This window comes from Simochromis diagramma, unplaced genomic scaffold (genome assembly GCF_900408965.1).
Source record: "Simochromis diagramma unplaced genomic scaffold, fSimDia1.1 OVJJ01000021.1, whole genome shotgun sequence".
Taxonomy (NCBI): Eukaryota; Metazoa; Chordata; class Actinopteri; order Cichliformes; family Cichlidae; genus Simochromis; species Simochromis diagramma.
The window spans coordinates 199,542-267,191 of NW_024387194.1; the positions used below are offsets into that span (position 1 = coordinate 199,542).

The following is a 67,650-nucleotide window of genomic DNA, read 5'->3' on the forward strand; positions in this document are numbered from 1 at the left end:
ATAAATAAGCGGACGTGCAAGGATTTTACTGCCGTTGTTGCAAACGACAAACACATAAAAACAGGCGCTTGTATGTCCGTGGTTTGGTTATATAAAATATAAGAGAAAGAGAGAACTTTAATAAATTAATAATAACTACAGTGACCATCAAAATGATGAAAAAATGTTGCCGTAAACAGTTTATTTTGCGACACCACGAAACAAACGATAGCGTAAAATGAAACGATAGATGCTTTTATATCGTCATCCGATATATATCGTTATATCGAACAGCCCTACGATGTAATAGTCAAAATGTTGATTTTGAGTTATTCACAAAACATGTTGGTGTGTGTGTGATAATATATATATATATATATATATATATATATATATATATATATATATATATATATATATATATATATATATATATATACACTATACTATACACTATACTATACTATACTATACTATATATATACACTATACTATATAGTGTATATATATATATATATATATATATATATATATATATATATATATATATACACACATACATATATATATATATATATATATATATATATCTATATAATATGTATGTGTGTATATATATATATATATATATATATATACACACATACATATATATATATATATATATATATATATATATATATATATATATATATACTAAATAAAAAACACGCACAAGGGTTAGGGTTAAATTTAAAAACTGTACTTTTGAGTTAAAATATATATTTATAATTTTAATAAATGACAAATTAAAAATGCATGAACATTTTTTTTGTATCGAAAAAATATCGAACCGTGACACCAAAGTATCGAACCGAACCGAACCGTGAATTTTGTGTATCGTTGCACCCCTAATATATATATATATATATATATAGTATATATGTATATATAATCTATATATGTATATATAGATTATATATGTATATGTATGTATGTATGTATGTATGTATGTATATATACATACATATATACATATATATGTATGTATGTATATATACATACATATATACACATGTATGTATGTATGTATGTATGTATGTATGTATATATGTATATATATATATATATATATATATATATTATAATATATAATAAGAAATTTATGGCGGTGCAGTGTGTGTGAGTAACAAATTATAGTGAGGATGACGTCACTTAATGCTGCAAATGACATTTTCTGTTGAAAGTAGAAAACTTAGAGAACAGACAGAGCCGGAGCTAAAAATTGTCTGTTGCCTGTTTTATTTTCTCGCTGAAAGCAGACGCGATTTATTGGGATATTTTAATGGTTTTACAGCTCAGTGTGCCACTCTGCAGCAGGTACACCACCTGTCAAAACTGGGGCACCAAAGCCTCATTTAGTCATGGTCACGTGATCTGGGTGTTTTTAACCACGTTTCAGAGCAGTGTTTTGAAACATCTGCACTCAGGAAGCTCGACACAGTGTTGAAATGTCTGTTTTGAACTTCCCACCTTCTGCTGCTCAACCCAAAGATGCATTTTCATTACAAATATGGCACAATTTAAGGGGAAATAAAGAGTATAAGATTACCGAGAAGCATTGTTACAACAAAGAAATACCAAACACAAATTTCCTTACTTTTTGTGCTAAGTTTAGAAATCGGAGAGGGAAAAGGTCAATTCAGAACTTGCTGGGGAATTATCAGAATTTTACATTTTCTGTCTTTTATTTATGAAAAACAGGATAACAAGTGAACAAGACATCTCCACGATAAGAGCAAAACAGCACAGACAGCAGGACAATCATTGGACCAGGGGGAAATAGGAATGGGTGTAAGGTGAAAAATGTGTAAGGGATTTTAATCTTAAGTGTCAAAATAAAGGAAAGAACAATATAAATGCTAATAGTTACAGTAATTGAACACACATGTGTTGGTGCCCAGTTTGTGTGTCACTGTGCTCCGATTGCCACAACGAACCACTCTAACCCTTTCACCTTCTATCTCTTCTCTAGCTCCTCTCTCATCCTTGCTATTTCTCCCGCTTCTCATCTTTTTTCTTCTTGACGTCACTATCACTTGATATAGCTACATCACTTCCTGTTCATCTGTCTGTATCTGGAAGTCCCACAGGATCTTCGCTTGGTCATTCTCAACCTCTGTATCCCATTTTGACCTTGGAATTTCTGTGCTATACTTAGCACAGATATTTTTATATACTATACCAACCACTTGGTTATGGCGTACTCAGAGCTTGTTTCTGAGCTGCCATAATTAGTGCCTCTGTGCTGTCTTTCAGTGCAGCTTTGCCGTGCAGGGGCCTGTCCTTCCATCATGGTTCCTCTTCTTTCTGTTGCCTTAGGTATTCACTAAACATACCATCAGTTGTGGCCAGGCTATTATCCCAGCAGGGTATCTGACGCCCGGCAGGGCATAGGTGTTGATTGCCTGGATCAACATCCATGCCCAGCTGACTCCTCGGGACTTGCCTTACTCTGCAGGTATTTGGTGGTTGCAGCTTTCGTAGTCCATGGTCCCATTTGCCTGTGGGATTCTGAGGCATTTGTAGCTGTCCTGCAATGTGGTCCTCTGGCTGTGCATTTAACTCAGTTCTTACTACCTTCCCTCTTTGTTACCATCTTACTACACTTCTGTGGTCTGAATGACATGCCCATGTTCTTGTTTACTCCTGGCATACAGCTCAATGTCATCCGTGTAGAGGAGGCGGCAAACGATTGGTCCATAGTTGTACCGTTTTCATTGAAATTTCATTGCAAGTATTCCAAAAAAAAAGTTTATTTCTGATATTAAAATGTCCTGGGGGCATGTGGTTGCCTGATCACCCTGTGTGATAAAATTACACACATGAAAAAAACACGTTGCACACTTATGTAGTAGTACAACACTACCATTACAGAATGTTTTAGGTTGTTTTAGTTAATAACTCTATCTTTAGTGTCTACTGTTGTGAACTTGACCTATTAAAATCAACTCTTGCTCCATTGTCCAACAGAATCCGTGTGACAGTTAATGGAGAGTTTCTGCATTACATCTACCCTTTCCAGTTTCTGGATTCACCAGAATGGGACTCTCTGCAACCATCGGAGGAGGGCGTATTCCAGGTTCATTTTGTTGTAATCCAAGCTACACATTAAATACTGTGTGTGTGTCTGTGTGTGAGTGTGTGATGCACAAATCACACATCCACGAATACATAAGGAAGATGGCTCCAACTGGCGTATCGCTACATCGATCACTACGGCCGTCTTCTTCTGTTTGTCCACCACTATGTCCGGTTGGTTAGCCACCACCATTTTGTCCGTCTGTATCTGGAAGTCCCACAGGATCTTAGCTCGGTCATTCTCCACCACCTTAGTGGGCGTCTCCTATTTTGACCTCGGCACTTCCAGCCCATTTTCGGCACAGATGTTTCTGTATACTTGGCCACTTGGTTATGGCTGGGTGTGGGTTTAAAACATGGATTTTCTGATTAAAATTGATTTTAGCTTTAATAAAGTGATATCGATTGCTTAAATCCTGAATCGATTTTTAAATATAAATGTATTTTGCCAGAAATGCCAGAATCTCATGTTAAAGCTCACAAACCTATTTTAACAACCACCAAACAGCTAAAACAGCAAATGAGAGCAGGTGAACGGATTCTGCAAAAAGATGTAAACACAAAGCGTGTGTCGTCACCCCGCGTCCACAGACACACCGTCGGGGCTGAAAGCCGACACCTCACAGATTCTGGCGCTGCAGGTTTCATCACTCTGACCAAAATTCACTGAACCAGCAGCAAAGGAAAATCCAAACTATGCTTAACAAACAAATAGATATCATCATTAATTCACTCTGACTTTGGCTGTTTTGTTTCCTCATCGATAAAAATCACACTACATGCACAGCTCTCGCTCTCTCTCAGTGTACTTCAAGGACAGTTTCCCATCTCAAATCTCTGTTTTCTGGATTATTTGCTTGCTTATTACGCACCAGTCTACGTACAGCGCTGTCGGCTGCTGTTTTTTGGGGGGGTTTTAAACAACCTCTGACAAGAAAGCCTCATTTCTGCTGTTCAATACAGAAGAAATTTTAACTTTTTAAAATTATGCCAAATTGCATAACGCTTGGCTGTGTCTCTAATAAAGCTTATTTTCTTCAGTTGTTGATCTACTGCAGAATATTTTAAGGTTATCTGCTATAAAAAGCCAGGTCAGGAAAATCTCCTTCATGTTTTTCTGTGTTTTACTCTCAGTTACTTTGACACTAAGGCTCCTCTGATGAAGTCCTACAAGTGTCAGCTTTGTTTTTATACGTAGATATAAAAATGTGCACATGTACTGATAAATGATAAAAGAATTATGTTTCTGTCTGCCTGAGAAAAAATTGAATCGAATCAAATCGGTGATTGAATCAAATTGGGAACTTGTGAATCGGAATCAAATCCATCCATCCATCTTCTTCCGCCTATCCGGTGCAGGGTTGCGGGGGCAGCAGCCTAAGCAGAGAAGCCCAGACCTCCCTGTCCCCAGCCACCTCCTCCAGCTGGCCTGGCCCAGCTGAGAGATATAATCTCTCCAGCGTGTCCTGGGTCTGCCCCGGGGCCTCCTCCGGGCCGCCATCCCTCCCGGATGGCTGAACTCCTCACACTAGCTCACACTAGCTCTCTAAGGGAGAGGCCAGCCACTCTTCGGAGGAAGCTCATTTCTGCCGGTCACTACCCACAGCTCGTGGCCATAGGTGAGGGTAGGGACGTAGATCGACCGGTAAAATGAGAGATTCGCTTTTACGCTCAACTCTCTCTTCACCACGACGGACTGGTGCAGCGTCCGCATCACTGCAGCCGCAGCCCCGTCTGTTGATCTCCTGCTCCCTTCTCCCGTCACTCGTGAACACGACCCTGAGATACTTAAATTCTTCCACTCGGGTCAGGAACTTGTCCCTGACTGGGAGTGGGCACTCCACCCTTTTCCGGCTGAGGACCATGGCCTCAGATTTAGAAGTGCTGATTCTCATTCCCACCGCTTCACATTTGGCTGCGAACCATTCCAGTGCGAGCTGGAGGCCACCACCCGATGAAGCCAACAGAACCACAACATCCGCGAAAAGCAGAGATGAGATTCTGAGACCACCCAGGTGAAAGCCTTCCACCACTTGGCCTAGAAATCCTGTCCGTAAAATTTACGAACAGAATCAGTGACAAAGGGCAGCCATGGCGGAGCCCATCACCCAGCAGGAACGAGTCTGACTTGTTGCCGGCAATGCGAACCAAGCTCTTGCAATGGTTTTATAAGGATTGAATAGTCCGTCACAATGGGCTAAACACCCCATACTCCCGGAGCACCCCCCACAGGACCCTCAGACGGACACGGTCGAATGCCTTTTACAAGTCCACAAAACACATGGAGCAGTGTCCTGCATGGAGAAGGACACTAGAGGCTGAGATTAAGGGATCACGGAGGAAAGTTAGCCAACTGAGAGCCCCAAACGAGAGGTCACCCAGCAGCCACGGAGCAGAGACCAGAGGGGGTTGCAGTGACGTGCCCGCTGGCTCTGCCGGCAGCTAGCTGTGCCAGAGAGGACCGGGCCTCAGGCCCAGAGGCCTGAGGGCACCCACCCCCCCGGAAGGGGCCCAGCCAGGCCACAGGCGCCAGGCCCCGCCAATTGGCCACCAGGAGTGAGCCGGTACATACTTGAACGCCCAGCCCCAGACACCAAGAACCACCAACACACCGACGTCTGAAGGCATCGGCCACTGGCAGGGAGTGTGGTGAGGGGAGATGGGCCTCCATACCTCAGAGAGCCTGAGATGTTCCCAGAGAGGTGGAGTCTAAGACCCGACCTGACATATAGACACAGACGAACAGGCGCACGCAGACACAAACGTGCATTCCCACCCCATATACACAAACAAATGCTCGGCACTCACCCTGTAGCTGTTGGCATGATGACATTGTATATAATTTGGATTATTTCTTTATCTTGTCAAGATCCGTGTCATCATTGTAAATTGTTTAAGCTGCACATTACTTTGTTTGTTATTTTATTTAGTCAAATTTACTATTTGACAATTTACTTTAGTCAAAGTTTTGGTGCTTTTATTTTGGAATTCAAGCTTGCTTACAAGTTGCGCTAGTTTCCTCTTTGGGTAGAAAGAAGGAGAAAACACCTGTAAGTGCAGAAAGAATGTTTTTTTAATTATAAGTTATGTTAAGAGGACTTTAACTACACACGGTTAAACTGGTAAAGGAAACCTCAGAAGAACCTCAGAAAACCACTTGCATCTGCCTGTGCTTCCAGGGAATTATACACCCGACGTGGAGACAGACACAAATAGGCACTGTACACACAATCACACTCCCCAAACACACTCTATAGGGGCAAACTGTACCCAGACCCAGGAGATGTAACCCTTCTCTCTGGGGTGGAGGAAAGCAGACCGCCTCCTTATCTGCAGTAGCAGGGAGGCCCCGCACCCCAGACCCCAATCCGACGGCCAGCACCTCCTCTCAGCCCCCCAGCCCTGACGGCTAACAGAACGGGGGTGAGTGAGGCTCGGTGTCTAAACGAGTCTCACAGGCCTGAATGTGCGCTTAAAGCCTTTTATGGTTCTTGTTTGATCTGCTGCTCACCACTAACAAGCACAAGCATACGTTTTGGACTTTTCTGTAATTTTGCACATTTATTTGTTACAATTTAATTCCAAAGACTTGTGATGACAGATTTCTTTCTTTGTCACAACAGCTTTTTCTTTATCATGCAGAAAGACAACAAAAATGTTGTATTGAGGTTAAACAAAGTTTAACTTGTTTTGTGGTTTATTCTCAGGTGACGCTGCGTGCTGATAACCCCTGCCGGTACGTAGCGTGGAGGAGGAAAAAGCTCTACCTGCTCTTTGCTAAGCATCGCTACATAGCCAAGATCTTTGCCCTGGTTGTACGCAATGACATAGCAGAAAAGCTGTATTCACTCAGTGACAAGACTTTTGACAGATACGGACACCGCTACGATCTCCGCTTACCATGTTACCCTCACATGCCGGGGACTGAAATAGAAAGGGCTGATGACCATCTGCAAGTGCCGGTGCAGAGCAGGGGGGCTCCGTAAACATACACACATGCACATTCTTCATGCGCTAAATCGCAGTGCGTGGAAGTCAGTGTCAGTCAGGCTGCAGACATGTTTGCAGACAGGTAGACCGTATACCTGAGCACGAAAACAGTCTGTAGTGTTGTTACTCACAGGGCCATAATTTATGGGGCAATGAAACGTTTGAAACTTGCTTCGGATTTTAAATCAAACGATCAAGATCTGTTAGAAGTGCAGAGTTTATCTTTATGTTAAGGGGTTTAGCAAAATGATTGCATTATATGACTTATACACACTTTTACAGCGGCGCCAAAGAGAATGGACAGTAAATTAAATTATGGACAGTAAAAATGTAGCAGATCTAAAACTCTGGATTTGATCTAAGTGTTGAAGTTTGGAGAGTTAATGCAAAGAGACACAGATGAAGGATGACATCATCAGGCTGCAAAGCCAACAGAAGCCCGTCAGAGAGGAACAACTTTAAGAGTGGCAAATCAACAATCGTGGACATTTTTAAGAAGGATGCACTGGCCAGCTCAGCAGTAACTGAAGGCCTGGACAGCAACTAAAAGGAATAAACTCTTTCTGGGTTTTGGGGGGTTGCTGGGCGCTGGGGTCCTGATCTTTGAGACTTTTCACTCTCATTGTTAAGTGCATTTTGTGACAAACGCACATACTCAGACAAAACACAGAAAACACAAGATTGCTGGTTTGTGTATCCATTTTTTCCTTTTAGGCGCTGCTTGTTTTTTATTGTTTTGTCTTACAGGTGCAGCAGTTGGAGACCCATTGTTCTTCTGTCACAGGACAGCAGACGTCTTAAATTCATATGATATTGACAGATTAGATCAATATGTGTTGTCAGTGGTGCACTGACTGATGTTGTTCTGTGACAATAAATGATTTTACTGTGTAGATGCCAAACACAAACTTAATCAGTTTTCTAAGCACATGAGTCTGGAGTTCATTTTGTCAGTATGTTAGGAAGTCTAATGTATATTTATATTTTCAGCCTTAATGCCTCTGAAAGTGAAGTTACTGCGGGTTTGTCAACCAAACGCTTCGACAAAGATCCACACACCCAGCAGAGTCATTCAGATGCTGTTGCAGTCTCACTGCTTGTGTTTGTAATGCGAATTGAAAAAGTTAGGGAGTATTAAGAGTATTAATAAAGTATGAATAACAGAGGGTCGTTTTGTGTGATTGGATCCATTGAGGAGAAGAGAAGGATGATCCGAGCAATTCTGACGATTTTGGAGAGAAGAAGCAAATTTTCTTAAGAACTTCTGCTGAAAGATAACCTTTGATCTGTCGCCCCCTGTCGGAGCTCTTGGGTACTGCTCTCGCCTTGTTCCCCTTTTAGCGTTTTCCTGTCAGCTGTGTGGAATGTGAGACGCAGACAGCATCAGAGGCTCCAGCCGATCCGGCCGCTTTTCCCTCTCACTGCTGTCCAGAGCTCCTCCGGCTGCTCCTCTGATCGGTAAGTGAAGACTCCTCACTTTTACGGGCTTTTAAGTTGAACCTAAGAAATTCCAGCGCAGCTGCGCGACTGGACCATGTCTATTTCTACATGTGAGCTCTGCGAGTGCTACAGCTGCTGTACAGAAATATTCACTGGCGTCCACATTTACAGTCAGATGTTGATAAAAGAGCTTTACCATGAGCTGTAACGCGTTGTGTAATCTGACTACTGCTGCGTAGACTGTAAGCTGTACTTTCCCACCGGCGTTGAAAAGACAGAAACATGAATTCATTCATGACTGTAAATATGCAGCTGTGTATGTGTGCGAGTCTTCTTCAATGACAAACATGACGGAGCTCAGCTAGACCCAGTGTAGGAGCTCACTGTTGCGTTCACTAATGAATAAAAACGAGAGGGACAGTTTCTGTCGTGAACCTAAACTTAGCATCAGTAGAGTGACTGTATGACTTAATGAAGGGCAGCTGGGTTTCAAACAAACCGAATTGTAAAATAAACGTGTCAGGGGAGATTTGTGACAGAAGGATAGCAGGAAGAGGGAAGGCTCCGAAACCAGTGAAACCAGCTCTGACGTATGGTGTGGACACTGTGGGACCAATTAAAACCACAGGAAGCTGACCTGGAAGTGGCAGTGGGAAGATAAGATTTTTGTTGGGAGGGACCAGAAAGGATAAAATTAGAAATGAGTATAGGACAGCATATATGAATAACAAGCAGAGAACTAGTTTCACTTTAAAGCCGACTCTGGTCCACTCTTATTCGCCTTTGTTGTCCTGGAGTGAAAACAGATGACAGTTAATTATGCACGTATTTGAAACCATCTACTTTACTCTCAGATGAAATTTCGATCTGGAGATTTTGTCAGGTCCTGACATCTAAAAGACCCTTCAGTTCATAGAAGTAATATAAGAATAAAAGCTGTTATTATTATCATGTCTGGTTTTTCCTCCTGGTCATTCCCACAGTTTCAATGGGAAACTAACCTGTAAGAACACTGGTTTGGTTCAGTTCGAGATGTTGTCCTCAAATTATTTTTGTAGGGCAAATGTTCACCGGTGTAACTGACATTCTCATTTGGTTTAATGTTACATTGAACAATGTTTAGTGGATGAATGGGAGCAAAATGAGAAGTGTTTTGTCTACATGGAGGAAAATGTTCTAGCATTCGTCTGCCTGTGAAACGCAGCAAACATCATGGTAAGTATTAACGTGCCATCCTGGAGGAAGGGGACTAGCTATGCTGCTGCCATACGTGACACTGACCCCAGCCAAATGCTAAACCAGTGAAACTATAGTTGGAATATACAGTGGGGCAAAAAAGTATTTAGTCAGCCACCGATTGTGCAAGTTCCCCCACTTAAAATGATGACAGAGGTCAGTAATTTGCACCAGAGGTACACTTCAACTGTGAGAGACAGAATGTGAAAAAAAAATCCATGAATCCACATGGTAGGATTTGTAAAGAATTTATTCGTAAATTAGGGTGGAAAATAAGTATTTGGTCACCTCAAACAAGGAAAATCTCTGGCTCTCACAGACCTGTAACGTCTTCTGTAAGAAGCTTTTCTGTCCCCCACTCGTTACCTGTATGAATGGCACCTGTTTGAACTCATCATCTGTATAAAAGACACCTGACCACAGCCTCAAACAGTCAGACTCCAAACTCCGCCATGGCCAAGACCAAAGAGCTTTCGAAGGACACCAGGAAAAGTATTGTAGACCTGCACCAGACTGGGAAGAGTGAATCTACAATAGGCAAGCAGCTTGGTGTGAAAAAATCAACTGTGGGAGCAATCATCAGAAAATGGAAGACATACAAGACCACTGATAATCTCCCTCGATCTGGGGCTCCACGCAAGATCTCATCCCGTGGGGTCAAAATGATCATGAGAACGGTGAGCAAAGATCCCAGAACCACACGGGGGGACCTGGTGAATGACCTGCAGAGAGCTGGGACCAAAGTAACAAAGGTCACCGTCAGTAACACACTACAACGGCAGGGAATCAAATCCCGCAGTGCCAGACGTGTTCCGCTGCTGAAGCCAGTGCATGTCCAGGCCCGTCTGAAGTTTGCCAGAGAGCACATGGATGATACAGCAGAGGATTGGGAGAATGTCATGTGGTCAGATGAAACCAAAGTCGAACTTTTTGGTATAAACTCAACTCGTCGTGTTTGGAGGAAGAAGAATACTGAGTTGCATCCCAAGAACACCATACCTACTGTGAAGCATGGGGGTGGAAACATCATGCTATGGGGCTGTTTTTCTGCCAAGGGGACAGGACGACTGATCCATGTTAAGGACAGAATGAATGGGGCCATGTATCGTGAGATTTTGAGCCAAAACCTCCTTCCATCAGTGAGAACTTTGAAGATGAAACGAGGCTGGGTCTTCCAACATGACAATGATCCAAAACACACCGCCCGGGCAACAAAGGAGTGGCTCCGTAAGAAGCATTTGAAAGTCCTGGAGTGGCCTAGCCAGTCTCCAGACCTCAACCCCATAGAAAATCTGTGGCGGGAGTTGAAAGTCCGTGTTGCTCGGCGACAGCCCCAAAACATCACTGCTCTCGAGAAGATCTGCATGGAGGAATGGGCCAAAATACCAGCTACTGTGTGTGCAAACCTGGTAAAGACCTATAGTAAACGTTTGACCTCTGTTATTGCCAACAAAGGTTATGTTACAAAGTATTGAGTTGTATTTTTGTTATTGACCAAATACTTATTTTCCACCCTGATTTACGAATAAATTCTTTACAAATCCTACCATGTGGATTCATGGATTTTTTTTTTCACATTCTGTCTCTCACAGTTGAAGTGTACCTCTGGTGCAAATTACTGACCTCTGTCATCATTTTAGGTGGGGGAACTTGCACAATCGGTGGCTGACTAAATACTTTTTTGCCCCACTGTATTTAAAGCCCTTCCTATTTTGGAGCGCGTCTCATTGTTGCCTGCTGTTAATTCCAGTAACACCAAAGCAGCTGAAGTTCATTAACAACCCACTTCACTCCCCAGATCAGTTTAGCAGACTCGATGCTGTACTCTGATTAAAAGTGTTCCTTACATTGTTTGAGAAGTATATTAACATACAAGTACCTTAAAATATTAGAAGCAAAGTACTTGAATAAGTATACTTAGTTACCTTTCGCAGCTGTGTAGTTTGTATGCTTTGAACAACCATCCTCCCACATTCACTTGTGCTCGCCTTACTCCAGTGTCCAAGGTGCCTAGCCAAAGGATGTCCTCCACCCCAGATGGGCCCACCCTCCTGCTCACCACGCTGTCCTCCTTCCCTTCTTCCATCCCGGCCGCCACGTCTGCAGATTCAAATGCCACCTCGTGCCAGGAGTGGGAGCAGACCCACCACCTGCTATTCCATGTGGGAAACCTGTCCCTGCTGTTGGGCCTGGCCATCCCGACTACCTTGGCTCTGCACATGATCATGCTGCGCCTCCTCCTGACAACAGGTCAGTTCACAGCTCGTTCCCGTGATGGGATCCAGAAGTAATGTAGTGGGGAAGATTTAAGGAACATAAAGTTATCACATCGTAAGCAGATGCGTATTCTGAGTAAAAGCTGCCCGTGCGTTAGTAAACTTCTACCAGGACAGGCTTGTTGACAGTTGACTGTAACGCTGGCATTTTAAAGATTTATTGGAAACTGTTCTGCACAAACAGGGGAGACCCTAAAAGGCTGTGACAGTGGAAGATAAAAGCAGGATGGAAAAAGCACTTCCAACATGTTTATCTTTGCTTGGCAAGAGAATGGAGACAGGAAGCAGCAGGACTTATTGAGGCTGTGGTTGTAATGTTGACAGCTCAGTTATTTATGCTGCTATTTCAGTCTCTCAGAGAGCGAGTAAAAGGAGAGTGCTGAAATGTGTAAGGCAGCAGTTTTGGTGGTTTTATCATAAGACTGGATGGGTAATCATTATATAACACTGAGTAAGACATTTATTCATGTATCTAGACGAGCACATTTCTAAATAATTGTCATGATGTCTAAAATCAAAATATGTGAATGCAATGATTATGAATTTGTGAGCGATACAAAAGTAACGTTTTGGACAATACTCCCATATATGAGCTTAGAAACAGAGCACTGTGTGGCTCAGCGTTGTCCCGTAAGTTTCCCATAGAGCGATTTATTTTAAACGTACTACATTTTTGGAACAATTAGACTACCTTGCTTGTTTGTCTCACTGCCCAAAGCTTTATTATTGTTTTGCTGGCAAATTCAGATTCTGAAGTTCGAAATGTGCAAAAGATAAGTGAACAGAAGAAATAAACTGGAAGGAAATCATAAATGAATGGTGGGGTGGCTCAAGACTTTTGCACAGTAATGTACATTAAAGTAATTTCTGATATTACAACCATACCAGATACTTTCTCCATTATAAGATGAAGTGTTTCTTGTCTCAGCGTGGTGTGTAATCAAGTGCAGTGTGTAAGTCGGGTTGTTCTTGCAGGATGTGGTTTATTCATCGCGTGGGCCACGCTGTTCAGGTGCAACATGGATCTAATGGTTTGGAACGTGGTCTTCCTGGTGATCAACTTCGTGCACCTTTTCTACCTTTTCTACAAACGCAGGCCGGTGAGTTCAGCATCAACATCACTCACATTATACAAGATCATTGCAGGCCGTGTGTGAGGTTTTTTGAAACACTTTTGTGACTATTTACTCTTTATTCTCTTTATTTGTAGTACAACAGTTTTAAAATGTATCCACACAAAGTAGCTAAACAAACATAGCAAATATGCAGAATGCCCCATTTAAGAACAATATGCATCATGTTGTTGGTTCATTAACTTGTGAATTCATATGATTCATGTATACTTATTATTTTCTATACCATAATTTAAAAATGGCTCGTGTCATTATCCCAACTAGGCCTGTGCTTCAGTGCACTGGGCTACACTGACTGTGGATGAATGCTCAGGTCAGACTAACCGTCTCAAACTGTTGCTGTCAGATTAAGATTGACAGGGAGCTGCGGTCAGTCTACAAGAGGATGTTTGAGCCTCTGCATGTGCAGGAGGCTTTGTTCCAGCGACTCACGGGACAGTTCTGCACCATTCAGACGCTGAAGAAAGGCCAGGCCTACGCTGCTGAGGACAAGACGTCTGTAGACGAACGCCTCAGCATTCTGCTCAAAGGAAAGTATGTGCTGTTTGTTTCCCTAATGAAAGTCACATAGGTCTGACTAATACACACGATTGAGGTTATTATTTTAACACCGTGCTTTTCTGATTTAGTTGGTCAGAATTTTGAATTTCATTTTTTTTGTGTGTGATAGGATGAAAGTTTCATACCGAGGCCATTTTCTGCACAACATCTATACCAACGCATTCATTGACTCTCCAGAGTTCAGGTCCACTGAGATGCACCGAGGAGAGAAGTTTCAGGTAAATTCACTTGCATGGAAGCTCTGACATAAAGGATGGACATCGTTTGCAGGTCCGATTTCCTTCTCTGGCTGTAAAAACATGTCTGACTTTGCAGAACATGAATATTCAATAAAGATTTAAGGAGGTCAACTTTCTTTAAACAGAGCTCTGGAACATAAAGTTTCACATGCATGGCAATTCAATGTAGCATATTTTTGAAGTACTAATAATAGTAATAAAATAGTAATAAGTGTATTGATGTCTGTATCTAGGCAACAACTTGATGTCAGGCAGAATAATACTATATATCTATTTTCACAATGAATTGGAGGGTACTACTGTGAGGTAGCATAACATAAGCAGCATGAAAGGTGATAGGAAGACAGCATCTGCAGACCGTTCAAGTTTCTTTTAAGTGTTCTTTATTTTCTGGTGTCGCCCTTCAACAATTATCTCACAAAACCATAAAAAGCCGTGAGTCAAAATCTCACCTGCTTTATATAGAATTCCACTCACACCTGGATCTCATTAACCTCTACCATTGGGAAAACAGGGTAGACTAAATAACACAGTATAGACAAAGAAACAGGAATAAAATCATCTTTCCCACTTAACAAACTCATTCACCCAACTAAACAGTTTGAAAAGTCAATCTCTTCACCTAATCTGACTCATGAGGTTATTTTAAATGAAATAAACAATTTTACACAAAATAAACACCCCTTCATTTGGTTACACCCAATTGACATGATCAGTGACATCATATCCTATAAAATCAGGAAGTACTAGGGCGGCCCCTCCCACATACCTGTTTTACACATAGGACCTGTCCAAAGGAACACACAATGGTAAGTATAACCAAACTACATAAACAAATGAAAGATTCAAATCAATTAATGATTAAGTGACATTTAGCTTTAAGTACATTTGCACAGATGACATAAATATAACCAATGCTACCACAAACAGACCCGGGATAGTATGTAGAGCCAAGGTTACATGTGCTGTGTTTACATTAAAGCATTATGATAGACTATAGGATAACAGAACACAGAATAACAATATACGAAAGTGACAAATGGCAAATGAATTCTGTCCTAGCCACTTTGTCACAACTACTACTACTAATAATAATAAATGTTCTTTTGCATTCAGAAATAACAAAAAGCTTTTGAAAGTTGTCATAAAATAAAGCGCTTAATTCAAAAACTTGTGGAAAGGTATCATTTGACTTTCCCGTCTTCTTTTTTCCTTAACTACACTTCACGTAAGCAGTCTGAACTAATGTTAACTTTAAATCCTCTGAGGTCTCTGAACGTTCCCTTACTCATCTCCTTACAGACTTCTGTTCATCTATAGACGCGCAGAGACCGGCACAGTGTCTCAGTCAATCTGTAGATAGACGACGAGAACAATCAGGCCCAAGAAAACCGTGAAACGAAGCATATAAAAATATGTATCCCTACCTGTGGACACCTTAACACTTGTTAATGTGTTTGATTGACAGGTGACCATCATGGCAGAAGAGAACTGCAAGTTCCTGTGTTGGTCTCGAGAGAGACTTACCTATTTCCTGGAGTCAGACACTTTCCTTAATGAGGTTTTCAGGTTCCTCATCGGCAAAGATATCACCAACAAACTGTACTCTCTGAATGATGCCACGCTCAGCGACAAGGTGAGTCCCGCTGGTGTCGATATATTGGAGCATCTTGTTTAATGTAATGTGACAGCTGTAAGAGTGCTCACTGTGCTGACGAGGATGTTGGTCATGGATATGTTCTAGGCTGTGAAGAAAATGGACCGACAGCCCAGCCTGTGCTCCCAGCTGTCTATGACGCAGGTGAGAAACAGCATGGCGAGCAGCAGTGACACCGACGATGTTCTCAACCAGATCCTACGAGGTGGATCTGCTGGATCATCACTCCGTGAGTCTTAATGGGATATTTACTCTGTCACTGCAGCACGTGCTACAGCAGCGATCCACAGCTCTGCCAGTGTTCCCAGCAGCTCAAACGAGTGGGGCTCCCTCACTTCCTCCATAGATGTTCAGTGATGTTGAGGTTTATCTTTGGACTTCTGCATGTTGCCTCCTCGCAGGCTTCTGTTCACACGCACACATTTATATTTCTAAAGGTGCTGCTGAGATGAAATCCTCACCAGATGTTTGTAACAATCCATTCAATCCACACGTGAAAATTAAAATATGTTTAACAGTGAGAAACGACACAGGGAACATGTGTTGAACACATGAACACAGTGAGGTGCAAATAGTCATGAACTCTGAAATCCTGGCTCAGCTGCAGAGGGCTGGTGCAGTGGATTCAAGCGGAGGCTATGGCCACCTTGGGCACCATGCAGATCCTGGTCCACGAAACACTGGTTTGACTCGAGACGTTGCTGGACGCAGAGCGGATGGAAATTAAGTGTGTGGATAGTCACAAAGATCCCACGGTGCCAGTGGAAATAATGTATACATAGACTCGAGGCTGTGGTTTGACAAGTTAATGGGGCAGTGTGAAGAGGTGCGCTCACAACAGGTAGGGACATGTAGTGTCTGTGCTGCGCTCAGTGGTGATGCAAAGTCGTCTAACACTGCTGATTCTACTGGTAGGGCAGATTGTGTGCTAGTTTGGGCCATTAATGGGGGTCCTGTTCGAGCACACTGGCATGGACCCCATCATGGCATCATGGCATTTCAGTGCACAGGGTATCGCTTTCATAAGTTCCTTCATGAGGACGAATGCAGTTGGGATCGCTGGCTGGACCCTGTGTTGTTGGCACTTCGGGAGGTGCCCTAAGCATCCATGAGTTGCTGTTCAGCAGGAAGCTGCAGGGGCTGTTGGACCTTAAAGAACACCGTGAGGAAGGTCCAAGCCCGGGTAAGAGTGAAATTCTGACGTTCCTTGTAGCACACCTGTGCATCAGAGAGGTTCCTGAGACAGGCGGGGCTCACAGCCAACCTGAAGAAGTGTGCGGTTGGATGGAGGGAGGGACAGTATCTGAGGTCCCACTTGGGATGGTTGTTACCGACATCTGGTGAATTTTATGTCAATAACACCTTTAGAAATATATTTCTTCAAAAATTGGTGAAATGTTCAAAACTGACTTTACTCGCTGTATGTGATGTTAAAACAGTTCTTCTGTAGTGCTAGCTAAATGCTGTACACACGCTTAATGTAATTGATCTGTGCAGCATGAATGCATAAAGATGAGAAGGGGGAAAGGATGCATGGTAGGATTGTAGGATGACATTAAGTAGCAAATATTATGCTGCTGGCTGGAAGCAACACAAGGGAATAAGATAGTCCACCTGTGTGTTCCTTCACTGCTATCTTATGCAGAAAATGTCATCTGAAAGGTAAACTGCATGGTGGAGTCAGCAGAGAATTCATTTCATTCACTTTTGTCATATAACACCAAAACACAACACAGTTGCCTCAAGGCACTTTATATTGTAACGGCCAAGGAGGGGCGCCCAGCTGCAGTGGATGATACAGGACAAAGACACCCTGTGGAAGAGAGATTAATAATAACTAATGATTACATGCAGAGTGCTGCATATGCTCACACTTCAGATTGTTTAGCCACAGTGTTCCATATTTTTTTCATTTTGTGTTTTTCTAGAGATTTCACCCGGCACCAAAGCATCCTCAAAAATGAATCCTATAGAAGAAGGCATGGAGGATGATGTGTTTGAAGAATCGGCCTCGTCTGACCACGTGCCCAACACTTCCACTGAGAATGTGTAGCCAGCAGCGACCACAGGGGCATGCTATGGAGTCCAACACAGCTGACACAACTTTCCTTGTGTTAGCTTGAGGGAACCCAAAGCCCCATCAGACATGATGGGTATCATGACGGTGGTTGTCAACTTATGTTTCCTCACATAAAAATGTGCATCTCATGTGTCATATGTCTTTTCATCCCTGTGACTGCAACATACTAATTAGGAGATGTTATCAGAGAAGAATCTTTAAAAAACTTCAAAAATATAACTAAAATGTAATATTGTTGCAAATAGGACCAAAGTTAATGCTGCAAAAATCTTTAATACAGTGATTTAGTACAAAATAAACCTTTTTAATTGAGATAATATATTTATTTTACCCCTGAGTGCGCTCTAAAGCTGAAACTTCAAACTGGATCGATAGCGTAATAAAGGCTGTAGGAGCAGTTCAGGCAGTGTAAAGGAGACACGTAAATCTCAGAAGGTTGATTATGTTCTCTCACTGAAAACATCCAGATGAACAGAATCAACCTTTAAAGTTTAAAAACATTTATATATTTTCTGCATCACCAACTGAGACATACAACTTAACAAATTTCTCATATAAAATTTATTCTCCCAGCAAAGAATCATTTGAAAGAATCCTTTTAAGAATCAGTGAAACGTGGTACGAACTCATTTTAATCTGAAACTCTAAACTACAGAGTTTACAAAGACAGCCACTGTCATCATGCAAACCTCTGTGTTTAAGCCCAACATAGCTCACTAACCCTTAATCTTGCTTCATAGTACATCACTCAGATCTATAGTCTATAGATATGTTTAGCACTAACTGGGATGGCTGCAGCTCAGGAGGCAGAGCAGATGGTCTATGGTTGGCTGGTTTGATCCCTGGCTTATCTCCAGTCTGCACACTGAAGTATCCGTAGGCAAGATACAAAACCCAGAGTTGCTCTCTGATGCACTCATCAGAATATGAATGTGTGTCATTGTTAGATAGAAAGCACTTAGGCTTAGAAGGTCTTGCATGAGCGGATGTGAATAGATGACTGAGGCATGCTGTATTGACTTTGAGTGCTCAAGTAGAAACTGTTCATTTACCATCAGTACATATTTGTCTCAGACCTGAACAAACAGCAGCAAAGTTGATACATTATGTCATATTACACTATAATGTTCTTAGTTCTTACTACAAATGTTTCATTTGGAGTTCACCGTGTATTAAATGTATGTGATCACATGTATGTACAGTGCATCCAGAAGGTATTCACAGCTAGTTCCATATCCTGTCATGTTACGGTGCTTTTCCACCCTAAAACCCTACACACATACCCCGCAGTGACAAAGGGGAAAATGTTGGCTTGAAAATTCTTCAAAATGTATTAAAAAAAACCAAAAACTAAATATTACATGTGCATAGGTTTCCATAGTTTTCACAGTCAGACCTGAGCTAAGGAGCATCCTGTTTCCACTCAGTATCTGTCACATGTTTCTACAACTTTATTGACCGTCGTAAATTCAGTTAATTGGACAGGATTTGAAAAGGTATGCATCTGTCTATATGAGGTCCCCTAGTGGACAGTTTATACTGAAGCACAAACCAGTCCAGGAGTCTAAGAAGTTGCCTGTACACTTCCAAGACAGGATTGTAATTGAGGCCCAGATCGGGCGAAGGGTACATTTCTGTCACATTGAACAAATGTTGGACCATTTTTTTATTTTAAATTCACTTGTTTTCTGTGTAGTTAGTCATGCATTTTTAAATTAAATACTGTGAAGATATCCACACAAGCTTTGGTGTAGAAATGGCCGTAATAATACTGCAAAGATCTGATTTCTGATTCACTGATAGTGAAGAAACACACACATCATGGGAAGCAGCAGCCTATTGCAGCGACACTAAGGGAGGATTCGGGGTCACCTGATCCAGCCCTAACTGTGTCAGCAAAAAGGAAAGTGTGCTTTAAGTCTGCTCTTTTGGGGTAATATGGTACTGAGAGTTCGTTAAGATTTGAGCCCTTTTTGAAATGATTAAACTATTTTTAGGATTTAAACCCTTTAAATCTCAGTTTAAACATTTGAGTTACTAAATAATTATTGAAAAAAACTAACAGAAAACTGCTTTTTTCCATATAAATAGTACGGGAATGGGACGTTGGTGCTGATTAGAGTCTTGGACGTTTCAAAGATCAGCAACAAAACTGATTTTCATGCATTTTCGTTCTTTTGTGTATGTAGTGCCAGATGCTCCCTAAAAAGTTCACCTCAACTAAAACCACATGTTTAATCTCTCTGCCATTGCAGTGTAAAACAGAAGTACTGATTCCTTACTGGAGGGATGGATTTTGTCATTTAAGTTATTTTAAAAAGTTACAGAATTGCTGAATCTAACACAGAGCATGAAGTTAGTTTCTACAGTGGGTCAAACTTCATCCTGCTTTACGCCTCCTTGTTTGTTGCAGACTAAGTATATATGATGGATGAAAGTGGAGCTAAAGGCAGAGGAAGAAGGAGATGCTGCGGCTCGATGATGACAAAATGTCAGTCTACTGGAAGTGCAAAATACTACAGACCCCTGGCGGCATCGTGGTGGGGGGCGGCATCACGGGCATCGGCATAAAAAAAATAATTGCTCGTACTCGTGCTGCCCCGACATCAGCCAGCGCATATTAGGAATGTCGTAGGCACCGATCGGTTTTCTGTCGCCCGTTTGCTGGGAGTAAGGGCGCCCTCCGTTTGCGAGGTGCGCCTGCTGCTTGCAGTACAGGGAGGAGAGGGCGGGGCGGCGGGGGGGCTGGCTGGAGCAGCGTCTAATAACCAACTCGCAAAATAAAAACAAAACAAACACGAAAACAGCAGACATCATGATACAGACTTATAATTTGCACCGATGTTGTTGGTTTTTTTCGAAATTCTGCATGCGAAAAGTGAGCGCGAGAGCCCTCAGTGCGCATGCTCGCTGCTGAAGTCAAAGTAAACTTTATTGTCATCTCCGCTACAGACAGTCCAGTATATAGAGAGACGAGACGACGAGGCTCCAGTTACAGCAGTGCAAGTAAACAAACAATAAATATAAGAAGAGTAAGAAAATAAATATACACTTTAGGACTCGGGGTAAAGGATCAATAACAATTTATAATTTATATTTTGATGATTTAATGTCTCACACACAACCCGTGGAAAGGGGAGGGGCCGGCTGCTTCCAAATAGAGCACATTTCATTCATAATGTTGTGAATCCAAGCCCATCACTCATTCATGCAGAGGGAGTCTTTGCCCAGGGCGCCAAACAGGCTAGGACCGCCACACAAACTGGTTCATCCCAAAGACAAACTTAACAATGTGGTGTACAGTGTGGCTCGGACTCTACATTGGAACAAACAGCCACTTCACAAGTGCATAGCACAACAGAAGAGTCACCTCCACGGGACAAGACTCGGCTGTTCATCGGCATCTGAAGGTCAAAGGTCACTCTTTCAAGGATGCCAATGTTCACATTTTGGACAGAGAGGACAGATGATTGGAAAGAGGAGTGAAAGAAGCATCTGTGTCCACTTTGAATGACCATCTTTGAACAGAGGGCGGGGCTTATGACACCAACTGTCTGCCATCTATAATCCAGTTTTGAGATCAACAGATACTCAACATTTGATTGTTCAGCATGTCGGCAGCCTACGTCTATTGCAGCATAACTAAGGGAGGATTCAGGGTCACCTGGTCCAGCCCTAACTATATGCTTTAGCAAAAAGGAAAGTTTGAAGCCTAATCTTGAAAGTAGAGATAGTGTCTGTCTCCTGAATCCAAACTGGAAGCTGGTTCCACAGAAGAGGGGCCTGAAAACTGAAGGCTCTGCCTCCCATTCTACTTTTAAATACTCTAGGAACAACAAGTAGGCCTGCAGAGCGAGAGCGAAGTGCTCTAATAGGGTGATATGGTACTACAAGGTCATTAAGATAAGATGGGGCCTGATTATTTAAGACCTTTGTAGCCGTCGCATTGAAATGTAATTATTATGTGATTGCAATGTTCAAAATTTGGTGTTTAATCTGGATTCATGTTGTGTGGTCGCCACCTACTGGTGGGCCTGAGTGTGGCGCTTTGTGGTGCGCATGCTTTGGGGGTGAGGCTCAATTAAGCGCACGCTCGAGCCAGAAAGAGAATGTTGGCCTGTGTAAAGGGTGGAAATATAGCAGATATGGACTACAATTGCTCATGAATGTTCAGTAGAAAGGCGCACACGGTATGTTGGTGCATTTACTTTGTGTGTATGTTTTATTTGAGTTGTAATTTTTGTCCTGCTGATGTAATATCCGTGTTTTTATTGATCATTTCACCATAGTTTTTCACAGTGTTTGCTGGTGAAAAGAAGATTAAAATACTGGCTGAACATCAGTTGAAGCATGGCCCTTTATTCTACTTCGAACATGAAAAACCTTCAGGAGCAGTTACAACCTTGTGAGGAGCAGGATTTTGAATTCTGGATTTAACAGGAAGCCAAAACAGGAGAAATCTGCTCTCTCTTTCTAGTCCCTGTCAGGACTCTTGCTGCAGCATTTTGGATTAGCTGAAGGCTTTTCAGGGAGTTTTTAGGACTTCCTGATAATAATGAATTACAGTCGTCCAGCCTGGAAGTAATAAATGCATGAACTAGTTTTTCAGCGTCACTCTGAGACAGGATATTTCTAACTTTAGAGATGTTGCACAAATGGAAGAAAGCAGTCTTACATATGTGTTTAATATGTGCGTTGAAGGACATGTCCTGGTCAAAAATGACTCCAAGGTTCCTCACAGCGTTACTGGAGGCCAAGGTAATGCCATCCAGAGTAAGAATCTGCTTAGATACCATATTTCTAAGCTTTTCAGGGCCGAGTACAATAACCTCAGTTTGATCTGAATTAAGAAGCAGAAAGTTAGCGGCCATCCAGGCCTTTATGTCTTTAAGACATTCCTGCAGTTTAACTCATTGGTGTGTGTTATCTGGCTTCATGGACAGATATTGATCTGATCTTCTCCACCTGCTCGCCTCACTCAGACTCGGAGCCTTTAGTCGTTCTGCCCGAGACTTTGGACGCACTTCCACCAGATCTCCGGACTACAACCCAAAGACTACAGATGGACAGGCTAACCATTTAAGACCAACTACACCTCCGCAGTCATTTACAATCCAAATGTTTTACACACACACACACACACACACACTCTACTCTCTGTCCTCTTCCACATCCTCCCAGGCAAACATAAACCGAGCCACATGTGATTCAGTAAATAAAATTTATTTTCATTCTTCACACACAAATTCCTCATACAGTGAAAATAAAAGAGGCCGCTCTCTCGGCCATTTGACACCAACGCAGATGGTGTCAAAAGTCTCCTCAGTTCATACAGCTTCATAAATATCAAGGTTCGGCCAGGATGTGTGGTCTGGAATGGGTGAGGTGGCTCATTTCCTCTGGATCTGAGTAAAAGATGAGGGCAACTGGAGCGGCTGGATGGGTTTCTTACGGAAGTCCGGGGAGACCCTCTGTTGCGTGGTAGGCAGCAGCTGGTTGCGTTTGATGATCTGCAGAGCCAGCTGAGTGTTTCCTGAGGACCAAACATAACATTCAAGGATCAGGTTTAAAATGCCCTCACAAACACAACAGCTCAGCCTGTTTCCACTGTTTGCAAAGCCAATACGACGCTTTGATATGTGGAATACGAGTGTGACAAACCAACCCAACCAAAACAGGGCGTCAGGCGAAAAACATGTTACAACAGGTGTAACTGGTGACGCAGTAGCTCACTGACCATTCTGCAGCTCCAGGTACACTCCCAGCAGGATGGCTTCAGGCGGGATCTCCTTGCTGTTCATCATCGACGCAGCCTGATGGTGACAGCACAAATTAAATTATTACTGAACTGTCGGGACGCTCACTGCTTTAAGCTTCCTGATGAAAATGTTCACCTACAGCATGTCAGTGGGTTACACACATAATTACAGCATTAAAGAAACGGGGCGAATCAGATGCTTTTGAACAGTAACAGTTTCCAAAATGAATTTTAAAAAGGCTTTAATACATTTGTCGACCATAAAATGCAGCAAAAACAATCAGCAACCAGTTTGATCAACATCGTCACTGAAATGTGATCGTCCCAGATTCTTAAACGTTTCTCTTTTCTCCCCATAAAAACATTTCTTTGAACCACTGCAACAATGAAGTAACATGTCTAATGCCAGAGTAACTAGATTTTGATTGGCCAGTCCTGGACATGAGTTGCATAAAATTTGCCATGGTTACCTGAGTCAGGCACTTGCGGGCCTTGTCGTACTCACTCCTTAAACAATAGGCACTGCCCAGGTTAAAGAGCATCATAGCTCGAGCTGATGTCACACTGCTGGGATAACACAGTGGAGTCTGCTTCCCTGCTGCAACACATGAGCACGCACACACACACACACACACACGTTATTTTCCTGCTGCAATGTTATGCTGTATATAAGATTTTGGAATCAAAAGCAAACACGTTGCTTCAAAACAAACTCACAGGACTCAACAGGCTCATCTCCTTTGTCGGACCCTGCTGACAGAGAGGAAATTATTCAGTGAAAACAAGACTGCAGCAAAAGTTTAGGCGAGGAATGATTTCAGCCCACGCACCCTGGTCTTGTTCGTTCATCAACATGCCCACTGACACATCACTGACGTTCTCTGGATTAAGGTGAGCGATAGCGTCGGAAATCCTGTCCAATGAGATGAGGGCTTCGGCAGCATAGAGGTGACCGAGGAACCTGAACAGAAAAGGTCCAAACAGAGAACAGTTAACTCACTCAAGTACATGAAGACCCTGATCGTACAATGACAGGATTCTTTTGTGTCCTTCTTTCTCAGACTTTATATCCTTTTTACGACTTTTTGATTTTTAAAATCACTTCACAAGGATCCTGTAAGCTTCTCCCCGCCTCGTGTAACCACTTACTTGAGCGATCCGGACAGCTTAGTTTGATGGAGCAGCTTCTCGGCGTGGTTTAGGGCTATCAGGTTGTCTCCCAGCGCCAACGCTACATAACTGCTGCAGGCCAGGATGGAGCACCTACTCACACAGCGAGAATCAACGAGTGGCATTTTGGTCCTAATGACATGAACCGTCAGGACGTGTAAATGAGCAGAGAATACGGAAAGCATCATTACCTGAGGTTTTCTACCTCCTGTTTTCTAAGAGGAGAAGATGGAGCAGCAGACAAAAATTTATCAGCATCCTGACCTTTTCCACTGCAAAGAAACACAGACCCTCCATCAGAGCACATATCAGCTGTGACAGTTTAATGTGACCGAATCAGAGGCCACCACAGTTCAGCCATCACCGTTTCTCAGTCCTGCATCAGAAAACATTCTGAGATGAAGTTCTCCTTGCAACTCCACCCTTCAGTCCAGATCCTCTTCCCTGTAATGGAGTGACTTCCAGATCTCTTCACTGTAGATCCTGGTGGGTTGGATCAACTGGTCAGTTTCACTGACTCCTGGTGTTTAGCTTCACTGCTGGATCTACAGCTGTGTCTGCTTTTTGTGGTGAGCTGGCTGGACACACCGTGTGCACGAGTGTGGCACTGAGTTACAGGCTTTCTTGCAGTCAACCCAGGCAGCGGTCAGGCTGCCCTGTCTGGTGTGCACGCTTCTTGACCAGCAGCTGATATTTTGACCCCATTTCGACGTTCAGAATGACGAGCTGTGTTTGCAGTTTGTGTTCATGACTCTATGATGACTGAGTGGACCCAACTTGTCATGCAGAGGAAGGTAATGTTCCAATAGCTGAAGGCGTCACTGTAAGGATGTTGTTGCTGTTAGGCCAGTCTGGGTGTAACCAGGCATCCACAGTGTGCTGTTAGCTGCGGCTCGTCTTTGTGGCATCATTTCATTGAAGCTGCAAGTACAGCCTGAGTGGATCTTGGGAGAATATGCAATTTTTTCTGTGACCTTGTTGCCAGAGAGATATGAACCATAATGTAGTAGTTTTAGAGCCTCAGTTTATGTAAACATCTCCCATCTCTATACATCATTTTGCACTGGGTAGCATTGGGAATCTAACCTGATGATCCTTAATATCGGATGCTACATGACTTTATGCATAGCAAAAAAGAAATCCAGAAAATGCATTTTATGAGATTAAGATTATGTACAATATTAATAAGATCTATTCTTTGTTTTTCCATCATAGTTATATAATGCACTGAAAGTACCAGACTTAATGAGTGTATATTTCTGTCTTCATTTCTTGACATTATGACGGATATTAAGGACTAAGTTGTAGAGTCCTCCTCAGTATGCAGCAGAGAGTGTGCATTTTAAATTCAGCAGTAAATACAAATTTACACACATATTATGTGACTTTGTACAGTTTTTGAACATAATCACTGGAGAGATGTGTTGGGAATACAGAACAAACAGGAACACTTTATGGAAAAACAGAAATATAGTTTGGAACCAGCGAGTTAAGAAGGCATCACTGTCTTTCTGTAACAGGTAGGTGGGGTGGACAGACGTGTCTGACCTGCAGGCGTCGCTGTTCTCGCTGCCACTCTCGGTGCTTCCTGACTGACTCGAGTTCTTGGAGCTGTTCTCTGTCTTGAGTTCTTGCTGCTGGTGTTCAGGCAGCAGCAGCAGCGCATTCCTCAGGCAGATAGCTGCAAACTCCATACTGGCCACTGGAATAGCTGCTGATTGGCCCTCACTATACAAAGACAAACACTATGAGGTCAGTCTACCTCACGTTAAACTACAGTAAGATTAAATATCAATTGGATGTTAAAATGTACACATGGACAACCTGTTAAATATGATAATTTCATGACATGATAGTGGAAACACAATAACCAGCATGTCAGTGATGTAGCAACTGATGTAACGTATGTTACTCTGTAATCATTGTATGTAGGCTGAGATGCTTTAAAACAAAACAAAAAACAGCTTTTGCTAACCACTTCCTGTTTCATACTGTGGACCCCGATAGTTTAAACCAAACTGGCAGAACTCTGTTATCGAGGAGTCATGTGTGTAATTTATTGGCTCCCGAGCACTGACCTGTACATGGTGTTCTGCATGGACTGGGACGCCAGGATGATCTTGCGATGGTAGCCCTGGCCAACAACAGACTGAACGATACCTTTTTTACAAGGCAAACCTTTGCTTTCCTGCTCTGAACCCTTGAAATCGGAAAATAAAGATGATATAATTTTAGATTTTACCCCCATAAATCCATTCAAAGATGCAAAAAACAAACAAACATTTGACTAAAGTAGTGTGGCTGAAATATTTTGTCCATGGTAGAATAAGTTAGAAAGGAAAACCATTACAGGAGGACGGCCTTCTGCATCCTTGAGCCACCAGATAGGCATCAAAAATAATAAAGGAGAAAATATGTGCACATGTGAGAGCAGTTTGATCTGATCTCCATCAGAGATGAACCCAACCACGGTGTCATCAGCATACTTGATGATAACATTGATTGGGTTGGCGTGGGGGGGCTTTGCTGCGGACCAGTAACTCCACTGAAACGTAAGGAAGTACTATTAAACCATACTGTAGCCAGTGGTACCCTTGGCTTCCTACTAGATACACATACGGTATCAATTTGAAAATCTGACGTCACTTTGTTCTCAAGATATGAACTCGTCCAAGGTTTTCAATGGATGCACCTATGGCATGAATTTCAAAGTCTTAGGTGACTTTCTTCTTGGGTTATCACATTCACTTCTGTGTTTTATGTATATAAGTTTAGATTAGTTATTTATAGTTGGTTACACAGCTTTGTGTATGCATGTGTAATGTATAAACAGACACGTGTGTGTGATTTACATTGCTGTGCTTGAGAGCCACCATCTACCGGAACCAAATTCCTTGTATGTGTCTGCACATATACTTGGCCAATAAACACGATTCTGATTTACAAGATTTTGAGAACACTTGACCTTTGACCTTGAAGTCAAGGTCAGAGATTTAAGCTTGTCCAAGACTTTTTGCATTCACAAACTTGGGTGCCATTACTGCCAGCCTAGCAGGGTGACAACAACATCCCGTTAGCCTTTTACGGCTGAGGGGTAAAAATGACAAAGAATAAACAGGTAAAAAGGAAAGGTCACCATCGAAATGCTCAAAAACATCCACATCTTCCAAACATACCCCTTTGTTAGCAGAGATGCAGCACTCTGCAAGCCGCAGCCACAGCCGAGGGTTGAAGTGGTAAACCTGCACCGCCTCCATCAGACATTCAAATGCTGCCAGAGGTCTGCCAATATGCAGTAGCTGAATACCGCAGTTATACAACAGCTCGTAGCGTTTGTTGGCTAGTAAAGCGCACATCGGGATACCTGTGAATTTTTTAGCTGAAAACAAAAGAAAAGGACTTTTTGTTACTGAGGAACACATAACTTACACCTGTGTGTAAAAACACAAAATACATACCAATATAAAACATTTCTATTGTGTCAAAGCTGAACAAGTCCAACACAAGACAAGAACAACCAAAAGGGGATAAAAAAAACAAATTACTTCTGTGAATTTTAAACCCTACATCATCTTGTTCTTGAGTCACTGCACTCATGAACATGCATGTCCACGCCCCCCACCCAACTTCCTGGGCGAAGGCAATAACCCATCAGCCTTTACAGCTGAGGCGTAACAACAAAGATCAGCAGGGTGACAAACACTGGATGGTTTAAAATGAAAAAACGATAACTATATCAACCACTCACAAGGCTCAGGGTATAATGCACAGATTCAAACTGACATACTTGGGAGTAAATTTGCCGCCAGACTTCTCCGAATTAAAATCTAGAAATAACGGTCCTTTAATTATTGTGGCCCGTATGTCTTCCCCACTTCTCTCTCTGCCCCCACTTTCCTGTCGTTTCTTCACTGAATCTATCAAATAAAGCTGAAAAAGCCCCCCCCAAAATATTTAAAGTTGTACATAGCACTGGAAAATTTGAAAGCGAGCAGTGAAGCACACATAAATGAGAAAAAGCGGCTGCAGGGAAGTTATCGATTCAGGTTTGAGTTTGAGCCAATCGTTATCACGTCTTCCAGGAATGTCTCTAAATTGTTCCATACTGGCAGGAGTTGAAGAATTGCATAGAAAGGTTTTAAAAGTATTGTTTTTACATTCAACTTCCTTTACATGGGAACAAACGTGTACAAAGTTGATATGTTTAGGATCATGTTAGTCACTAGTAAAAAATCCATTACTAGGGATTGGCTGAAGACAGAGGCCCCTAAGCAGGAAGTTTGGACTGAAGTGATGCATAATGTTTATGATGGGAATGGTGACCTTCACTGGCAGACTAGAGTTGGGCAAATGTAAGTTTTTCTGGAAAAACTGGGTGGACAGATTTGGTAGAGTAATCGTATCTGGTTCTGTGAAACCCTCAGTTTAGTGCGACAGACTGTATGTAGTTGGCCAACTAATTTTTAGGGTATAATAATTTGTTTGTCTTATTTGATTCTGCTACATGGATTATGTCAGAAGAAGAAGACACAAAGAAAAGTGGAAAGAAGAAACGATCAAATGTATTTTCTGGTTGAAGTTAACGTGGTCATTAATGCGTGTAAATGACAATCAGGGTGTCTAAAATGTCCCAGGACAGTATTCTGGTGATGTTGTCATTTGCAGAGGTTCACAAAAAAAAAAAAAAGTAAGGAAGTCCAGTCGCTTTCTTTGCAAGCTTCATTGGCTTTCTCAGATCTTTTACCATCAAAGTCTGAACCAGTTTTTTCCATAATAGCTGGTAGACGAGGTTTGCTGTGCTCTTTGTTATCGTTTTTCCCACCAGGTGAAACGTGACAGTCTCGGGCTTTTAAGTATTACAGAAATCTGTTATTTAACACACTGTTCACAAAAGTTAAAACAAAAGCCAAAAAATAAATAAATAAAAAAAACCCAACAACAAACAAGGTTGGCCAGATTCAGCTTCATCTTTTTGCTGACAGTACGTAGCAGTGAAACTTGTTTCCCCACCCTTCCTAAAATATAAAACCTAATATAATCACAGGCCCCGTTTAATGCTGGCTTTCACAACTGTCTCACTGGCTCCATAACACCAACTATGTGCACATATCTGAAGTTTTACAGCAGAGGAACTGATGTATACGTGAAAGGATAGAAACAGCACTAACAGGATAGTCATAGTAATACTAAACACAAACTACTAACACTCGGTAGCTGTCCCTGTTATGCTAGCTTCGGTTTGTGTTATTACTGGTATCCAAAGCTTTGTTTATAAATGGGAAAATCTTCAAATTCTCTTCAAACCTAAATACTTTTTATTTTGAGTATGGACACAACTGTGGGAAACAGTAATGTGTATATCTTTCACTTGGTTACCTAAGTTACCGCCATCAGCCCCAGCTGGTAATGGCAGATAGCTGCCGGAGGTCTGTCCCTGCTAAGAGGGAGCTTTTCACTTCCCACTGTCACCAAGTGCTCACTCAGAGGAAGTCGTTTGATTGTTATAGTTTTTGCTGCTTCTATACATTATAAAGTGCCTTGAGGCACCTGTGGTTCTGAATTTGTGTTATATAAATAAAATTGCATAGAATATAAGTAAACTGGGGCAGCATACTGGTGGAGTGGTTAGCACTGTTGGTAAGGAGTTTGACTCCACCTTCTGGCCTCAGTTTGCATGTTCTGTTTGCGTGGTTACTCTCGCGGTACTCAGGCTTCGCATTTCTTGGGGTTAGGTCAACTTATTATTGTCCAGCCTGCCTCGTGCCCTGTTCGTAGCTGTGATAGGCTCCAGGCCCTCTGGGATCCTGATAAGTGGAAGAGAACAGATACATGAACTGACTTAACTTACACTGGCCATTGCTACCATCTCCCAGCTGTGCACAGGTGTGGTCATTCTCTTGCAGAGCCTTCTTGAAATAGAAAATGCCGAGATTGTGTTTCCCCATTGCAAAATGAATGCAGCCCAGGTTGTTCCAGAACATACATCGAACACATTCACCTAAATGAAAACAACACGCATGCAATTAGCAAATCATGAAAGCCAGTTACCCCAGTAATGACGTCAACATCTGGAAATGCAATTATCCAACAAAACCTGAGGACGACAAAGTAAACAGCAGGATTATAACAGAAAGCCAAATGATCTTGCGAGCAGCCGTTACCTGTCTTGATGGGCCCAGCATGTTCTGCAATATTGGAGCTGTTCAGCAACTTCACTGCTTTCCGGTAGTTTCCTCTCAAATACTCAAAATTACTCTTGAGGAATAGTGAGGGTGCAGACTGATGACAGAGGACAAGAGAGCGTGGAAGCAAAGTCAATTTCCAATGAACTGCAGCGCCCAAAGAAATATTTGAGACAAATTTTAAATTGCATCATATGCCAATCGCATAAGGCATACTGCATCCTCTCCCCTTTACATTAGAACTAACAAGCAGACTTACATTCCCTGCTGTGTTCATCACTGACTTGATCTCCCTTTTACAGGCCTTGGAGGATTTCATCTGAATGTACGCTCTCACTTTGTACTGCAGAAAGGACAACATCAGTTAGAACAGGGGTCGGCAACCCTGGGCACGCGTGCCACAGCTCCCACAGAGGCCAGCAGGTGGATGAGGGAAGGGGAGGCAGGAGGAGAGACCCGAGGCAGCCGCCGGTCCGAGCGTCAGGTGAACTGAACTTCAGGTAAGAAGTTATGACCTGCAGTCTCTCTGGGTCAGATATAAACCAAGTTTAGGTGGAGTTTATTTTTGTTGTGCTGACTTTTTACAGTCAGTTACAATAACTCGTGCTGCGTACTAGCAAGCATGATGGAGTTTCCATACAGCTGGGTGGGTGCTATGATGTTACTGATAGTGAACTTTATTTTATTCATAAGGTTAGTTAGTAGAGTTTCCAACCGTCCCGTAAAAAATGGAATGGTCCCTCATTCAGAGAAAATATTACGCGTTTCATGTTGAGGTGAAAAGGAACTGGAGTTATTCTGTTTTTGCTGCACATCTGCCTCTTCTTCTCTCGTTCTCTCCCCCCCTCTCCTGTTGCTACTTCAATCATGAAACTGATCAATGATCAGCTGATCGTCTCTCTTGTTTGTTTATCGCCCACTTTGTGCCAGAAAGAGGAAACCAGCGGATGTCGCGTTAAACAACAGCAGCACGTTTAAGCTTGATCAGCTGTTGTTAGAATTTATTTAATATTAATTTCTAGTATCAGCTGATGTTTGCTGGAGCCACAGCTGTAAAGCTGCTGGTCATGATGTCGGTTTGGATATGTGGTGAGAGGGAAACATGAAGATGAAACCAGGAGATGTCCTTACTGAACCATCAGAGCTGAACAGGTGATGGAGAAACAGGTTTACCTTTTAGGTGACATGAATGAGTTGAAGGGAAGTTATGAACTGTTTCTGAGAGACAAATAACACCAGGATCCTTTTCTATGTAGCTGACAGCTGGTAACTGTGCAGGGGCGGGTCTAGCAAAGTGTTGCCAGGGGGCCAGGTAGGGCATTAACAGGGAGAGGGGGGCACAAAGAAATACTTTTCTTTCTTATTCTCATTTAAAATGTTTCGCTTTTAATAAATAATTATCTGAATCTTACAACCAAAGTTTTTATCTGATGTAAAATGTATAGAAATCACACATATACCAACAAGACTGTACATCACTGTCACAACAGCGTTTGTTTTCATTCAAAGGCTTTATGGCTTTAATACCTGGGGGGCCGGTCTCTAGTGAAAATGTCCAGGCTGATTTTTTGTCCCAGTCCAGCCCTGAGCACGACACACAGTGAGTTAATCTGAGAGGGTGCATTAAAAAAAATAAATGGCCGGGCCAGCGGTGCACATCGCAAATTGCAACACAACTAATGTGTCCCACAGACATATTCTTAATGACGGTATCTTAGCCAACAACCCCAACTACCAGATTCAACTTGTAATTGGCTAAAAATAACTTAGCCTAGCGGTGAGAGGGACGTTGCTAGCTGGTAGTTTTTTCAAGCGATGTTGAAATTTTCACGTTCCAACACTTCAAATGCTTCAGCAGCTGTCGGCTCAGCACAGCATCACGGAAATACTCGGATACATCCGTAGACTCGAGACACAATGTGTTTTCAGGACTTTCAGGTGTTTGGACCAATGTTTCTTTTCTGATCAAACCAGAAAAGCTTTAATGAGCAGCTGGATTTGTCTCGCATTAACTGGCTCGACACAGAGGACATCGAAATGCAGCTGATTGAACTGAACAGCTCGACTCTGTGGGGTCAAAGTTTGCAGAACTACGAGCGCAGCTGGAATCCACAGCTGTGCGTGTTCATGGAGCTGCATGTTCACCTGCTGGACGTCACTACCTGACAGGTTTAACTGTCTTCAGAACATTGCAGAGGCCTTATTGACAGTGTTTGGCTCTACATGTCTGTGTGAGCAGATTTTCTCTCTCATGATTCCTCAGGTCTGAACGCTGGACACTGGGAGACCTGTGTCTCTGAGTGGGAGACCAGAGATCACATTAACACGTGTGTCTCTGTATTAACAAACATGTCATATTGGCCCAGTTTATTTTTCTTATCATTGTTGTGAGGAGACCATAAATAGCATTTGCATTTTCTGTTGTGCAGTTCATTTGTTGTTATGGATTAAAAGTGTTTTTTGTTTCTAAATAGCTGATAACTATTCGCTGACAGCTGCAAACATCTGTGAATAAATATAATCCTATAACGTTGTTCTATACAGTGAGTAACTGTTCATATAGAGCGTTATTACATTTATTGCTAATGCAGTCATATGGCACACTGACCTCTGATGTTAGATGCACTCATCATCAGAAAGGTTGCTGACCCCTGAGTTAGAGCATGCAGACGAAGGCTGAAGCAGTTAAAGAGTGAAACATGGGTGAACCCAGCTCTCACCTGGTGAATTTTTGATTTGGCTGCTTCAATCATAGCTGCTAACTCGGCCTTCTGGTTTCCTCCATCTTTCTGAAATAAAGCACAGAACTTAGTCAGCTTCATTTCACAGACTTAAACTTGTGAAGTCGGTGACCTAAGAAACAGCTTCATGACTAAGGTCCTTGCAGTTTAATCATTTAAAGCTCAGCTATTCATCGACTCTTTGATGTTAGTTCTATTTGTGGTTGAAAGATTCATTTGCAGCATTTGCTTTGATAGAAACATTTTCTGTAAGAGAGTACACTGTTCTTCTTTAAACACTGTGACCACTGCAAACTGAATTCAGCTCACTGTAGTAAGAAATCTCACAACTGTGACTCTTCAAAGTTACCTTTTAAGCTGCAGCTGCAAAGCTTTCAGTGCTGATATGTTTTTAGATGCCTTAACATAACACCATGGATGTTGGAAAAAGATTTGTGGGCACAGCCAGAGATTTCATTTCAGATTTCATGAGAACTGGAGTGAAATCTCTGGCTACAACAGACGCTGATATGAAAGTCTGTCAGTTTGCACAGAACAGATTATCAGGGAGTATTCTATAAGCAGCAGCAGGTGTCTGCAGTGCTGCTCGAGGAGATGATCTTGAATGTGCACACTAATGGGTTTGCTTTTGCTGTGCACATTCCTGTTTTTATCACCCCAACACATACTGTATTTGTGTCTACCTCTCCTTTGCCGTTCTTGTTGCTTCCTTGCACAGAGAGTTTGTCCAGCACAGTCAGCAGGTGGAGGGCCTTCTCTGGCTGGAAGGTGAGCAGGTAGAGATCCACCAACAGGAAGCACACAGACTGTGCAAACTTTTCTTCTAGGGGAAATAACATAAGACATCAACAACAACTACTACAAGTACAAAAACAATAACCATTATTATTATTAGCAGTACAAAACTGTGCAAAAGTCCTGAGCCAAACTCCTTCGTACTTTGGTCCCGAGGGGCCAGACTTTGTTTTTAACGTGGTCTTGAGTTGGGTCTCCAGGCTTTTCAAGGTCTTTGAACATCATCGACTCCAATAGCTCTAAAACAGCAACTAGTCATCTGCAGAAGAGCGGTTTGATTGTTTCAATCAGGTTTCACACGTCACCAAAGTACAGAACAAGTACTGGGAAGGTTACCAGTAGCCTTTATACGGCCTCTGACACTGGACTCATCTCTTGTCCTGCTATCAGTGCAGCGTTACAGTTGTCCTTAATATTAGAGATCAGTAGGTATGAAAAATTTACTGCTGATTCAGCTGCCTGATCCTAACATTTAAAGACATAGTATACATTTTCACTGCTTTATTATTATTATTATTATTATTCCATGAAGCCAGATAAGATCACTCACTCACACGTAGGAATGTGTTAAAAACACAAGATTACCTCAAATTTCCTGCTTTTAAACTTAGATAAAAACTGAGGTTATCATGTGTCATCTGGCTTCACTGACGATGGAGCGGGGAATCATCTGCATAGCAGTGAAACTCTGGTGCTGCCTGAGGGCAGGATGTATAATGTAAACAGAACTGGCCCTTAGACTGAAACCTGTGGAACTCCATAATTAACCTGTGTGTTAAGAGGACTCTGCAGCACTGCAGTGTTGGGCGATCGTGGCAGTTCGTCTTATAGTCGGAAGGTTGCCGGTTCGAGCCCCGGCTTGGACAGTCTCGGTCGTTGTGTCCTTGGGCAAGACACTTCACCTGCTGCCTACTGGTGGTGGTCAGAGGGCCCGGTGGCGCCAGTGTCCGGCAGCCTCGCCTCTGTCAGTGCGCCCCAGGGTGGCTGTGGCTACAATGTAGCTGCCATCACCAGTGTGTGAATGTGTGGATGACTGACTGTAAAGCGCTTTGGGGTCCTTAGGGACTAGTAAAGCGCTATACAGGCCATTTACCATTTACTTTTAACTCCAATAGTATGCTCTAATCACTGTAATAAAATAAGAAAACCAGGTCAACAGTACGAAACACTGCACTGAGGTCTGGCTGGGCAAACAGAGCTGAGTCCACTGTCAATTATTTACTTTCTTTTTTAATAAAACAATAAATAACAACAGTCGGCTGTCTGTTAAACGTTGTTTAAGGAGCTTGGAAAGAAAAGTGTCTGCACTGAAAAGGTTTCACCTCTCATCTGAGAAGCTTCAGTTCTGGGACTACAATGAGCTGGATGACTGAGAACCTTCACAGACACATCTGTTAAAAGCTGTTTAGATTTGATCATTTTAACCTTCACTAACACAGTTTCTGAACTTTGAATTCTGAAGCCTGACTAAAACTCTTCAAATAAAGCATTCCCCTGCAGACCACCAGTTAGCTGTTTTACAACTACTAATTCAAGAATTTCTTGGAGAGTTCTTGAAGGTTGCAGATTGTCCTATAATAAGCACAGATAGCTGGTTCAGGTGATGACCTTTACGTAATGTTACTGCCACTTTAAAGGCCTGTGGTACGCAGCTCATTGATAGAGATCATGAAGCATTGATTAATGACTTCTCTGAGCAGTCTTGAAGGAATGGGATCTCACAGACATGTTGATGGTTTTGATTACTGAAGTTAACTCAGATCAATCAGAGAGTCTATATACTTATCAGTACTACTAAACTACTAATCTCTATGAGACGTCTGAAAGTCATTTTTCTCTAATGAGTTAAACTTTAAACTTCGCCCTATGACAGCTGGGATAGGCTCCAGCGCCCCCCGCGACCCTGTAAAGGATAAGCGGAAGCGAATGGATGGATAGATGGAATGGATTTAAACTTTATTAGTGAAGAAAATCATTAATTCATTACTTCTTAAGGTTATCTTTACTCTGATGCTTAAAAGCCTTATTGTTGATTCAACCACAGTCTCTATAGTAAAGTAGTTGTTTGACAGGGTGAAACGGGGAAAGAGCCCAACTTGTTTCATTGTTGTGTGAGCAAAACTGTGACATCATTACTGCTGCTGCTGATACAACTACAGGTAAGGTCTCACAAACCCTACTCTGTACTGCCTGATTGTTTTTGTCATTTCATATATTCAAAGTATCGTCACCATCAGTGTAATACACAATACAGACAATAATAAAAGTCATTCTAAAAACCGTTGCATGCTGCACTTGAACTTATCACCTTAAACATACATAAGAGGGGACTGGCTCTCCATTCACAGTCAGTAAGATATTTCAGAAAGAGCGCACAACTGAGCCGGCCTTACAAAGAAGAAAAACGGCAGCTGACAACATCACATCCTGGAGCTGATGCTTTGCAACAACCCTGCCAATTAAATGCATGGAAGTTAGCACGACATACCAAACGGTTCCAGAAACTGGTAGAGCTTTTCTCCGATGCAGATCGCATCAGAGAACTGCCGCATGTAATAGTGGATGATAGCTTGATTGTAGTACAGGAAACTATTTTCAACATCATCCAAACCATCAACATCTTCTGCTGACGTGTGAACCTGAAACACAGAAAGTAAGCCAGGCTCTAGTTTACTGCAAACAAGGATTAAACCTATGAAAAGAACTCGGTTTAATTACCTGGTTCTTCATTGACATCAGGGTCTGCTTCAGCAGCCCTGTGGTCGTCTGACCGCTTTTGTAAAACTCAACAACAGCTTTATTCATTGCAATCTTGTAGTCCTCTTTAGTGAGCTCTTGCAGGGCTTCAAGGTGTCTGAGCGCCTCGTCACATCTCCCAGCCTAGAAGAAAAAAAACAACGTTTCACAATGTTTGGATTTCTTCTCACAAATACGACAAATAACAAGAAAAAGAACAGCTGGTCATACCTGAGTATACAGCGTGAACTGATGAGCAGGAGTTTACGAGTACTTTCATTTTATTCAGGATTTCCACGGCCCTCTAAAAACTTGGCTAAGACTGGAATTGCCTCATAAATGTGGACGGTGTCACATTTTAGGGGCTTAGACCATTTCAGGTAGAGATACTGTTGTGGAACGAGCAGTTTGCTCATTTTACTCTGGTTAGTGTGACTCACTCGTCATAGATGATGCACTCAAAAAGACTATCTGAAATACCTAGAAGACCCCTCATGCTGTGCAACAGTTAACATAATATACTCTGACACTGCCTCCACTCTATCCAGTTAACCTCTTGAGCCCCAGCACCCTCGGTACTGGGGGGCAAAACGGGGCAGATCCTGTTGAATCGGCTGTAACATAAGTCCCAGCGTGTGTCCACAGAAACCTCTAGATCTCAGCTAAACGCTCATATAGACCATTTCTACAAACACAGCAAAACAACATAAAAGTGACAGTTGCTTTGCTCCGAGTACTGAATGTGTTCATATTCACATCTCTCTCACTTCTCTAAAGAAGAAATTAGAACCACTTGCAGTATTTTTTTATATACACATTCATTGTCAGAAGACACTGTGGGTTAAGTTGAAATGTTTGATTATTTACCGTAAATGCTTCATATGCGCTGGCTGCCATCTCCTTCTCCTGGTCTGTCATCCCCGGGGACGGTGAGCCGTCATGCTTTGCCTCATTTTGCTCTGATTTAAAAATAAATAATAATATTAAGTATAAGCTGAAACACCAATTTGTGAATACCCATAAATAGTATACATTTTATTTGTTGGTTACATGATAAACATTTGTGAGGATTTTTTTAGAAACTGTTTTGCAGCAAAAGTTAAAATTAAGCAAAATGGACTCACACAGATGATGTGAAGAAAATATTTGCTGAACTTCCATTAAGGGGGTGTACCTAATAAAGTGCCACTGAGTGTAATACGCATAACAATGTACAAACAAGCCAACTTACATAAATAGTGCCTCTTTGATTGTATGATTTATCCATATAAAACCAACCTGTTCAGAGCATTCACCAAACAAGGCCAGGGTTAGGGTCATCACCTGCTCCTCCTGTCACAGGTCAGCCCTTACACCTCGCCCCCCACCTGTTTGACCCGCTGCCCTTGGCTTAAAAACAGCTTCGTCCCTGGAGCCTTTCGGACCGGTGTTGTGCCAAACAGTGATCGCCTCAGTGAACGGGGTTTACAAAGGGCTTATATATAAAATTTAAAAATTACCTGTTTTTCAAGTATATTTAAACTCTGTGTGTTGTACTTGCATTATAACCAATCCAGTCCTTTTCCTCCACTTAAAATATGTTTACAGAACTATTGTAATATTTGTTGCAATTCCCGCTTGGCCAGATTAGTCTTACTAAAGACAGTTTCAATCTTAACGAGATTTTTTTAAATATAAAAGGTCACTGCTAAAAACTGATTGTGGCTTGTACCTTGTTACAGGAATGTTGTTTATAACTGACTTGATATCATTCGTGAGGGAAACATCTGACATGTTTCACATATTACAGACCAACAAGTTATTTATAACAGTTTAAATACGAGCAATCAGTTTTTTGCAGACAAAATTTTTTGGCACAACACTGGTATCGGACACGATCCCACCCACGGTCTGAGTAACGCTCATCACTCACACACTCAGACCAAGTCCTTTACAACCTGTTCTCCGATGTGCGCCGTTCTCTTGTTTTGTATACATTCCTGCTGTCTTACCATTTCTATTTTATACCTACACAGTTGGCGTGGACAACGTCGTACGTGTACATCGATAATAAAGGGCTACTCGTTCTAATCTGGTGCTGCATTAGCTGCTAGCTGTTAGCGGCTGACTGTTTTTGAAAGGGCTCGAGGGCTTACGGTTTTACTACCGAGGTTTTACTATTGGCTGGATTAAATGTACCATAAAGCTCACGTTGTAAACGAGCGAGGACTAAAATTCCGTTGATTCATCTTAGTTTAGCCCAAACGAAGGCAGAGAGGGAAAAGCGCCTGCTGCAGCACACAAACCGTCTAAGTTAACCGAGAGAAGTCATTGGGATCCCGAGGATCCAGAACACACCAATAAATAAAGACTGAAAGACCAAGACATGAGTAAATCCCAGTGAAATACATGGGCGGCTTTTCATGAGAGACAAATGGGTCTGCTTAATGGGTTAAAGCTAGCTCTTGTCAACCACAGCAAGCTACTTGGGTAATCTTCACACTCACCTGTATTTTCTGCCATTTCTGAGGGTTTCTTAAGAGAAAATTAAAAGTAGACCAGACCGGGTTACTGCGATAAACTAAAACAACACCAGTATAACGAATAAATGTGCAAACTTTTCAAACACAGAGGTTAGCCTAGCAGAAATCTATCCAATTATCACGGAACTGTTTCTTCTTTGCTGTTTGGCGATAGCTTCAAACGTCGCATGATAAGGCAGTACCGCCCCCTGTCGATATGCGCGTGTCAGGAAAATCTTCTTCTTCCTTCCTTTATTGGCGGTTGGCAAACAGCAAAACGGTGAAATACCGCCACCCTCTGGTGTGGAGTGTGAACTGAAGCGTTAAAAAACACTCAAATCGTCCCAAACAAATGAGTCTGCCTTAAAAACCAAAATATAGCCTGATAAAGTTCACCATACACCAAGTCCAGTTTCATATCACCAAGTTATTGATCAATTGTCTTCTTTCAGCATAAACAAGATGCTATTCAAACCAGTGAGTCGAGATAGAACCGTCTCCTCCCTCCTGTTTCTTCCTGTGCTTCTCATTTCTCCTGTTTTCCTTTGGATTTTGTAAAACCATCACCCCTTCCTCTCTTCCTCCCATTCAGGAAAATTGAGGTTCCTGAACTTCAAAGATTCACTCACCGGGCCTAGTTTGTTAGTCTTTTACTTCTTCTTTTGCTGATGTCAGTTTCCCTTCATGTCCATTCTGTCCTGGTTTCATCTATGGATTTGTCTCATGTCTGAAGCCTTTTCTCTGTGTTCATTTACCTTTGTGTTAGGTTCGAGTCTTCATCTCGGCGTTAATTCCAGTTTTATTTTCATAATGTCTTCTGTCTTGTGCTTTGTATTTTGTTCTACTTTGTTCTCGTCTAGATAGATAGATAGATAGATAGATAGATAGATAGATAGATAGATAGATAGATAGATAGATAGATAGATAGATAGATAGATAGAGCACTTCGCTCTCGCACTGCAGGCTTGTAGTTCCTAGAGTATTTAAAAGAGCCTCCAGCTTTCAGGCCACTCTTCTGTGGAACCAGCTTCCAGTTTGGATTCAGGATTAAAATGAAAAACTTTGGATTCCATCTAAAGGGGTCAAAGGGGTCAAAGGGGACTCAGGGCGAGAGGCGGGGTAAACCTTGGACAGGCGGCCGCAGGGCTCTCTCTCTCAAGTTTGGATTAAAATAGCAAATTCAAAAAGAACATATATTAAGTAAATTAATCAATAAATCAGATTTTTTGAAATGTGATACATTCCCTTTGTACTTTCCTCAATAAAAAGTATAATTCAACTTGTTCTTTATTACTTTCTGCAAAGGTGGAAATGGAATTGCTGTTTAGTAGACTCTCATATGCTGACTGGGATTTCCTTTTAACCAAAAGTAACCTTTGACATTTATGTCCTGTTACAACAGTGTCGGATCTTACAGAGCCTGCTTTGTTTTCACTTTATTTGGTGAAATCTGCTCCAGTGTTTTCTAATTTCTGCTACATAATTTTGCACTTTTGCTGTAACAAAACAAATTTCCCACCTGTGAAACTAATAAAGGTCATCTTATCTTATCTTTATGCAGGTGTAAACAAGGGGCCCTATAATGCAGGAAGAGCAGTCACTGTCATCTCGTGTGCTATTTTTCAAAGAGGAAGTGGTAGAGGACTCAGCGGTGCAGCTAACATTGAAGCTGGAAGTGAAACAGACGTTGTTTCTCAGCAGTCGCTTATTTACACAGCAGTTGAAGATGGACAAGTTTAAGACTGTTCTGAACATTGCAGGCAAACAGACCAACCTTGGTTTTGGCCTGATAGCTCTGTTGACAGCGGGAGGAGAGCAGATATTCTCTGCAGTGGTATTTAAGTGTCCCTGCAACGAGCTGAACTTTGTCTATGGGATAGTGTTCCTGCTGGTGCCAGCTCTGGCTCTGCTGCTGCTGGGTTACATCCTCAGTAAGAAAACGTGGAAGCTGCTGACGGGTCTGTGCCGGCGTACGGACAAGCTTTTGTGCTGCAAGAAGCTGGTTGCCGCTGGTGTGGTCCTCTGTCAGATCGGCACCTTTGCGCTTGTTGCGCCTTCTACTTGGATAGCTGTAGCTTTACTCAATGGAAACTACTACGAGTGTGCCATGACAGGTACCAATGTGAGCATTTACAACAAACACGTGTGCAGAGATAGGAACTCTGAGATCCAGTGTGAGAAGGAGCTGCACAGGTTCCCGTGTGGGAAAAGCATTAGTGTACCTCAGGCTGTGAGAGAAGATGTTCTGCTTAATCTCCGAGCTGAGTCTCAGGTACTTAAATCATGCTTTTTATCTGTTTTTGTTTCTAATGTCTCTGTAAAGCACTTTGAATCACCTTGTTGTTGAATTGTGCTATACAAATAAATTTGCCTTGCCTTGCCTACGTAAAATGCTCTGCTGCTTTCACACTCATGTGAAAGAGTTCTTTAGATCTGTTTGGGTTTTTTATCTAAAAACTATCAGCAAACTGAAAGTTATTTGCTCAATAGAACAGCTAGAGATGCCTACGGTGTAAATGCTTTGATTTTCATTGGCATTGTTTATCATATTTTTAATGTTATTATTTGTGTTACTTAATTCTGCAGTGGTTCCCAGTTGTGTTCAGGAGTTAGTTCATGTTCTCTCAGAGCTTTACGCTCCTGTTTATACAATCTGCTATGATCTGCTTTACCATCAAACGTCATTTGACCCAGTGTTTTGTAGGTTTTGGGTTTTTTCTAGTCATTATTTTGAAATTCGATTTGTGGTTTGGTTGGTGTTTTGTGTGTGTGTGTGTGTGTGTGTGTGTGTGTGTGTGTGTGTGTGTGTGTTAGGGTTAGGGTAAGCGGCTAGGGAAAGCATTGTGTCAATTAGGCGTCCCCACAAGGATATAAATACACACGTGTGTGTGTTTGTTTAGATTTCACTTCTCGTTTTCTCAGCATCATAAACAGCTCATTTTTTGTTGGACGCACCCTGACATGTCTACATTTGGGTCTTCCACACTAACACTAAGTCTGCATGACTGTGACACTTGCTTACTTGGGTTTAATAGTCAGGGGTGTCCAACTCCAGGCCTCGAGGGCCGGTGTCCTGCAGGTTTTAGATCTCACCTTGGGTCAACACACCTGAATCACATGATGAGTTTATTACCAGGCCTCTGGAGAACTTCAAGACATGTTGAGGAGGTCATTTAGCCACTTAAATCAGCTGTGTTGGATCAAGGACACGTCTAAAACCTGCAGGACACCGTGCAGTAAGCTAACCCTCCCACCACACCCAGCAGAATAAGATGTCTGTTCACAGTGGACACAGATGCTTCTTTCACACCATCTGTCTTCTCTGTCCAAAATGTGAACATTAGCATCCTCAAAAGAGTGACCTTTGACCTTTAGTCAAATTCTGCTTATATTTCAACTGTAACACACAGAATTTCAAATGCTTCAGTTATTTAGTGGTATTAACCAGTCACAGCAGGGAAAACAGGAATGTATTAAACAAAGCAATTAATTAGATATTGAATAGACTAGAATGCCTTTAATGTCACTAAACAGTTGTACAATGAGAATAATAATGGCAAAATAACTACAGCAAAACTAATGTGCTAACTTGACGTTTTATACAAAAAACAACAAAAGCACTGCTATCCCAGCTTGTGAAACGAGTTCTACTGTGATAGTGGAAAGCAGCTATCTCTCAGGTGAATTAAACCTGCTAACAGTTGTTAGCTGAGGACTGGCTAACATCTGCTAAATCAGACCTTCCCAAAGTGTGGGGCCTTAATTATTTACTAAATGTTTGTGGTGTGAAATAAACCGCAATGGCGCAAAATATGGGTGTGTGTGGTTAGAGGATGTGTGCGTGCAGGGGGCGGGGGGGGGCGCGAACATTTTTCTTGTAAAACAAGGGGGAGCCCAGCAAAAAAGTTTAGGAACCACTGTGCTGAATGAAGCTCATAACACTGGCCACACAGAGGCTAACAGTAGAACACAGGCAGATTTCGAACCATAGTCAGTGTTTCTCTGTGTGAGCACTCTGAGACAGCAACATGTACCTGCACTATACTGAACACAAAACAACACAGCGCAGGGTTGAACTAGCTTTGTTAACTAGAAAAGTTTAATGACTAGATTTACTCATCACTCCTAATGTCACAGTTTGCAGAGGCAAACTGCGTGCAGTGTGAGGAGTGGACCCAGGTGCAGACATTATCAAACTCAACTGATGATGAGCCGTTTATTAAAGCAGACAGAACAGTACAAAATAAAAGGGCGAAAACAATGCAAACTAAGCAATAACCTAAACAGGGTAAACTAGAAAGGAAACATGAAGAACCCTGGCAAGTAGAAAACACAAAGAAACTCTAAACATGGCAACGTGGTGAGGAAAACCTGAAAGCAGGACATGGCATGGGAGAGACTGAATGAGAAGGCACAGACTAAATACACACAGGAGGCTAACGAGAGAAGTGGGACCACACGGGGGAACAGCTGACACACAAGAACATAACGACGTCACAGTGGAAGAGTAAAACTAAACACAACGAACACAGGAACACAAGACCTCTTCAAAATAAAACAGGAAACATAAGACACCGACATGAAACACATGAAGGGCAAGGGAGACTTAACAGGGGTGGAAGACACAAGGGAATCTAATAACAAACTATAACAACCTAGGCATGATAAAAAATGAACTTCGAAAACCCGAAGGACTTAAACATAAACCATAAACTAAAACTCAAAACGCTGGGTCAAAAGACCCAGGATCGTGACACCTACAGAACTAAATACACCCAGGTCAATATTTAAACACTTCCATGACTTACTCTTGATATTAAGGGTGCAAAAAAGCAGTTCTGCAACTGGTAGCTCTGAGGATTTGTTAGCTTAACAACCTTCTGCTCCCAAACTGTTCCCACTTGCTTTGATTTGAACTTTTCCCGGGTTGTGGAGCATAGGGTGACCATATTTTGATTTCCAATGAAGAGGACACTTGGCCCAGTCATGAAGAACTTTAATAATATGCTTTTACAAGTCAAAAAGGGCAAAAAATAACTTAAAAACCTCTGGAATTAAATAATGGTACAGAAATAAGGCCTCATATAAGAAAACTTATCAGTACCAGGACGGTACGAGGGAAATAACTTTTGCAGTTCGTCTGAAAAGCTGCAGTTGCACTTTGGCATCTTTTTAAAATCACCAGGCTGCTGCGCACTGTCTGTCTGTGAGCGCAGAACAACTCACAAAGCTCGGGCATGACGTCACACATATGGGTCCTCTGTAGGAAACCCGGACATTTTCATCAATCTCGAACATCCTCCCAGACATCCCGGACAGAACGTGAAAAGAGGACGGTTGGTCACCCTAGTGGAGCATGTGCAGTAGTTAGCAAGGAAGGAGTTGCGGTTTTGAAGTAAATACTTCTGATGCTTGTGCTGTTGTCAGTCAGCAAGCTGTCGAGAAGAGTGAAGTACAAAGAGCCGAACGGAAACTGAATGAGTGCACTGCAGCCACTGTCTATGGTTTTCATGCTGTATTTATTATTATTTATTTAATCTTTGAATTGTTTTCAGTTCTCCCATTCTGGGTGAACTCTGCTGTCATCATGTGCTTCCAGCAACGTGCAGTTAGGTGATGTAGGGCCGCACAAAAGTGCACCTGGGGTGGGTGAAAATCATCCGTGACCCCCAACCTTCCACCCAAATGGATAGATGGAGGATAACAGTTTGATGATGTTTTCATGGATAAGTCTGGATGGTAATTTGTCTGTATAACAAAGTTTGGATGATCATGGGATGGCTGTAGCCACTTCTTCCACTTAACAGATGGTTTTTGTTCCGATCCCTGGCTGCTCCAATCTGCGTGCCAAATATTCTCGGGCAAGATACTAAACCAAGCGGCTCTCTGATGCTTCCATTAAAGTATGAATGTGTGTGGATGTAAGACAGTACAGTAAGTTGTATATGTTGTGTTCAGCTAGAGGAGAAATGTGCTACAGTAGAACCAGTCAATTCACCATTTCAGCAGGTTGAGACTTTTATTACACGATTAGTCTGGATGATCATGGTTAAGTTAATACATTCATGGGATAATTAGTCTGATCATCATTTTACTGGATCACATGGTTTGCATGATGAGTTTAGTGGATCGTGTTGAGTTCATGAGTGTGTTTTTGTGCTTATCAGTGAATTAAAAGTGTAGCAGTATAAACACAATACACATAGAAATGTGATACTGATATTTAATGACAAAATGTACCAGTGTTCTGTTTTCATTTGTAGCCGTTGACCTAAAGAACTTCAGAAACGTTGTTCCCTTGTTATTTTTTTTGACTTTCATTTCCTGGTGTGTGACTAAACGGTTAAACTGCTTTTATTACCTCTATTACCTGTTTACTATTTACTATAAATACTGTCCATAGATTCTCGGTTGGCTGCTCATCACTCTCATCATGTTGACAAACCTGGTGCTCACCTGTGTGGCTCGGTGCTCCTCCCCTATTAGCTACCTGCAGCTGCAGTTCTGGAAGGCGTATGTGCATGAGGAGAGCAATCTACTTGATTCCTATACGGCTAAGCACGCCAAAGCGTTTGCTGAGAGAAACCTAAAGACCTTCTTTGAAAAGACACCACCTGAAAATGTCATCACACCATCCAACCGAGACTGGGAGAAGATCTCCTCTCTCTACAAGTTCACCTCCAAAGATACCTACTACAGCACTTTGCACCGATATGTGGAGAACTGCCAGGAGACTGACAACGGGACGATGAGGATGAGTTCAGTCAAGTCAAACGAGTCTGTAGAAGATAACCCAGCTGTTCTTAGTTTTGTAGATGATGGGAGAATGCCACTGTGAGTCACAGACTACCCACATTAAACTGTAAAAGGTGTGAAGTAGAGAAGCTCTAGAAATGCTCTTAACTTCGTAACTTTGAAGAATAAATGAAATATGCATGAAATAATCATTTGTATGCTTAATATTGTAGTTGCATAAAGTGGGACAGTGAAGGATAGTGTGCAGCAACTTTTTATTATTTTGTATTTCCTTTGTCATGTCAGTCTTTAGTTTTTAATTCCATGTTCTGTTTGCAGACTCAGGAGAATCTGTCTGATCCTCCCGAGTCTTTCATCCTGTGTGAAGTTTGTGTGTCTGCATTTACCCCACTGCGTTCCCACAGTACCTCCTATATTCTGTTAATAACCTCTTTGCTTTGACCGTCCTGCAGAAGTTTAAAGAAGAGAAAAAGCAGATGAACTCTACTCTAACACTTTGTATCACTGTAAACATAAAAGGGCGGCTGTTAAGACCTTTTAAGTCCCGCAGGAGTCTAAATTTAGACTTCTGCAAGAAATTTATGTCCTAACTTAGGTAGTAACCAGAAACATGTTTTTTCCCTAGGCTGCAATCTTCCATGCCGTTCGAGTTGTTGTGGTATGCATCGAGCAGATGTGTAGTTAAATTTCTCAGGAAGTGTACATCAGGTTATGTAGAAGGTTGCAACACAGAGCTAAATGGGGTTCTGGCGCATAGTTACCCATATGGAAAAGAAATAGAAAAAACTTATATAAGACTTGCATCAGATGTGGCCTACTTTATATAGTGAATCATAGAAGGCTTATATGATTTACTCATGAAAGTGGCCACTTTCATATATTGTTGTAGTATCCAAAACATACAAGTTTCATTTATATAATTTTTCAAGTTTTCACTCTTGTATGCTTTTCATACAAGTTTCACACACGACACATACAAACTTTAGAAGATTTATAGATCTTTTCCATGTGGGTATTCAAGTACAACATGCAGTGAAATGTGACATTATGATGTAGATCTGATTCAGGAGTTGAATCAATGTGTTACGCTTGTCTCTCCTTAACAACGTGACATCAGATCTCCGTCACATTAAAACTACAACTGCACTGTGGCCATGAAACATTCATCTTTCATGGCCACACTGTGTTCTGGCACCGTTGTTTTATAGAAGTCGTATGAACGAGAACAGGCAAAGGTTTCCTTTGCACTGATTATTTTGTTGAGAAATGTGGGATTAAAAGTTTACCTCTGATTACAACGGCGAGAGTAAAAGGTCTTAACATCCAGCCTCTTAAGGTTACAGTGACACAACGTGTTTGAACACAGTTTCTCTATATGTGCTTTTACTAATAGTAAATCAGCTTTATTCTTAATCAAAGATATAATCAAAGTAAGTCTAATTAATATGATGGATGAGAAATGCAGTTTGAGTAATTAATATCTGACCTTTTCCTGTGATGGGTTTGTGTTGTATGTGCTTCTGTGCTGGGGTTCGTTGTACCAGTGAGAATCTGAGGGCTGTAGTGCTTGGTCAGAACAATAAACAAATATTCAGAGACAGTATTTTAATATATGATTTAATAAAAGAAATTAAGCTGAGTATATTATGACTGAAAAAAGAAGTTTTGAAGACAAAAAGTGAGTGAAAATGTAACTGAAGTAAAACAGTATTAACTGAGTGAAACATGAAGAATTCATTTGTGACTGAATGTTCATATGTGATGGAATTAACAATAAAAGATGTTAAGTACAACACAGAAGAGAAGGAAATGTAATAAAGTGATTTTAAAGCTTGAACTTTGTTGTAAATCCTACATGTGAAACAGTCAGAGAACCGAGGATGGTTGATGGACATCAGCTGAGTCACTGAGAGTTTTCCTCTGTGAAGAAAACTCGTTGAACTTTGTATTTTGTAAATATTGGAGTCCTGGACACACAACTCACACGTCCTCTTGTTGTCACTGTTTGTCTCACCGTAAACTGTCTCGGTACCCATCCCAAGTCCTGCAAATGCACGTGAACCAGCTAACTGAAACTGTGATTTATTTCCTGTTGCTGTCAAAGCACAAAGGGTAGTGGCTTAATTTGCAGAAGTTCATGTTTTTACAGGCACCGAAGGACCAAGTGTTTGTTAGTTTGCTACTGAGTGACTGAGCACTCAGGCTCAACGTGTTTATGAAGTCACGCAGCATTGATTAGCGGCTGCTAGTCATCAGAAGGATCGTGACCCGTGGGTTTCATAATGCACCTTTGTAGACTGACCTCTGATCCAGTATATATGGAGCTCAGTTATTTATTAGGCACTGAGAGTGTCAGGGTGAAGGGGCTGTCTATCCGGTCGTTAAGTGATGACGTGACGAATCCTACTTCCGGGCCTAAAGTCTGCGTTTAATATGGCTTTTGTGTTGTTAACATGTTTAATGTTTTGTATTTTCTTCTATTTGATCTCAAAAAGCTCCTAAAACAGTCAGTGATCACTGTTGACCTCCCTCGGCTTTTATTACCGCTAATCATTTATTTAAGCTCAGTTTTCAAAACCTTGGGATGTAACTACAGCCCAGCCCATGCAGCAGTATATGAATGACTAACCTCGTATTGTGGATGGATTGTCTCAGTTGTTCTCCTGGCTGAAGTTTGGTCCTTTTACAGCATCCTGCCATGCGATTACATTTGTTCCTGACCACCGAGAACACTCATGTTAACTTTTATCGAGTGGAAAAAAAGTTAGCTTGTTTATATTATGCTAACATAGCTGTGTCGCTAGCGGTCGCACATAATTATATACCAGCTAGCCCAACTTCAGTAACCCTACAAACGTCACTGCTGTTTAGTTTTCTGTCTTCATTTATGTTGGAAGTGATAACAGAGCTGTACGTTTTAATTTGTTTCCAAAACCCCGCAGTCAGGACATGCTATATTGTATTTAGATAGAAGCTAGCGAGCTAACTCCCTGCTAACTTCTAACTCCGTTAAATGTCATAAATTCCGTTTTCATGGATGCCTGGATGTTGAACTCAATTGTTACACCTGGTAGAGCAGAACGCTGATCATTTTATTAAAGATGAAAGACTTTAGACAGTTTTTCAACTCTCAGTAATGCGATAGTGATCGTTTGATATATGGACCTGCAGCGGAGTTTAGGCCCAGACACGGCTAGTGACGTCAGACTTAACGACCGGATACCATGTACCAATTAGAAGATACTCCCTCTATTCGGATTCACACAGATCAGTTTACATTTATTGACACAATGTTTGAAAGAAGATGAATTCAGCAGCAACTGAAAGAGAAATCTTTTAGATGGATGTTCTGACGCCCCCACTATACTCACAAACATCCTGTGCAACCTTCTCTGAATAAAGTTGAAAATAAGCATGAAACTGAATCGGAAAAGATAAGAATACAGATGAATACAAGTTCAATAGTTCAATTGGGAACATTTTAAAGTTTGAATAGTTCCTGCAGCTGAAAGTATGTGGAAGTAGTCAGAGTTGGAGGTCGATTAGGTCGCATGTGGCTTTAAACATTCTTTCTCTCCAAATACACAAAAGATTGCTTTAAAAAGTTTAATGTTTTAGGAAACTTATAAATAAGAAGCTGAATGATGGTTTTTCTGGAGTTTCCTATATTACCAGATATATTTGCTCATCTTCTTTCTTTGCATATGAATCCATGGCTTTAATATGATGTCGTCCTACTCTCTGCAGCTATAACAGCTTCAACTCTTCTGGGAAGGCTTCCCACAAGGTGTAGGAGTGTGTCTATGGGAATTTTTCACCGTCTTCCTGAACTGCATTTGTGAGGTCAAATACTGATGTTGGATGAGACTGTGTGGCTCGCAGTCTCTATTCTGTTTCATCCCAAAGGTATTTCAAAGTGTTGAGGCCAGAACTCTGTGCAGGCCAGTCAACGTCTTCCACACCAGGCTCACTCATTCATGTCTTTAACAGGCAACAGGAGGGGGATATTCCCAGACTTTCCCAATTTTGCGAGAACTTTGTGTGATATTGTCCAAAGTTTCTTGGTATGTTGAACCGTTAGGAGTTCCCTTCATTGCAACTAAGGGCCTGCACCCAAATCCTGAAAAAGACCCCACATCATACTTCACCCTGCACCAAACTTTACACTGGTGGCACAATGAAGTCAGACAAGTACTCCCAGCAGCTCCCAGGCACGATTGGATTAGTCTGATTTGTCACTCTACAAAACTTCCACTGCTCTACAGTCAAGTGCTTTACACCGCTGCGTCCTGCGCATCGCATTATTGGTGATGTGATGCAGCTCGGCCATGGAAACTTCTTCCATCAAGCAATCATCAAGCCACATGAGGTTTGGAGGTCTGTAGGGACTGACTCTGCACACTATGGGTGTCACCATCCACTGAACCCCACTCTGTGATGCTACGTGGCCTACCTTTGTGGCCGACTTGCCTGTGTGCTTGATTTTATACATCTGTGTATAAAAGGGATTAGAACACCTGAATTCAATGATTTGGATGGGTGAGTAATATAATGTATGTAATGTATGCTTTTGCTCACACTGGGTGCTGCCTGCAATCTCAAAGTAGGTGGATCTGAACATTTATCTATTATTTCAGTAGCCCCCAAAAATGAATGAAAACCTAAATATTTTAAAACCTACAGTCAGGGAAATAATTATTAAAAATAACTAGTAAAGAAACGACCAGTCTATAACTTGAGTGGTAGGTTTATTTGAACAGTGAAAGACAGAACAATGAGCAAAAAAATCCAGAGTTATGAATTAATTTGCATTTTCATGAATTATACCTTTATAAACAAGCTTCACAGAGTAAAATAGAACAGAATGAGAGGGCACTTCATAGCTTGACTAAAACAGATCAGTGATGTAAATGAAACCTAATGAAAAACCTGCACTGGGCTAATGTTTGTATGCAGAATGCCTACAGGCTAGCAACAGTCACACCACTCTGACACCACATTTCCTGTCTGCACAGACAGATCACACCTTGGTTTACTTGATGGGTTTCATGTTTAATTCAAATCACTGACAAAGATGTAGACATACGAACATCAGTCCAGGGCAGGTTTTTCATCTGACACTTAGTTAACACTCATTTTCGAAACACAAATGTGAGCTGTAGGAACTGTTGATGTGTTTTACACATGGACAGATTTGTCAGAGTGCAGCATTAATGCACTGCAAGCTTCAGTCCTGTGGGACAGGAACAGACACACCACATAGATGTTTGCACTTCCCCCGCACGCTAAGGGCTGACCGTCTCTACCACAGACGCCGCTGGTGTGCGCTCTAATAACCTGCTCTTGTGTTGCTGTTGTGTACTGTGTGTCTTCCCACTTTGCATGTTCTGTCATGTTTTTGCTCCTCAGATAGTTTCAGGTTACAGTCTGGATTGCATAATAGTTAAAAGACAACCAGAGTAACTGAACTAACAGGATTTTTCTCCATGACTGACTCACCTATGCTGGTGCTGGGGTGGGGGGAGGGGGGGAGTAAAGAGAGATGGTAAAAGAGAAGAAAGTAGAGTTGAACTTTTTCACCTTTCTTTTTAGTATCGACTCTTCTCTGGAGATGGAATAGATATGGTAATAAAAGGGGAAGTGGTTGGGAGGAAGTGCAGCCTCACTGAAGGAGGGGCCTGCAGAGAAGATAGAATGCCAAAGGGAGGGGCACATCCAGGCTTGGCAGATGAGTTTGGTCTGGCTGTGGAAAACAGCACAAAGGAAGTGACTCCACACTGACACTTGGCTCTTTCACTTTTAGCTCTCTGCTGTTTCACTCGGATTTATTGGCCGACATCATGGATAACTTCCAGAGTATCTTGCGTTTCCTTATGAATCAGAAAACCACAATTGGCTACAGTTTCATGGCTCTGCTGACTATAGGCGGGGAACGAATTTTCTCCATGGTCTCCTTTCAGTGTCCCTGCAACCACGACCAGAACTTTGCTTATGGCGTGACATTTCTGCTGGGACCAGCTGCAGTGCTGCTGATCTTTGGTATTTTCTCCAGTACCCGCTTTTGGAAGCTCTACACTGGGTGCTGCCTCAATCCCATGAAGCTTTGCCCCCGTGGAAACTGTTTTGGCTGTCTTAGGGTGTTCCTGAGTATTCTCACCGGGGCCTGTGTGGCTCCTATAATGTGGCTCTGTGTGGCTCTGCTCAATGGAACCTTTTATGAGTGTGCTGTTAGTGGTCTTGATGATAGTCTGGTGGTCGATCTCTTCTGCAAAAACAAGACATTGAAGTGTCGTGAGGAGCTGGCCCGGGTGCCCTGCGACCGCTCTAAACTGTCTAGCGAGGAGCGCATGGAGCTGCTGCTGATGTTCAGGGCTCAGTCTCAGGTAAGATTTCATAGTGATGTCGGGAGGGCGACTGGGATCCAACATTACACACTTTCACACAAATTTGAAGTATGGGGTTCGATTGATTAGTATTTTGCTGTTTGTCTGTTATGGTTGTTGTGAGTGTAGTGGGGTTTCTAGTTTAGTTTAAACAGCAGGCCATCACCGAAAAGGCACAAAGACTGATCATTTGTGTTAGACCATTATGTTAACAATGAAAAACTATCCTCTAACTCAGGGCTGGGCCACTCCAGGCCTCGAGGGCCGGTGTAGGTTTTAGACCTAACCCTGGGTCAGCACACCTGAATCACACGATGAGTTCATTAGCAGGCCTCTGAAGAACTTCAGGACATGTCGAGGAGGTCGTTTAGCCATTTAAAGCAGCTGACACATCTAAAACCTGCAGGACACCGGCCCCCGAGGCCTGGAGTTGCCTATGCCTGCTCTAACTAAAGACTTACTGACCGATTTGTTAATTTATTTAATTTTGCTTCACTTAAAATAGTGTCTAGCTGCCAGACAACTTTTAGTAATTGAATATTGGTCCTTTATGGAAGTGCAGTCCTGAATTGCCGTTGCTGTGGTTCTTCATGTTGCATGTCTAAATAATGAAATCAAACTAATACATTTTACTTCCAGCTTTTTCATGTTTGCGTGCTCTGACTGCCAAACGCTTCAGGCTGTTCTCTTTACGTTCAAAGGAAGTATGAAGAACATAACTATTTAAATACTGCATCACTGCCAAAAACAAACAAAAAAATGGGGCCTTCTTAGAAATCTAAGAGACTAAATTACTCTAGTAATTGAGGTTTGTGCTTCCAGGTATCTCAGTGTGATGTATTCAGTTGTTACACAGTCTGAAACTGACAGCATCATTTGTTTCTGCAGATTCTGGGCTGGTGCATTATCATTATTGGCGCTTTTGTAGGCCTTCTGGGTACCTGCTACAAAAACTGTCGCTCCCAAGTCAGCTACCTGCAGCTTAAATTTTGGAAAAGCTACATAGACAAAGAAAAGGAGCGGTTTGATGCCCTTGCTATAGAGTATGCCACCAAACTGGCTGAGAGAAACCTGGAGAGTTTCTTTGAGAACAAGGCACCCGATCCATTCCCGTTTCCCAACCACAAAGCCTGGGAGGAGATCTCTGCATACTACACGTTTTCCAGGAGCGAGCAGTATTACAGCACCCTGCAGAGGTATGTGGAGAAAGCGGAAAACAGGAACCTTCCACCAGAGAAGAGACCCGTCATGGATGTAGAGCGCGAAACAGAGATGAACTAAACAGCGTTTTATCTGGAAAACAGTTATTCAGATGTTCAGGGAAGTGATAAATAATGAATACACTGCATTGTGATTGTTCCTACTCAGCACTGATTTTATTGACAGTGCAAGTCTGACTCAGGAAAAAGCCTCCACAGCTGTCTCTTTATAACAACGCTGCCCCCAGTGGTTTAACCAAAGAATGAGCACATGAAGAGCATAACCACTTTGAAACCAAACACACCCACCGATGCTGCCTACCTCTTTTAGACTTCATGCTTTTGAGACCTTTCATAAATGACACTGCTGGGTAAAATGTCTCACTTTACATTTTCAGAGTAACTTGATTTAAACACAAAAAACAGCCGTGTGCCATTTGAACACTAACAGCAACAGCTGTAAATATAGTGTATTGTTATAACAGAGGGTAATCTGTAAGTGAGAGGAAAAGAAGAGGGCCACAGGAGGTTTTTGGATGCAGTAAAGGATTCCTGCTATAGAAGAGGGTGCAGGCTGTAGGCAGACCAACCCTAACAAGAGCTGCTGAATGAAGTATTGCACTAAACTGCAACAACAGCCCTCTGAAGACACTTGCACTGCAAAGATCCTAGTCTGAGGTGTCCCCAGCTTCAGAGTTGCTCTCCCAGACCACAGCAGTGCTCTGTGCTCCACAGAAGCTCTCCATCATGGATCTCAGAAATAGATCCTGCTCATGCCTTCTTGTGTGCAGCCTCTGTTGGTCTCATAGCTCAGCTTGTTGTCAGCCTTTACCTTATCTTATCAATATACTTGTATGAAAAACAAGAAAAAAATCAAATAAAACTATAAACTACAAAATAAAAAACTGTACAAAATGAAGCAAACTAACATATCGCACCTTTCCTGATTGAGTTTACAAATCCAAACAAGAGTGGGAATAAGTGCATGCTTCTCTAACACCACCTCTTCTCCTTAAGTCATCTCTAATTATTTATCCAGCTTCCTTGTTGTTATAAACTTAAATAATAATAACAAACATACTCCAAATTGCATAGAATATAGTTCGTACATTAGCTTGTTCCTACAAGTCATTCACAAAACAGATGTTAATGAAAAATTCTGAATATGCACAGAAACTAAATAAACGAGACATTTACTGAAATTCAGCATCTTTATGTCACGTGAAGACTTTTTTAAACTGCTTCAGCTGTTGCACAGTTTCACTCCACGCACTGAAACACAAACATTTTTCCAACATTTAGCATGCAGATACATAACTTCCTACTTTCAGGAAAAAAAAATACTTTGAGTATTTCCTGATTTATTATTTTTCGGTCTGAATTACATTTGTGCTCTCTGCAATTTCACTAGATCTGCATATTTCACAATTTCAGGCTGTAAAAAAAATAATTTTGAGGGAATCTGTATAGCCTGCATTGTAATGATTATAAATTTTGTCTTTCACAAAATTGTCCTTTACAGATTGATCACGCTTGTCTCTTTAGCATTAGCGCTTCTGAAGAGCATTCTGTACCTTTGCTCAGGTGTGAAAAGAGTCCTGGCCTCTGTTACTCTGTTACATTCTCAAAAAGAAATAAAGTACTAGACTTGAAACCACCACGAGCCTGGAAGATCATACAAACAACTGAAGAGTCAACATGTTCTCATCCCAAGGCGCAACATGCCAACAAGAAGAACTGTTTTTGTGAACACTATGCTCAGTGTTTTAAAATGTTTGACACGTGTGATGTGATGTTACACATATATATGAGAGATTTTCATAAAACTTTTTATTAGTATGTTATGCTTTGAAAATCTGTTACAGTGTGTCATTTTTCTAAATAAAAACTTTGTTCATTGTGTTTATGCCTGATCATGTAATGTTAATAAATAAAATATTTAATCTGGTATTTGTGTATTTTGTGGATAATGATTAAAAATTAGTCCCATGACACTGATGAGCACAGAGGCTAGCAGCCCTGACCCGAGTCTGCATGTATCACAGGGAAGCAGCAGTGGACTCCTCTGTCACAGGGGCATTTATTCTGTGTTACTGATCCAATGAAACAGGAAGAGCTCGTGTTACAGCACATTCCTGCCATCCTGATCTCTTTTGGCATATTCTCCTAATATCTCAGAGTTATTTCATAGCTAACAAAGTTTATTTTAGATCATGTTTTTAAATCAGGTTGTGATCTTAGAAACAGCTTCATAGCACCAATTTTAGAGTCATGTGCAAATATTGTAGCACTTTATATTGTAAAGCACTGCAAAATCTAATTAGTTCCCAGAACTCAAAAGACTAAGTAAAGCTTACTTAAGATGACTGTTAGGACAACTTATTCATTGCACGTATGCAGTCCTAAGAATAACTGGATGTTTCCGACTGTGCAGTACTAATGATTTACCCGCTGACAAACGTTAACGTTCTACTAAATTAAAAAGCAATTTGTTTTTTTGTTTTTGTTTTTTAAATCACATTTCGTTTTGTCATCCTTGACATTTCTAGTACAACACTTATATTAATATAACACTGAATGCAAATGTGACCCTTAAAGAATAATTAACAACACTTCTTGTAGTGGAATTAAAATCAGCCCAACTCTTATTTTCAAATGTAATAAAGTATAACAGCCAACATACTGGACACTGTTCTGCTGAACAATTACCATCATCAGTCTCAGATTTAATTATTCTGAAACTAAGTTTAGGCCCACCGCAACTTTGTTTTGTAGTTACATTACTGATATAATCAAAGTGAAATGTATTTATTGGTCAGTCTCTAGTTTAAACAACACATTGTTTTGCATTCAAACACAGAGGCTGGTATGTTGTAATATTTTAAGGATGCTTGTTTCCAGTCCAGGCATTACTGCCTGAATGACTGTCATGGATCGAGGTGATCCAAATGTAGGTGCAGAGGAAAGTCTTTAACTTCCCTTCAGTACAGTGGCAGTGGATGTGGGTTGGAGATGCAATGAGCTTGAACCTGCTGGTGACCATCTTCACTGACCTGTGAAGGAGGACTCATCTCTCCTGCAGTCCTGCAAGCAAACAATCATATTCTTTGCTACACCAACTTATTTGCTTTCTTAAGACATTTTTTCAAACATTTCAGACTCCAATTCAGACGATCTCAGGCTCCCTCCCCACTGGAGAGGTGACAATCAGTGTCCCACTTGTCAGTCTGGATAGCCCTGACCACCACCCCACACACAATAATGCCATGAAAGCATATTTTTAAAAAGGGCTATGCAAACATGGCCAATAACTTTCATTCTGATGATGTGTAGAATAATTTGGGCACAAAACTAATTTCACTGTTCATAAACTTGCAGACTTGACTATATAAGTCTGTGGGGTTTGAATAAATGCAGACCAAACTGTCGTTGTTTGTATTTCCTTCCACAGCATGTCTTATAGAATTAACCGGAGTCATCAGAAACAGCAGAGAGCAGTCATATCTCAAGTCTAATGACAGAAGAATTACAAAATGCTTTTTGTAATTAAAGTGGAATTCAAAAAAGGTTTTTGAAATGAAGTTTTAAAAAAAGCATTTTAAAAATCAGTTCATTAAATTGGAATTCAAAAATGAATTTACAAATGCAGATTTTATTAATTAATAGTATTTACTTGTTGTAATGACTAACTACTCCTGACATTTTGGAGATGTTTGCTCTTTATACAGTAAAGTTACAGCTGGATACAAATAATATCAGGCTGATCCTGCCACGATTTTGTGTTTAAACCCATTTTGCACAGAGAGGCATTTTTTGAAAAATGTATTGACAGCAATGTTGAATATTATTACACAGGAAAAAACAACTACACGTAAAATAATCCCACCGTGACGCCTCTGCCTTTGTAAATGGAGGGACAGTAACTGCGTGTAAACCTGCAGACAGTCAGATTAACAGTATTTTGTCTCTATCTGCTATTCTGCAATTCATCCCATGTAAACAATAACGTGGCCACAGCGTGACGTGAAAAAAGGCTCATACCTTTGACGTTGTTTGTACATGTAAACGCAAAAAAGGAGTTTTAAAAAATGTCAATTTTCAGTGATTCAAAATGTAATATAATCCACCCACTGTTATCATCTTCAATGCCCTGTACCAACACAGAGCAGAGCAGCTATCTGAACGCTACCCCAACAGAGGTCGATTATCTTGTTAATAATTTCACCTCCTCACTACGTACGACTCTGGATACTGTAGCTCCTGTGAAAACTAAGGTCTCTAATCAGAAGTACCTGACTCCGTGGTATAATTCTCAAACACGTAGCCTAAAGCAGATGACTCGTAATCTGGAGAGGAAATGGCGTGTCGCAAATTTAGAGGATCATCATTTAGCCTGGAGAAATAGTTTGCTGCTTTATAAGAAAGCCCTCCGCAAAGCCAGAACATCTTACTATTCATCACTGATTGAAGACAATAAGAACAACCCCAGGTTTCTCTTCAGCTCTGTAGCCAGGCTGACAAACAGTCAGAGCTCTGTTGAGCCAACCATCCCTTTAACGTTAACTAGTAATGACTTCATGAACTTCTTCACAAATAACATTTTTATCATTAGAGAAAAAATGACCAATAATCATCCCACAGATGTAATATTATCTACAGCTACTCTTAGTACCATTGATGTTAAGTTAGACTCTTTTTCTCCAATTGATCTTTCTGAGTTAACTTCTATAATTACTTCCTCCAAACCATCAATGTGTCTTTTAGACCCCATTCCTACAAAACTGCTCAAAGAAGTCCTGCCATTAATTAATGCTTCGATCTTAAATATGATCAACCTATCTCTAATAATCGGCTATGTACCACAGGCCTTCAAGCTGGCTGTAGTTAAACCTTTACTCAAAAAGCATCTCTAGACCCAGCAGTCTTAGCTAATTATAGGCCAATCTCCAACCTTCCTTTATATCAAACATCCTTGAAAGAGTAGTTGTCAAACAGCTAACAGATCATCTGCAGAGGCTTATTCTACTCCAGACTCAGTCCACTGCTTCCGCAGGTCCCCCAAGGTCTGGAATCGGTCCTTCTCCACAATCTTCCTCAGGGTCCGGTCACCTCTTCTCGTTGTGCAGCCTTTTCTGCCACACTTTTTCCTTCCCACAGACTTCCCACTGAGGTGCCTTGATACAGCACTCTAGGAACAGCAATTTCTTTCTGTGTCTTACCCTCTTGCTTGAGGGTGTCAATGATGGCCTTCTGGACAGCAGTCAGGTCGGCAGTCTTACTCAGTTTTGAGTAATGAACCAGGCTGGGAGTTTTTACAAGCCTCAGGAATCTTTTGCAGGTGTTTAGAGTTAATTCGTTGATTCAGATGGTTAGGTTAATAGCTCGTTTAGAGAACCTTTTTGTGATATGCTAATTTTTTGAGATAGGAATTTTGGGTTTTCATGAGCTGTATGCCAAAATCATCAATATTAAAACAATGAAAGGCTTGAACTACTTCAGTTGTGTGTAATGAATCTAAAATATATGAAAGTCTAATGTTTGACCCATTTAGCAGAAGTCAGCCTGTTTAAGGCTCTGATATCTATTCTGTGTGACTTACAGCAGTTATGACATGGTCTGATTTTCTCACCCAATAAAGGAATATTTCATATATCAGTCTACTCTTCATTCTATCAGAAACAGTTATCACAGCTCGTACATTTTGTTTTTACACATGTATGTAAGCATTGAGCCAAATTTAGTAATGCCAACGTATTAAACAAACAATATTTGTCTCTTATATATAATGCATCTATATATACACTGTCAAAGATACTCGACTTTGAGTGAAGATGTAAGGTGACAGGAAATAACTGCAACTTGAATCTTTACTAAACCTCAGAGTTCAAGTTCACTGCTGTAATAACTAATAATGATTAATATAATATTGGCCATATTATATTTACATTACCACAGTGAGATGACTTTAGTCTCAGGAGCAACATTAGCTAATTGTTGTTTACTAGCTAATCTTAAATGACTGTTCAGCACAGAAATGAAGCCCAACTATCATGTTCACAGTCCTGTGGTCTCAGCCTCAGATACTCAGCTAATCAAAGTGATGTCCTGACAAAAATGAATGACCAACAAAACATTTTTCTCCTTCATTTCTGTCACACAAAGCTGTATGTAACGTGTCTGGCGGTTAGTATCATGGTTGCTAGGCAACCTGAGCAGCGCGACAAAGGCCCATTTCACGAGCCTCTCACTTCCGCACTTCTCGTACTTGTAGTACTCACCGTACTATAAGTACCGAGCTCGTACTCCGAAGCATGCGGTCGCTGGATTGGGACACAGCCTGAGAGCTCCTCGATCCCGGATCGTGAGACTGCCCTTCAGTTGTCCAGCTTGCTACAGTGAAGTTAATTGTACCAACGGCTGCCTCTGTTATTTCCCGGCAGGAGTACGGAAGAAGACACGCGCACGGAGATTTATTGCGTAATATTTACATCACTGTAAATAAACGCAACTGCATTCATCGCACACAGTCCCGCGTTTTGGGCCCTATTTCCCCCACATCGCCACGGTCTGCCAGCGCAACCGTGACAGATAACTTCAAAGGTCCTGCACATGTAAAACTTTAAAAAGATCACAGCAGCTGAGGACATGTCGCTGTTGTATCGGGATTGTTTAACATTATTTAAAAGTAGGAATTTCAAAAATGTCAACAAAGGGAAATTTCACACAGAAAAAGGGTAAAAATAAAAAGAAGAAGCTATAAATCAACAACTTTGAAATAACCATGGTGGCTTTTGGAGTACACATTGCTGAGTTTACAAGGTGCACCTAAAGGTATCAAGAATTTCCTACCGTCGTCCGCACTTTCAAACGTACACAGCCATGTAGAGCCAGGGGGGGATTCTTATTAAAAGGTACAGCTGTCCGCGTCGGACACCTCCGGGATGGACTTTTCCAGAAATGACAGCGTGTCTGATCCCATTGCGACTGGCTGTCCACTCCAGATGTGGACTGCCAGTCAAGCAGTTTATCTTCCTAACCAGAGACCTTTGCATTCTTAAGCTCTTAACCGCTGCTCCGGATCAAAGCATTACGCTCTGTTGCGTCACTCGGTGACATCACAGTGAGCGAACGCTGCCTTTGATCCAAAAGGTATAAATAGCCTGCTACACCCGCCTACTGACAGAACGTGCCAGCTTCATATTGCGGTCACATTGTTTTGCCCAGGTGTAAAACTTTAGATATATTTGTGAAAAAATGGTTTCGGATTCGCCTTCGTCGTCTTATGACAGTGATGAGGGTTTACAAAGGAACGCCATCATTCAAAGTAAAACATGTAAATACATGGTCTATAAGCTCCTCGGACAAGGAAGTTTCGGGAGAGTGGTGGAATGTGTAAAATTAGACACTTTTGAAAGGGTAGCAGTCAAGGCAGCTAAAAGGGAACACAACAAGTCTGCTTGGAAAGAGGCCGCTGCTGTAAAAGAACTGAGTGTTCTGGATAGGGATCGGTGCAATTTGGTAAAGTACTACGAAGTTTTCGAGTACAAACATCGCACCTTCATTTCAATGGAAATGCTAGACATTAGTCTGCATGATTTCGTGACTAAAAGGTCTCGCGGTCCACTGGATCTCTGTGATATTCGGGTCATTTTAAAGCAGATGTTTGTGGCTCTTACCGCTCTGAAGAGCAGAGGTATGATGCATGCAGACATCAAACCTGATAATATCATGCTTGTAAATCAGTCTCAACAGCCATATAAAGTTAAACTTATTGATTTTGGTTTTGCCACAAGTCCTGCAAAAATTCCACCTGGCACTATTATTCAGGCCCTTAGATACAGGGCCCCTGAGGTCATGTTGGGCATACCGGTGACTGAATCGGCAGACATGTGGACTCTCGGTTGTGTCGCAGCTTTTCTATACTTGGGCCACCACCTGTTTTTCAACAGGTGTGAATATCAAATGATGCAAGGTTTTGTTCACATGCTTGGTCAGCCTAATAAGCGCATGTTACGGGAAGGGAAGTACAGTAGGAAATATTTCTGGATGAGGAAAGGGATAATAGAACACACATGGGTACTGAAGACACCAGCTCAGTATTCAGCATCTACAGGCACTGTGATCAAACAAAGTACAACAATCACAGACAAATATGCATGCATAGATGATTTAGCCAAACACCACCCACAGCCAAACACAGAATCCAAAGTGGAAGACACAGCGGCATTTTTAAGCCTGCTCAAATGGATGCTGTGTGTGGATCCTGTAAAAAGAATCACACCTGTTGAGGGTCTGGGACATCGTTTCATTACAATGAAACATCTTCCTGAGGACCCTGCAGTAGATTGCTACACGAAGTCATCCTGCACGAGCATGGAAGTGTGCCCACTCCTCAGTCTAGAAAATGAAATCGAAAGCTTTGTTACCACCAGTGAAATCAAAAGGAACAGCGAACAGAGCGGTGGGAGATCTAGACTGTCTTCCACTTTTAACAACTGTGTGAATGCAGCTAAAATCCAAAGAAACCGACAGAGAAGAGCAGCTGCACGCAAAAAGAATCTGCCTGCATTTCGCAGGTTGGCATGGCAAGAAGAAGATGACATGTCTTGTAGTCTGGGTGTCAAACAAAAGCCTGGGATGACCCAGATACAGCTGGTAGGATCTTCCTCTGAATCCAGTGATTTAGATTCTAGCACAGAAAGTACAAACAGCAGCGAAGAAATAATCACAACAAAGCCTCCGAAAGGTCGGCTTTCATTAGGGAAAAGGATCAAAAACCTTTTCTTAAAGTCCAGTGAAATCAAAAGGAACAGTGAACAGAGCGGTGGGAGATCTAGACCGTCTTCCACTTTTAACAACTGTGTGAATGCAGCTAAAATCCAAAGAAACCAACAGAGAAGAGCAGCTGCACGCAAAGAGAATCTGCCTGCATTTCGCAGGTTGGCATGGCAAGAAGAAGATGACATGTCTTGTAGTCTGGATGTCAAAGAAAAGCCTGGGATGACCCAGATACAGCTGGTAGGATCTTCCTCTGAATCCAGTGATTTAGATTCTAGCACAGAAAGTACAAACAGCAGCGAAGAAATAATCACAACAAAGCCTCCGAAAGGTCGGCTTTCATTAGGGAAAAGGATCAGAAACTTTTTCTTAAGGCTGTTTTGCTTTTCTTCATATGATGAAGAATCTTAAGATCAACCCTCCCCAACCGGTCGTGGCAGATGGCCGCCCCTCCCTGAGCCTGGTTCTGTCACAGGTTTCTTCCTGTTAAAAGGGAGTTTTTCCTGTCCACCGTTGCCAAAGTGCTTGCTCACAGGGGATCATCAGATTGTTGGGGTTTCTTTCTTATATTGTAGGGTCTTTACTCCACAGTATAAAATGCCTTGAGGCAACTTTTTTTTGTTAAAAATTGGTTTTTTTTAATGTACAAAATAAAATGTAATCAACTTGAATCAACTCTTACTCTCAAGTGTTTTTGTTTTGTCGCTGGTGTCACTGCCTCTCCGTCCGCCACTTTTTGATAAGTGTTAACCTGATCTGCTTCAGATTGAATTGATCGGGGCCCTGGTAGCTCCACAGTTCAACTTGAGGTGACTGGATGAGGGCTGGTCTCAGCACTGCGGTTCTTTGTTGTGTGGTGTGAAAATAAATGGCCAGCTCTTGTTCCCACTGATGCAAATTACGATTTCATGCAGTGAAGTCATAACAACAACCGGTTTAAACTGGTTTGTTGTCTGGATTTTGAATGTCTACCTTTTTATGTTTACTTAGGTTAACAGTCTGATCATATTCTGATTCTTGACAATAATCTGCTTTTCTTGTCACATAATAAAAAGGCATATAACTCTGTATTTACACAAAGTTAGACAGTTCAAATGAAGGTGTAATACACTGATTACAAATCATTTAGCTCATTAATGACTGTAGCTTTTGTATGTTCCTCATCTTCTCCTAGACAAGTGGATATAGTATATATGTTATATGTAGTTTATATGGTTTTGGTTTTATATGTGTATTTTTAGAAAATGAATTAGTTCACTTACAGGCTGCCACGGCTTACGCTGCAGAGCATTCTGGGTAGCTAGTTCAAATGGGTTGCATCAGACTCCTGAACTGAAGAACTGAGAAGAAACTTCTAGCATCAGTTTTGGTCAACTTCACAGCACTGATGATAGATCCACACTGTGTGAACTCCTGTCCAGAGCTCTTACATTCAGTCAATTGGCTACAGCTGCCGTCTACAGCTTTAAATGACAATCTGGTTTCTACAAGTCCTGCTGAAAAACCAGTGTCCTTTTCTAGCTACAGCTTCCAATGATAGTGTTCATTGATTCCACACTTTCAGTCTGATGACACTCTCTGCCAAAATGAGAAGCTTTCCAAGCAGATGCAAGAGGGGATTTGCTGACACCTGCTGACGTACTGCCAAAATGACATGATGACATAATGGCCTGCATCAGACGCTATCTGGAATTTGGTCTTTCAGGAAATCTGTCTGTCAGACCCTACAGAGGCTGTACAGTTAGTCCAACTCCTCCAGTATTGCACAGCAATAAGTGCTATTGCCAGAAGCTTTGCTGTGTCTCCCAGCACAGTGTCAAGAGCATGGAGGATATTTGAGGAGACAGAAAGTTACTCTAAGAGAACTGAACAGGGCTGTAGAAGGTCCTTAACACATCAGCAGAACCGGTATCTTCTCCTTTGTGCATGCAGGAAGACGAGCTCTGCCAGAGCTACAAAATGACCTCCAGCAGCCCACTGGTATGAATGTGTCTGATCAAACAAACAGAAACAAACAAACGCAAAGCAGGAGATGAAGCGTCGCTGAATATGTTTCCAAACCAACTTCATTCTAAGCCAAAGACTAGAAAATATGTTGAAGAAAATCTTCCCTTTGGCTTCACCTGCACAAGTGCCGAGGTAGGTCTCCCTGCAGAACTGGTTTCCCCTGCGTCAGGAGCAGCGCTGGGCTCTTCAAATCACGGATAAACAGGATCCCACATTCTTGATTTTTAGTTCACAAACACTTGTTGTAATGACTAACTACTCCTGACATTTTGGAGATGTTTGCTCTTTATACAGTAAAGTTACAGCTGGATACAAATAATATCAGGCTGATCCTGCCACGATTTTGTGTTTAAACCCATTTTGCACAGAGAGGCATTTTTTGAAAAATGTATTGATAGCAATGTTGAACATTATTACACAGGAAAAAACAACTACACGTAAAATAATCCCACCGTGACGCCTCTGCCTTTGTAAATGGAGGGACAGTAACTGCGTGTAAACCTGCAGACAGTCAGATTAACAGTATTTTGTCTCTATCTGCTATTCTGCAATTCATCCCATGTAAACAATAACGTGGCCACAGCGTGACGTGGAAAAAGGCTCATACCTTTGACGTTGTTTGTACATGTAAACGCAAAAAAGGAGTTTTAAAAAATGTCAATTTTCAGTGATTCAAAATGTAATATAATCCACCCACTGTTATCATCTTCAATGCCCTGTACCAACACAGAGCAGAGCAGCTATCTGAACGCTACCCCAACAGAGGTCGATTATCTTGTTAATAATTTCACCTCCTCACTACGTACGACTCTGGATACTGTAGCTCCTGTGAAAACTAAGGTCTCTAATCAGAAGTACCTGACTCCGTGGTATAATTCTCAAACACGTAGCCTAAAGCAGATGACTCGTAATCTGGAGAGGAAATGGCGTGTCGCAAATTTAGAGGATCATCATTTAGCCTGGAGAAATAGTTTGCTGCTTTATAAGAAAGCCCTCCGCAAAGCCAGAACATCTTACTATTCATCACTGATTGAAGACAATAAGAACAACCCCAGGTTTCTCTTCAGCACTGTAGCCAAGCTGACAAACAGTCAGAGCTCTGTTGAGCCAACCATCCCTTTAACGTTAACTAGTAATGACTTCATGAACTTCTTCACAAATAACATTTTATCATTAGAGAAAAAATGACCAGTAATCATCCCACAGATGTAATATTATCTACAGCTACTCTTAGTACCATTGATGTTAAGTTAGACTCTTTTTCTCCAATTGATCTTTCTGAGTTAACTTCTATAATTACTTCCTCCAAACCATCAATGTGTCTTTTAGACCCCATTCCTACAAAACTGCTCAAAGAAGTCCTGCCATTAATTAATGCTTCGATCTTAAATATGATCAACCTATCTCTAATAATCAGCTATGTACCACAGGCCTTCAAGCTGGCTGTAGTTAAACCTTTACTCAAAAAGCATCTCTAGACCCAGCAGTCTTAGCTAATTATAGGCCAATCTCCAACCTTCCTTTATATCAAACATCCTTGAAAGAGTAGTTGTCAAACAGCTAACAGATCATCTGCAGAGGAATGGTTTATTTGAAGAGTTTCAGTCAGGTTTCAGAGCTCATCACAGCACAGAAACAGCTTTAGTGAAGGTTACAAATGATCTTCTTATGGCCTCTGACAGTGGACTCATCTCTGTGCTTGTCCTGCTAGACCTCAGTGCAGCGTTCGATACTGTCGACCATAATATCCTATTAGAGCGATTAGAACATGCTGTAGGTATTACAGGTACTGCACTGCAGTGGTTTGTATCATATCTATCTAATAGACTCCAGTTTGTGCATGTAAATGGAGAGTCCTCTTCACACACTGAGGTTAATTATGGAGTTCCACAGGTTCAGTGCTAGGACCAATTCTGTTTACATTATACATGCTTCCCTTAGGCAGCATCATTAGAAGACATAGCATACATTTACACTGCTATGCTGATGACACCCAGCTCTATCTGTCCATGAAGCCAGATGACACACACCAATGAGTTAAACTGCAGGAATGTCTTAAAGACATAAAGACCTGGATGGCCGCTAACTTTCTGCTTCTTAATTCAGATCAAACTGAGGTTATTGTACTCGGCCCTGAAAATCTTAGAAATATGGTCTCTAAGCAGATTCTTCCTCTGGATGGCATTACCTTGGCCTTCAGTAACGCGGTGAGGAACCTTGGAGTCATTTTTGACCAGGACATGTCCTTCAATGCACATATTAAACACATATGTAAGACTGCTTTCTTCCATTTGTGCAACATCTCTAAAGTTAGAAATATCCTGTCTCAGAGTGACGCTGAAAAACTAGTTCATGCATTTATTACCTCAAGGCTGGACGACTGTAATTCATTATTATCAGGAAGTCCTAAAAACTCACTGAAAAGCCTTCAGCTAATCCAAAATGCTGCAGCAAGAGTCCTGACAGGGACTAGAAAGAGAGAGCATATTTCTCCTGTTTTGGCTTCCTGTTAATAATAATGGATTGGATTTATATAGCGCTTTTCAAGGCACCCAAAGCGCTTTACAATACCACTATTCATTCACTCTCACATTCACACACTGGTGGAGGCAGCTACAGTTGTAGCCACAGCCTGACAGAAGCGAGGCTGCCATATCGCGCCATCGGCCCCTCTGGCCAACACCAGTAGGCAAGTCGGGTAAAGTGTCTTGCCCAGGGACACAACGACCAGGACAGAGAGCCCAGGGATCGAACCGGCGACCTTCCGGTTACAGATGCGATTCCCAACCCCCTGAGCCACGGTCGCCCGAATTGAATTCAAAATCCTGCTCCTCACATACAAGGTCTTAAATAATCAGGCCCCATCTTATCTTAATGACCTTGTAGTACCATATCACCCTATTAGAGCACTTCGCTCTCGCTCTGCAGGCCTA

At 41.7% G+C, this 67,650-nt stretch overlaps 5 protein-coding genes across 8 annotated transcripts; 4 read left to right on the plus strand and 1 right to left on the minus strand.

Annotated features, from left to right (window-relative positions):
- The first annotated feature begins 2,645 nt into the window (after positions 1-2,645).
- Positions 2,646-8,193, plus strand: popdc3 (popeye domain containing 3). The gene is made up of 3 exons (XM_040049962.1): positions 2,646-2,726; positions 2,906-3,100; positions 6,807-8,193. Exons 1-3 carry the CDS (start codon positions 2,646-2,648, stop codon positions 7,083-7,085), a joined length of 555 nt encoding a protein of 184 aa, XP_039905896.1. The 3' UTR covers positions 7,086-8,193.
- Positions 8,194-8,321: 128 nt separating this feature from the next.
- On the plus strand, positions 8,322-19,098 carry bves (blood vessel epicardial substance). Its single transcript, XM_040049959.1, has 8 exons — positions 8,322-8,547; positions 11,764-12,015; positions 13,017-13,141; positions 13,521-13,708; positions 13,845-13,953; positions 15,443-15,610; positions 15,719-15,860; positions 17,560-19,098. Exons 2-8 carry the CDS (start codon positions 11,787-11,789, stop codon positions 17,682-17,684), a joined length of 1,086 nt encoding a protein of 361 aa, XP_039905893.1. The 5' UTR covers positions 8,322-8,547; positions 11,764-11,786; the 3' UTR covers positions 17,685-19,098.
- Positions 19,099-22,915: 3,817 nt separating this feature from the next.
- cnot10 (CCR4-NOT transcription complex, subunit 10) lies at positions 22,916-60,495 on the minus strand. Of its 4 annotated transcripts, none has more exons than XM_040049942.1 (19): positions 39,580-39,788; positions 37,961-38,052; positions 37,076-37,237; positions 36,846-36,996; positions 34,246-34,385; positions 33,542-33,610; positions 31,081-31,164; positions 30,801-30,918; positions 30,488-30,637; positions 27,816-28,018; positions 26,718-26,839; positions 26,188-26,367; positions 24,831-24,911; positions 24,619-24,732; positions 24,300-24,430; positions 24,187-24,219; positions 23,940-24,067; positions 23,449-23,524; positions 22,916-23,244 (listed from the first exon to the last, which is right to left on the minus strand). In XM_040049942.1, the coding sequence occupies exons 1-19, from the start codon at positions 39,593-39,595 to the stop codon at positions 23,102-23,104; spliced, it is 2,193 nt and encodes a 730-aa protein (XP_039905876.1). In that variant the 5' UTR covers positions 39,596-39,788; the 3' UTR covers positions 22,916-23,101. The 4 variants fall into 4 exon arrangements, with proteins under 4 accessions (XP_039905876.1, XP_039905879.1, XP_039905877.1 ...); XM_040049945.1 differs by lacking the exon at positions 39,580-39,788 and adding an exon at positions 60,211-60,495 and having other exon boundaries at positions 23,102-23,244; XM_040049943.1 differs by having other exon boundaries at positions 23,102-23,244; positions 34,246-34,382; positions 39,580-39,790.
- Positions 41,258-47,202, plus strand: calhm6 (calcium homeostasis modulator family member 6). Its single transcript, XM_040049946.1, has 2 exons — positions 41,258-41,866; positions 45,998-47,202. The coding sequence occupies exons 1-2, from the start codon at positions 41,321-41,323 to the stop codon at positions 46,430-46,432; spliced, it is 981 nt and encodes a 326-aa protein (XP_039905880.1). The 5' UTR covers positions 41,258-41,320; the 3' UTR covers positions 46,433-47,202.
- On the plus strand, positions 51,901-56,637 carry LOC120745222 (calcium homeostasis modulator protein 5-like). The gene is made up of 2 exons (XM_040049947.1): positions 51,901-52,733; positions 53,622-56,637. Exons 1-2 carry the CDS (start codon positions 52,191-52,193, stop codon positions 54,012-54,014), a joined length of 936 nt encoding a protein of 311 aa, XP_039905881.1. The 5' UTR covers positions 51,901-52,190; the 3' UTR covers positions 54,015-56,637.
- Positions 60,496-67,650: the final 7,155 nt, after the last annotated feature.

Excerpts from the sequence above, each read along its gene's own strand:
- cnot10 (XM_040049942.1), bottom strand. Across the intron at positions 28,019-30,487 it reads AGATGGTAGCAATGGCCAGT|CTAAAAAATTCACAGGTATC; the intron begins GTAAGTTAAGTC and ends TTTTGTTTTCAG. Across the intron at positions 23,525-23,939 it reads CCCGCAAGTGCCTGACTCAG|GCTGCGTCGATGATGAACAG; the intron begins GTAACCATGGCA and ends TGTCACCATCAG.
- LOC120745222 (XM_040049947.1), top strand. The coding sequence starts at position 52,191 with ATGGATAACTTCCAGAGTATCTTGCGTTTCCTTATGAATCAGAAAACC. Across the intron at positions 52,734-53,621 it reads TGTTCAGGGCTCAGTCTCAG|ATTCTGGGCTGGTGCATTAT; the intron begins GTAAGATTTCAT and ends TTGTTTCTGCAG.
- popdc3 (XM_040049962.1), top strand. The coding sequence starts at position 2,646 with ATGCCCATGTTCTTGTTTACTCCTGGCATACAGCTCAATGTCATCCGT. Across the intron at positions 2,727-2,905 it reads CAAACGATTGGTCCATAGTT|GTTGTTTTAGTTAATAACTC; the intron begins GTACCGTTTTCA and ends AGAATGTTTTAG. Across the intron at positions 3,101-6,806 it reads CGGAGGAGGGCGTATTCCAG|GTGACGCTGCGTGCTGATAA; the intron begins GTTCATTTTGTT and ends GTTTATTCTCAG.
- bves (XM_040049959.1), top strand. The coding sequence starts at position 11,787 with ATGTCCTCCACCCCAGATGGGCCCACCCTCCTGCTCACCACGCTGTCC. Across the intron at positions 13,954-15,442 it reads ACCGAGGAGAGAAGTTTCAG|GTGACCATCATGGCAGAAGA; the intron begins GTAAATTCACTT and ends TTTGATTGACAG. Across the intron at positions 15,861-17,559 it reads ATCTGCTGGATCATCACTCC|AGATTTCACCCGGCACCAAA; the intron begins GTGAGTCTTAAT and ends GTGTTTTTCTAG.
- calhm6 (XM_040049946.1), top strand. The coding sequence starts at position 41,321 with ATGGACAAGTTTAAGACTGTTCTGAACATTGCAGGCAAACAGACCAAC. Across the intron at positions 41,867-45,997 it reads ATCTCCGAGCTGAGTCTCAG|ATTCTCGGTTGGCTGCTCAT; the intron begins GTACTTAAATCA and ends TACTGTCCATAG.